The 72,089-nt window shown below is 34.6% G+C and overlaps 3 protein-coding genes across 3 annotated transcripts; 1 reads left to right on the forward strand and 2 right to left on the reverse strand.

Annotated features, from left to right (window-relative positions):
* Positions 1 to 16,137: 16,137 nt before the first annotated feature.
* LOC109167844 lies at positions 16,138 to 21,468 on the reverse strand. Its single transcript, XM_019316915.1, has 6 exons — positions 20,746 to 21,468; positions 18,724 to 18,933; positions 18,270 to 18,687; positions 17,526 to 18,199; positions 16,735 to 17,436; positions 16,138 to 16,488 (listed from the first exon to the last, which is right to left on the reverse strand). The coding sequence occupies exons 1-6, from the start codon at positions 21,466 to 21,468 to the stop codon at positions 16,138 to 16,140; spliced, it is 3,078 nt and encodes a 1,025-aa protein (XP_019172460.1).
* Positions 21,469 to 29,072: 7,604 nt separating this feature from the next.
* Positions 29,073 to 42,535, reverse strand: LOC109167845 (galactolipase DONGLE, chloroplastic). The gene is made up of 5 exons (XM_019316916.1): positions 42,424 to 42,535; positions 41,268 to 42,390; positions 39,778 to 40,073; positions 30,400 to 30,547; positions 29,073 to 29,313 (listed from the first exon to the last, which is right to left on the reverse strand). Exons 1-5 carry the CDS (start codon positions 42,533 to 42,535, stop codon positions 29,073 to 29,075), a joined length of 1,920 nt encoding a protein of 639 aa, XP_019172461.1.
* Positions 42,536 to 50,955: 8,420 nt separating this feature from the next.
* Positions 50,956 to 52,278, forward strand: LOC109167846. Its single transcript, XM_019316917.1, has 4 exons — positions 50,956 to 51,169; positions 51,269 to 51,326; positions 51,417 to 51,594; positions 52,015 to 52,278. Exons 1-4 carry the CDS (start codon positions 50,956 to 50,958, stop codon positions 52,276 to 52,278), a joined length of 714 nt encoding a protein of 237 aa, XP_019172462.1.
* Positions 52,279 to 72,089: the final 19,811 nt, after the last annotated feature.

Consider the following 72,089-nt stretch of genomic DNA (forward strand, 5'->3'; position numbering starts at 1 on the left):
AGAAGTCACTTTGTCCCGGAAGAATTGATAGTCGACTTCAATAACATCCTTTGTGCGTGCGTGGAATACAGGATTGGAACAGAGATAGGTTGCTCCTAGATTGTCACACCAAAGCACAGGCACACTAGGCGGTAGCAGCCCAAGCTCACGCATGAGATGCTGTACCCAGGTGACTTCTGCAGCAACGTCCGCTAGCGCTTTACATTTTGCTTCGGTGGATGACCAAGCTACGGTACGCTGTTTCTGAGACCCCCAAGAGAGTAGGTTCAGGCCTAGGAAGACCGCGTAGCCGCCGGTGGATCGGACTTCCTATCAATAGCGCAACCGGCCCAGTCGTCGGGGAGGATGTCGGTGTGAGTCGAAGCCCAAGGTGCATGGTGCCCTTCACGTAGCCAAGCACGCGTTTAAGAGAAGTCCAGTGAGTTGGTTCACCGCAAATGACAGGTCTGGGCGAGTGATCAGCAAGTACATCAGAGAGCCAACAAGTTGGTGATAAGAGGTAGGATCATCCAGTTCGGCCTCCACGTCTGGTTCAACCACTGAAGTGGTGGCTATCGAAGTGGACAACGGTTTGCATGATTCCATACCTGCTTTGTGCAGCAGCTCAGTCATGTAGTGCTGTTGTGAAATATTATGCCTCCTGAAGCGTCAACCGCCTCAATTCGAAACACTGTGGCTAGCTTCGAAAGAACACCCTCGACTATATCTTGAATATTTCCCAACACGAGAATGTCATCTACATAAATTAATAAGTAAACTCGTACATCACCAGAATAAAAAATAAACAAAGAGATATCTGTTTTGGAGGGTCGGAACCCAATCTGGACCAAAAAATCATGTAGTCAAGTGAACCAGGCCCGGGGGACCTGCTTTAGGCCATAAAGAAACCACTCTAGCTTGCAGACATGATTAGGGAAAGTTAGATTCACATAGCTCGGGGGCTGCCACATGTAGATCTCTACACTGACGCGCCCATTCAAAAAGGAGTCGTGGATATCAAGTTGTCGCATGCTCCAACGGTTTGAGACTGCAAAAGACAGTAGAAGGCGAACGGTGGTTGGTTTGACGACCGGACTATACGTCTCAAGATAGTCTTTGCTTGGAACCTAGTTGAACCCCTTGGCGACCAACCGAGCCTTGTAATGCTCAACGGCTCCGTCAGATTTCCATTTGATCCGGAAAATCCACTTGCACCCGATGATATTCATGTCACTCCGGGGTGGTACGAGGCGCCAAGTCTAATTATGGATTAGAGCGTTAAACACTACGTCCATAGCATTGCGCCAATGTGTAAATTTAACTGCTTGAGAGTGACACGTCGGCTCGTTGTCATCAATCGAGCTACCAGTGTTGTTGGACGCTGGCGTTGAGCGCCAGTTGTAGTACGTAACTGCAGCGCCAGTTGAGTACATAACTGCATACTATGGGTGCGAATAGTTGGGCGTTGACGTCGTCGTCGGCCTGTCGTCGTAGTGGAAGTGGACGGTTGGAATGATGAAGTAGCAGTCGCCGCTGTTGACGAGGACGTGGGAACGACGGGATGGTGAGACGCTTGGTCATGACTAGGCGACGACCAGGGTTCTGGCGAGGCCGGTGGAACGTCATGCGGAGGAGTCAGATGTCGTAGCTGCGTGCACGCACAAGGCAAAGGCGGTGTAGGCGCTGTGGCAGAAACCTTAGCCGGTGTTGAGAACGAGAACACTGTTTCATTGAATCGGACATGTTGCGTAATATATACGCGCCTGGTTAGCTTGTCCAAACACCTGTATCCATAGAAAGAGTTCGGGTATCCAAGAAAAACACTAGAAACGGAACGATAGTCCATTTTGTTAGAATTGTAAGGTCGTAGACAGGGAAAGCATTTACACCCAAACACACGTAGCATTGTATAGTTAGGAGATTTATGAAACAGACGGGAATATGGACTAGTACCCCCAGAAACTGACGACGGTAAGCGGTTTATCAAGTGGACCGTAGACTCAAACTCGTAGGACCAGTATTTCTTTGGGACGTGACTATGAGCTAATAAGGCTAGGACTGTTTCAACCACGTGACGATGCCTGTGCTCCACACGGCCATTATGTTTGTGTGTGTAAGGGCAGGTTTGTCTGTGCATAATCCCCGCGGCGGCGAATACCGGGTGCAATTTGCGATATTCGCCCCCCATGTCAGTTTGTACTAACGCGCGAATATCGAGTGCAATTTGCATTATGTTCGTGCATGTAAGGGCAAAAACTGTTTTTTCCACTAACGCGTGAAATGAATTAAATATGGAATAAATGTCCGTTTTGAGTTTCATTGGATAAATCCACATGTAAAGTGAAAAATTATCAATGAATAATACAAAATATTTATGACCGTCAATTGACAGGACTGGAGACGGACCCCAAATGTCTGTAAAAATTAACTCTAGGACAGACTGACTTGAGTTTTCGACTCGTGCCAACGGGAAGCGCACAGAGTTACCCATCTGGCATGCAGTATACAAATTATTCATAGAATTTAAGGACCCTACTATGGGACAACTAGATATAACCTGACGTAGAACCCATGTGTGTGGGTGACCGAGGCGCTCATGCCACACTTTCGGAGAGGCTTTGGCGGAAATGAGGGATACTCGAGTAGACACATGTAGTGAGTACATCCATCCTTGGCGAGGACCTCTAAGAAGAATTTGGTGGGTGGTACGGTCCTTCACAACAAAATAAAACGGGTGAAATTCGAAATATACGTCATTATCACGTGTGAATTTTTGTACAGATAACAGTGATGCACGTAGTTTAGGGACATGTAAAATTTTATTTAGAAACAGTGACCGAGACTTAGAATTCAAAGACAAAGAACCAGTGTTACGTATGAACAAACCTGAGTCATCTCCGACTCGAAGTGTGTCGCCACCTGAATATTGTTCAACATCATTTAAGGCGTCAACGTTCGGGGTAGCATGGGCATTAGCGCCGGTGTCCGGGAACCAAACATTGGAGAAGGGGGCAGTGCTATGATCTTCTTGAAACTGTTTGATAACAACATGCGCCTGAGGAGGTGTGGCGGAATGAACACCTGAATGCGACGCACATTGACGTTGGCCGGGGATGTCGACAAACCTCTTGTAACAAGTGAGAGCAGTATGGCCTGGGATGTCACAAATCTGACACCAGATTCCGCCCCGACCATGTTTCCCTCGCCCCCTCTGTCCTCTGTGATTGAGACCACGCCCTCGTCCGGCAGCATGCAACGGTGGTTGCTGTGCCATCATCGTAGACGGGGAAAGCTGCGCAACTAAGGCGACATCATCTGGAAACAGGTAGTGGTGTGTTGACAGCAAATCAGCTACCTCTGGTATGGTCAAGGGTGCACTTTTGGTGGTCAGCGACACCACTAGTGACTTGTACTCTGGCTTTAGACCTCTGAACACGTGAATATTCTGTTCATCAAGTCCTATGGGGCGACCTGCCTGTGCGAGTTGTTTGACGATGATCTAGGATCTGCCGAGGTATGCCGCCGACGTCGAGCCCCGTTGGTGAAGACCATGGAGTTTCATTAGAAGGCTCAAGGAACGTGAATAGGAGGTAGACCACAGTGCCGTCTCGACCGCCACCTAAACCGATCGGGAAGTAGTGTGACCAATGGCTAGATACATCACTTCCTCCGCTAGAGATGATATCAACATGCTAAATATCGACTGGTCTTGCTGCACCCAAATCGCGTGAAGAGGATTGGGCGTTGTGTGAGTTGAGGACGAGGCGGCAACAATGAACTCCAACAGACAGGCATTGGTGCCGTCGACATAGCCGTAGAGATTATGGCCGCGTAAAAATGGAATCAGCTGCGTTCTCCAGAACAAGTAGTTCATGGCAATCAACTTGATGGACACATAGTGATGTGCCTGTTGAAGCATGTTGAGTGTTCAGGTATCGGTTTGCGAATCAACGACGGTGGATGAGTCTGTTGGGGCGTTTTTAGTGGCCGGAGTTAAAGGGTGATTGGTTTGTTCGGCCATAGGATCGGGGTTAGGCTGATACCAAGTGAATGTATAAAGACTGAGTTCTGTGATTATTGGAGAAGATTACAGAAACTATATATATTAAATTTACACCATGAAAGCAAGGAACTAACAAAAGACTAAACCAAATAATACTATAACTACTCCTGGAGAATCTAACAGCTTAATATATATATATATATATATATATATATATATATATATTGTGTTAGGACTTTAGACACCTCATGCATTTTTCTGACTTTAGTTTTTAGCTGAGTCCGTGTCAGTTGATCAAGTGTTAGCTAGTTAGAACTAGTTAGGGTTGTTGTTCGAGCTATTTCAATAGTAAATCAGCAGACAGGGTTGTAAAAATCGGTCTAGGCGCTAGGCGCCTCTAGACCGTGGCGATTTTTCCTCCTAGGCGCCCGCCTAAGTTACCGACCGCCTAGGCGTCCGTCTAGCGCCTAACTCGGTCGATTTGCCCGCCTAACGTCTCAGTTAGTCGAGTTAACTCGTCCATTTCAGTTGAGTTAACCCGATCGGCTCGGCCTATTTTTTTATTATATATATATATATATATATATATATATATATATATATATATATATATGTGTGTGTGTGTGTGTGTGTGTGTGTGTGTGTGTGTGTGTGTGTGTGCGCGTGCGTGCATACAAATATATATAATATGACATATATACACTCGTAGACTAGTTTGATACTTTGAATCTTTGGATGATTGAAGTATTTGAGTATTTTTAATTTTTAATATTGTTTTAATGTTTTTTATTTTGAAAACCATTGTTTTGATGTTATGACTTATGAATTATAATTAAATTCATTTATTTGGATGTGTTATTTGATTAAATGTTGAAAACAACCTCATTAAAATTGTGAAACTTCAAGTCTACCACTGTTTTTTTTTTTTTTTTTTTGCGCCCGCCTAGCGCCGCCTAGATTCCGCCTAGACCGCCTAGGCGCTAGGCGCTGTCCGGGCGCCCGACTAGCGCCTAGCGCCTACTGCAACCATGTCAGCAGATCTTAAAGAAGAACGTTAGCCGGACAGGAGATAAGCAAACTAGTAGAGTTCTATGGTAGACAGAAAATGAGCTACAATAGACTTGAGATTAACTGTTTACCAGCCAAGTCTCAAGGAATCAAAGTTTGTCTAAGTCTCTCTTGTAGTCTATCTTCCTTCAAAGACGAGCCAGTTTTGAGGAAACTTCTAGAAGGTGGCACGTGGAATCCATCTAGAGGTTGTTATGGAAAAGACAAAGGTACTACACGTCTCTTTTCAAATTGATGCAAGGTTGAAGGAAAAAGGACGAAGTTGTTACAGAAGAGACAGAGGGCCCATGCAGTACATTTGGAGAGTTGTGGTAAACATAGACACATGTCACAACAAGGGGTAACAAACAGATTCTTTCTAGAATCAAATGACCAGTCTACCCCCACCTCTATCTTATAAATAGATGACTCCCAAAGATTTTGAAGCAGCAAAGATAATTGCATAAGAGATATTTAAAAATTGCCCATTTTTGTGAATCATTTGAAAAAGAGAGAAACTATCATTCAAATCTAATGTTAGAAAGAGCTCAAGGTTTTCATCTAGAAGAAGCTCAAGCTTTTGTGAATTTTATATTCATGTCAACCTGTTTGTGAAAACAAACAAAAACTCAATTCCGTTTGGGGCTTAGAAGCTCAGTGCACAAGGGGACTTTGTGGTAGCTAGATCCATGGTGTTGTGAGCCAAATTAATTGTTGAAAAATAGCAGGAGGGTACATACGGATCGAAGGAACGTTATTGATTGCTGTCAACAATGCTTGGTGGATACACTGTGTGACTTTTTCACTGTATTTATACTGAATATTAGTAGAACTTCCTCGGAGTTGAGGAGAAGAGTGAATGTAGGCGAAGTTGCCGAACAACTTAAAAATTCTTGTCTCTCTTTCTCATTTTACATTTAGTATTTATTTTCATAACTGCACGGAATAAGGGTCAAATAGGCCATCGAACTGCACATGATAATACAATTAGGCCACTGAACCTAAAAAACCAACAATTGAGTCCCTAAACTAACCAATTCCTAACAATTCATCTAATTTGAAGGTTTCTAACAAGTCAACAACCAAATTAATTATTTTAAAAAAAATAAATTTAAAAATTAATTATTAAAATTTAAAATAAAAAAATAAAAGAAAGAAACGGCCGGAGAAGAAGAGTTTCTTCGTCTCCGGCAATGGAGACGAAGAGTTTCTTCGTCTCCAGCCATGGAGAAAAAGAAACTCTTCGTCTCCGGCCGTGGAGACGAAGAAACTGGCCGGAGACGAAGAAGTTTCTTCGTCTCCGGCCGTTTCTCTTTTTTTTTTTTTTTTTTTTTTTTTTTTTTTTTTTTTTTAATTACTTAAATAATTTATTTTTAAATTTTATTTTTTAAAAAATAATTAATTTGGGAGGATGACCTGTTAACCTGTTGGAAACCTACAAATTGGAAGATTTGTTTGAAATTTGTTAGTTTAGGGACCCGATTGTTGATTTTTTAGGTTCAGTGGCCTAATTGCATTATCTTGTGCAGTTCGATGGCCTATTTGACCCTTATTTCTAACTACACTAACCTTACTGACTGAATCGATTGCACAAACTAAGTAGACAATTTTAGTTTACTTGCTCAGCCAATTTTTTTTTTCTTTTGCATTACCAAAATCCTGCAAGCAGTCTTTTAAACTTCCGTTGCGAGTAACTAGCGAAATCCGCTGGTAGCTAGCTCTTAACCGAACTATTTAGAAAATTGACTTAAATTTTCTTAAGAGAATTTTAAGAAAGTCTATTCAATCCCCCCCCCCTCCCCTCCCCCTCCCCCTCCCCCTCCCCCCCTTAGACTTTCCCTTCTTTCGGGACGAACATATTGCAATTTTGAAAAGTTATTGACTAAAATGGCTAGTAAGGAACAATTGATGGGCTAAAAATGCATCTTCCCTTTATATGATTATAAGTTTGAATTGAACTCTAAGAATGTTTTAAAATAAAGAAAATCTTAGAACTATTCTCAAAAGCATTAAAATTAAGCGTTCGTTTGAAACCTAGAAAATGATTTTCAGAAGTCATTTTCCAATGTTTTGTTATCAATGGAACATTAAGTCGACAGAAAATATCCATTATGGTCAAAGAAAAATGACTCATTTTTGGTGAAAAATGTCTTCCGAGATGTTTACTCCGAAGACATTTTTTTTTATTCATATCTCAATTTTAGTTCTCTTCTTATTTCCCTCTTTTGAGTGATGTCAAATGGACAGGTTGACTTGTCATCTGTCTGGTTATTATTTGAATTGGATTGGAATAATCTGATTAAAATATAGGTCTAGTTGGGTTGAACAAAACAATAAAAGTATCTGTCTAGACTGCCCTACCTTTTTTTTTTTTTTTTAATGAAAAAAGGCTGCGCTACCCATAATTCAAAAGATTTAAAAGCATTTAAGTTTTTCTTCAATTCATTTAGTTTATACTTATTACATTTATCAATGATTGACTAAAATATTGATCGGGCGAACCAAACAATAACAAATCTTAGCACGGCCAATAACCCAAAAAAAATAATAATAATAATTTAAGCTTTTTTTTTCTTCACTTTATTTAGTTTAGAGTTACTCAATCAGTCTCATTTTATGTGTCTGGTTCGATTAAAATGCTAGCTAGAGTTATTTAAAATTCAAAGTTTCATTAGGTTAGGTTTCAAAAACTAATTTTAAAAACTATTAAACACCAAAAAAATCAAATTTAAAAATCATAAGAAAATATTAAATAAAATAAATAAAGAATAAACAGTGATTTTGACTAATAAACAGACATGACCCGAAAAATGGACAAAAGAAACATTACATTTATCATTGCCTAAATAAATATGAATCTCGGTCGGGCTAAGCCAAACAATAAAAATCTTGGTCGTCCCAACCCACATCCCAAAAGAAAAAAAAAAAATTTTCTCTTTAATTATTTAGTTCAAAATTATTATATTTATCAGTTTATGTATTTTTTTTTTATGATCATAAGTTACAAAATAAAAATTATTTTTTTAAATTTTTTTTATTATAATTATTATTAATATTTATAACCATTATAAAAATTAATTTGTAATTTTACTTCAAAATAAATACTTTTTATTATCATCATTAAAATAATTAGTATTTTATAAAAAATAAATTTATAATAGATTTATTAATGTTTTTAAAATTGTACCAAACATTAAAAGACTTTTAGTTAACCATTAAAAATGAAAATGTTTCCATGTTTATAAATAGACCTAAGAATATAACTTTGTTAAATAATTTAAATTTACAATTCTTTCCAAAGTCAAATTCCTACCCAACGTTATTTGTGTCCAAGCGTTGGTTTATATATGCCTGCAGGAATTGAATAATTCTTGTTTCATTTTAGGGTTGGAATCTAAAAATGTTTTTTTTTTTAAATTAATTTTGAAAATTAATTTATTTTTTAAAAATATTTTTTATTTTCTAGTATTTAGTTAAAAAGTAAAAAAAATATTTTTTTTTTTGTTTAAATGAAAATCAGATTGATTTATGTTTTTTAACAAATAAACATAAATCTGTTATAATTTTATTTCTTATGAAATACTCCGTATTAATTATTTTAATAATGTTAATAATTATTTTTTAAAACATTTTAAACTATGGCTCTGTTTGGCACGTCTACCTGAAAAGTTAGTAGCTAATAAGCTAACTAATTGAAGTGTTTGGTAAAATTAATTATTGAATTAGCTGATAAGTGTAAAAAGACATAACTAATAAGATATTAGAATTTTGATTACTGAAGAGTGAATGATGTCTTTTTTGTAAATTAATATAGAAAAAAATTAAAAAGTAAGAGTTTACTTTGAAACGCTACATGAGATAGTGTTTTAAAATAAACTATTATTTTAAGCTCCATTTGTTTACCAAACAGAACTTATGGCTTCTTTGTAGTTTAAAATAAGTTAGAAGCTCTAAAATAAATTCTACCAAACAGAGTTTTTGTATCCTATGCTTAAATTATGGTGATTACAAGTTTTAAAATAGACTCTACTAATAAATAGGGCCTCTATGTCCCTATGCTTAAATTATGGTGGTTTTATTTATATCAACACTACTGGCTTCTCATAATGATGCCCTACGTGCTAGGGAGATTGAAACATTCAATCCCTTTAAGCATAAGAGCAGCCTCATTTAATTTGTTCAATTTTTTCCTTGGTTTTTGAATGAAAAAGGAGTACATAATTTATTGAATAGAAATAATCAATTTAAATTATTTTTTTTTTTAAATATTCATGATTCTTTATAGTACAATGTAGTATCTGTTCTATACTACTTTCTTAAATATTTTGAACCTAAAGAATCTAAACTCTTACAACCGAAGTTCAAATCTATGACTACCTATTAAAAATGATAACTGTGATGCCACAACTATATATGATAGTTGGCATCAATTTAAATTATTTATTATTAAAACAAGTATCAAACATGTCATTGAATTTATTCTTTTTATGCAATTGGATAATAGTGGATATGCATAATACTATTGTATTACATAAATAAATGGTAAAAGAATAACTCAAGTTCTCTTCTTTTTTTTTTTTTTTCTTTTTTCTTTTTTCTTTTTTTTTTTGTTTTTGTTTTTGTTTTTTGTTTTTTTGTTTTTGTTTTTTTTTTTTTGTTTTTTTTTTGTTTTTTTTTTTTTGTTTTTGTTTTCCGTATTAGGATAGATTTTCTTTCTTCATTGCATCGCATATTCCTATGTCCACCTTCGAAAAAATTGTAATACCGAAACTTGAAGAATAAAAGAAAAAGTATTAAATAGATCACTAAATTTATCGTTTATGTGTAATTAGGTTATTGAAGTTAAGCTTTCAAAAAAAAAAAAAGGTTACTGAACTTAAAGAGTGTAATTAAACAAATAAAATATGTGCAATAAGGGTTCAAATCCAACTGGAAACATAAATAGGAAATAGACCTAGGATGATGGAAGGTACGGATTGAATCTCTTGTTAGCGCACAAAAACTTGGTCGGATCTGACATGTGGACTAATTGCGCAACTCGTGATTTGCATCTGCAATAATGGCTCTATAGTCAGGATTAGTTGGACGAAGCTGATGTCACCTAAATATTAAAAAAAAAAATAGTATTATGCATATCTTAGTGATATTTTGACTTTTGAGTTGTATAAATTTGAATTTCAAATAGAAACTATGGGGTTTTCAATGGGTGTCTAAAGAATAAATTAATCAAATTTAGAAAGAAAAATAAAATGTCTAATAAAAGTTAAAAGTTTTGACTTTTGAGTTAGACATGCATTCCATTGAATAAGAATCAAAATTTATGAGCGTGACTCAAATTGAATATGATTTACTCTCACAAAAGCGAAATAGTGGATAATAATAATAATAATAATAATAATAATAATAATAATAATAATAATAATAATAATAACGATAACGATAACGATAACGATAACGATAACGATAACGATAATAATAATAATAATAATAATAATAATAATAATAATAATAATAATAATAATAGCGTTGCACAAAACTCTTTCACACAATACAAAATAAAATGTATACTCAGATCAAATGCTCATTTTCTTTCTATAAAAAAAACAGATTTTTTTTGTCACATATAACCTGTTCTTTTTTAATATCATTTTCGAAGCCAATTTATATGAAAACAAAATATTTTGTTTGTCCATTTACGTCACTTAAAATTAAAGTTGATGTATTAGAGTCAATAACATTGCATATTTATGTGTGTAGTGAATTTAGAAGGTGACTTGTATTATTACATGTCATAAAATAAATCCTAACCCGGCCCGTTAACGTTTGTGGGTGAATTTTTTTCAAAACTCATCCCTAATTACATATCTATTGCTTTAACTACAAAAAAGAAAAATATAATTGATAGAAAAGTAGATTAATAAAATTTTCATTCACCACCACAATTGGACGGAAAAGTCTAAATTCAATATATATATATATATATATATATATATATATATATATATATATATATATATATATATATATCGTCCCATTAGTAGTCAACAATTAATAAATTAAAAACAATAATTATTTTAACCATTCTAATTGTGGGCCAAATGTATGAGCTAATAAATATCTTTTGCAAGGCATACCCACACCTATGTATGAGCTAATAAATATCAGTTAGCAAAATTTGAAGTGGCACAAATAAATATCAAAATAAGAAAAGAAAATTAAAAATTAAAAATATAATAATAGTCATTATAGCAACTCTTATAGTGGGGTGTTTTGTTTTCAAAAAAAATAGTGGGGTGTTTTTTTTTTTTTTTTTTGGGATTTTGGGTGGGTTTTTGTGAGGTGGAAAAGAAAGAGTAGATGAGAAGAATGTGTGGCCGTGTGGGTATGCCTTGCAAAAGATTTTTTTCTTTTGTTTTCTTTTTTTCTTTCTTTGGTTTGGGGCTGTCGCCAGGTGGAAAAAAGAGAAACCTTGACTCTGTTTAGTAATGTTTATTTTTAATTTGAACTTAATAACTTATTTTAAATTATAAATAAACTATAATTTTTGTTTGATAAAATATGAGGAGTTTAATGTTTACTAATTTACAAAAATGGCATTATTTATCAAAACTTTAATATCTCATTTAATGTCCATTTAACAACTAATTTTAATTTTTTGAAACTCTATTACAATGTAGTAATAGATAAACACAGAGAACAAATAACGCCTCCACTGAAACTCGAACTTACAACCTTTTCAAATAAAAGTCCAATCCAAGTACCATTAGACCACATAGTCATAGTATTCTAATTTTAATTAATTAAATTATTAACTACTAGCTTTTTAGTTTTCAATTTTCATGCATATGCTAGGTATGACAAACATAGCCCAAGTTTGCAAGGTAAGTTTTAGGTTTTTTTTTTTTTTTGTTTTTTTTTTTTTTGGTTTTTTTGTTATTTTTTTTTTGGTTTTTTGTTTATAACAACAACAACAACAACAACAACAACAATAATAATAATAATAATAATAATAATAATAATAATAATAATAATAATAATAATAATAATAATAATAATAATAATAATAATAATAATAATAATAATAATAATAATAATTATTATTATTATTATTATTATTATTTTACTTCTCTCTTCCACTTTGAAAAAAAAAAAAAAAAAAACGCAAAAGTGCCCTCTCAATGTAGCCGTTGACATCACCTTCGTCCCCGTCCAATGTAACACCAACACTAAAAAACTGGTCGGATACTTCCATGCTTCAACTCCCCAAGCATTGGAATTGTCACGATACATGCATGTAGTATATATATACTGCTCACACATACGCGAATTTCGCTCACTGGTTCAGTAAACAGTATTTAAGATAAGACCAATATTCGAAACTTAACAACAGTAGTGTGGGCATTTGACCTTCTCTACTGAGCTACTGAGTTACTATAATATATATATATATATATATATATATATATATATATATATATATATATATAATATATATATATATATATATTCAAATACTCTGTCGAGTTGGAGTGTGGGGGTTTTTGAGATTTTTTATTTTACCTTCTTGTAGGCATCAATATACAAACTTTTGGAGTTTGTAGACCAATTGAAGAACATCCCGTAATTTATCCTATCTACCAGTTTTTAAGGTATAGTAGGAGTTGTGAGGAAAGTTTGGCATTCAAAATTATACATACAACTTTTTAAATTGAAGAGTCACACTTGTGTGAGATTCGTGAGCTGAGACGGGTCGAATCTAAGATAGTTGCTTGTTACTTATAATGAAATCATATTACTGATGTGAGTTTAATTGTGCATATTTCTATTGTTGATTGGAGCATATTTTTGGAGTTTTAGTTCATGAAAATGTCACATTAATTGCTTTTTCCCTTGCTTTATCATTTAGATATGGTTTACACTTGTTTTGAATGTTTTACGGTGTTTGTTAGTGTTTTGGAACCATTATAGGTCAAGTGCAAAAGCAAGGAAAGTTCTAGGACAAGTTTGGACGCAAAGTGGATCGAAAGGTGCGTACATAGAAGATTTCACGCGTCGAGAATCAGACTCGACGTGTCGAACCAGACTAGCAGCCGAGTCCGAGAAGCAACAGAGGACTCGACGCGTCGAGCCCTAGGGTCCGAAAGCTTCAGCCGAAGACTCAACGCGTCAAGTGATGTCTCGACGCGTCGAGAAGTCCAGCCGAGACCCCAGAAAATCGACGCTTTGGATTCGACGCGTTGAGTCGGCCTGGGCGCGATTTTGGCAGCTTCCAAATTCCAAGCGAAGTTTCCCATTTTGCCCCAGGTTTGGTTCCTGCTATAAAATCCCACTTTGGTTCAACCCTAGAGGGATTATTAAGAGTTTTGGAGAAAAGAAAGAAGAGAATTGAGAGCCACAAATTATATTGGAAAGCAAGTAGCAAGCTAATGAGATTTGGCCGGGATAATCGCTTGGTTTAATCCTTGTACTCTTTTCGATTATTTGTATACTCCTAATTATTGATATGTATTGCATCTTAGCCGGGTGTGGCTAAGTTTTCTTAGAGATTCTTGGGTAAAGTGTTTATAAACCTATGCGCCTAGTTCTTTAATGCTTTAATTTATTATTATTTGGGTTTTAACTTAATTGTGTTGCAATTGTGATTCATATTGTTGTTGCTAGTAGTTTAGGGCCCAAATTACTTGCTTCATAGCTTTGTTTGTGTCACAACGGGAGTTGGACATAATTTAGGGCACACACATTGACACAATTGTACTTAACTGTTGCACCTTGGGAGTTGGCAAATATGTTATGGACCTTAATTCTTGATTGTTGCACATCGGGAGATGGTAGTAATTAGGGATTTATTACGAATGCTTGTTCTTTCATTGTTCTGTGTTTATATCGCGGGAGCGAATATTCACTTAGGTTAGAGTTTACGGGAGTAACTCTATACCACCTTTGCATTCTCACACTTGTTAAACCCAAATTTTAATATTGTTCTTAGGATTGACACTAGGTGATTAAATACATGAATCCCATGAATCTTACTCTTTCTCAATTGTTTCCACAAACTTGCATAATTGTTCTTTTATTTAGTTTTTGTCATTGCTCAAGCATGTCTTTCGTTAGGATAAGCTTCTTGTGAATAAATTAGTATCTAGTGCTTAATACCCCACTTCCCTGTGGATCGATAACTCGTTACTCCGAGTTTATTTGTTTGAAAATATACTGCAATCAAATACGTATTATAGAAAATTTATTACCAAGTTGAAATAAATAAATTGTTACCTATAATAGATTATTGTAATATTTATATGTGAAATTGTGATACTACTATTTAGGGTAAAATGATTCTTACTAATATAAATATTGTAATACTTATAACTAGAATTGTGATACTTACAATTTACAAAGTGTAATTTTAGTGTAAATATTGTAATACTTACATGTAAAATGTTACTTATGAAAGAAATTGTAATACTTATTATAAAAAATTTAATACCAATTTGAATTAAAAATAAATCGTTACTTATAATATATATTGTAATACTTAATGTGAAAGTATGATGGATAAAATTAATTTTACTAATGATAAATATTATAACTGAAATTATGATATTAACATACCTGCAATTGTCTACAATCTAACTTGTTTCACGAATAAGAATAATTGAAACAATTTCACACAAATTTTTATTTTAATTAAATGAATAGGGCTGTTGAAAAATATGAGCTAATTACTGGTGGACAAATTACAAGGCCACATGGCCCACATGTAACTCTTGTTGATTAGATGAGTTGACTAGGTATAGATTTTTTATTTTTTTTTGGATCCAGAGGGATGGGGACACCCAAAAAGCTCAGCTGTGGCCATTTACTCTAGTAAGAGCCTGAGGTCGCCTTCTAGGCATTGTTGCTCCCAGGCTGTCATGGATGAGAGCTTCTCTTAGCTCCCATGGAGTTTCTGTGAGAACACGAAGGCCCAAGGGGTGTGTGAGGGCAGCCTCAGCCAACTTGTCTGCAATCCTGTTGCCTTCTCTTAATACATGAATGAAACTAACTTCGGGCAAAATGAGCCGCCTCCTATAAGCATCTCCACGCGACGTTACTCGTTAACCCCCGTCCTTCCGGCCTGCCCTGCATATAATCCACTAGCCTATTGGAGTCACATTCCAGGATGAGCCTCGGAACGCCATACTCCGCCACCATACGTAAACCTTGGAGGATTCACCAAGCTTCAGCCTCCACAGCTTGACACCGACCAATATTAAACGTAAAGCCTCTTTGCCAAATCCCTTGATCATCTCTGAGAATGCCACCACACCCAGCTATGCCATTGCTATTGAGACAGCCATCAACGTTCAGCTTCATCCACCCACTAGGCGGTTTCTTCCAGCCCACTTGAGCTCTATCTGGAGACCTACCTCCATTTTCCGGGTTTACTCGCCTTGTGAACGCAGCTTTAACCTCAATATCGAACCTTGTCAACCATTCCAGCTTCTGGTTCGTCGGCAGCGAGTGGTGGTTAAACACCTCGTCATTCCTCCATCGCCATAACCACCAGATCCTCGTGCAAAACTTCTCCGACCAGTCGTCATCGAAACCTTGCATTAAGTCCCCTTTCATGTTTGTCGCGAGCCACTCGGTCCAGGGCATGGCTTCCATTCTCTCTTACAGCCTTTGGTGGAGCGTCTCTTTCCAGATGACACTAGCAGCCCGACAGAACCTGAAAAGGTGATCAAGATCCTCAACTCTGCCTGCACACTGAAAACAAAAAGTGTTAGTTGTTAGTTTGCGTCTTGCTCGTTCAGCATTTGTGAGAATCCGTCGATGCCGAATTAACCACATGAACATGCAGATCCTGGTTGGGACGTGGATCCGCCACAGGCCCCTCCAGTCCCCCTCGGTTGTACTGTCTGAATCCCTTATAATATAATCGTACATCGAGCTAATCGAGAACTTCCCATTTTGTTCTAGGCTCCACCCAATCGTGTCAGGCATATGGCTAAGCGTTAAGATGAAACTTGCGAGTCTTTCTTTTAGCTCTATGGGAAACGCATTTTCCAGACATTCCCATCGCCAACCACAAGCTTCATCCCAGTAATCTCTAACACTTGCATAAAGCTTCATCCCAGAGCAAGAGGGGTTTGTAGCTTCGCATAGAGAGGCTCCGGGGAGAGCCTTTTATCCATCCAAAATTGCGTTTCTCTGCCACTTCGAACAATGCGAGTTAGACCCTCCTCCATAGTCCCCCAAGCTACAGCAATTCCCCGCCAAACATTAGAAACGTTCTTCCTCCCTGGCGAGTTCCCTAAGCCCTTTCCTAGTATCCTGTATTTCGTGTTGATGGTTTGTGCCCAGAGGCTGTTTGGCTCCGTCTTAAGCCTCCATCCAAGCTTTGCCATGCACACCACATTCATCTCAGTCAATCGTTTCCCACCCAAGCCGCAAACATCTTTTGGCGAAGTGACGAAATCCTAGTTAGCAAGACTCATTTTGGTTGATGTGTCGCTGTTGCCCCAAATAAATCTCCTTGTTTTCTTTTCAATTTCCATGCAGATGCCTTTAGGTAGAGCCACAGTCTGCATGGTGTAGACTGGGATTGCGTTCAGAACAAATTTGGCCAAAACGGCACGACTTGCCAGCGAAAGGGTCTTAGCTTTCCATCATTCGAGGCGGCTTGATATCCTGTCCATCATATGAGAAAAATTATTGCAAGTAACCCTTCCATGTAAAGCTGGTACTCCCAGGTATTTCCCCAAGTCGTTTGTTCGCTCAATGTTTAACCTGTTGACTATCTCATCCGCTAAGCCTTGATCTGTGCTTTTCGAGAAGAAAACTTGAGACATACCCAGGCTGACCCTTTGACCGGAGGCTTTACAAAAACACTCTAGACAATCTTTCACTACCTCCACCTGATCGTGAGTCGCTTCCATGAAGAGGATCATATCATCTACAAAACAAAGATGGGTTAGAATAGGTCCATTTGGCACAAGTTGAATACCTTTCCAGGTGCGGTCCTTAGCCTTGGAGTCGATAAGTTGACTTAGCCGCTCCATGCACAAAACGAAAATGGCTGGCGACATAGCATCCCCTTGTCTGATGCCCCACTCCCCGCAAAAATACTCCAACCGCTCCCCATTCCAAATAAGCGAAAACCTCGAGGTTCGAATGCAGGACATCATGAGATTCTTTAAGTTAGCCGTAAACCCGACATGCTCCAGAGTATCCTGAATGAAGTTCCAAGACAGAAGGTCATAGGCTTTCTCAAGGTCCAGCTTGATTTCCATGAACCCCTTCGTACCACGTTTGTCACGCATTGAGTGCATAACTTCTTGGAAAATGAGCACGTTATCTGAAATCTGGCGGCCAGGTACAAAAGAACTCTGAAACGGTCCTACGATCTTGGTAGGATGATCTTGAGCCTGTTGGTTATAGTCTTCGTAATGATCCTGTAGCTTACGTTGCATAGGCTTATGGGTCTGAATTGTTTGATGGTTTCCGGAGCCTTAACCTTTGGGATTAGAACGATAAGAGTATCATTTAGGCCAGCAGGTAGGTTGCCCGTTGCGAAAGCCTCTTTAACCAAACAAAAAATGCTATCATCGGTTGTGTCCCACATTTGCTGGTAGAAGCCCGCCTGAAACCCGTCTGGACCTGGTGCTTTAAAAGGCTGCATGTCCTTCAGGGCTTTATGAACCTCCTCCTTGGAGACCTGTCGGTTAAAACACGCCCAGTTCCTGGTCCTTATTCGCGGGAAACTCGCAAACATCTGTTCCATGGGGTCCCTATCACCTGCATAAGAGAAGAGCTGGATAAAGAAATTACGAATGTGATCCCGAATCCCCGTGTCTTTCGAAATCCACTCGCTGTTATCGTCCGCCAGCCTGTGCACAACATTCCGGGACTTGCGAATCGTCGCAGCTGCGTGATAGAAGGCCGTGTTACGGTGGAGGACATCTTCCATTTCTTCTCTGAGCTTCGTATCCAACTTCACCATTCCACTGTGGTAGTTAATAGCCATGGCCCTCTGAAGACCTTGTATCTGGGCCATGATGGACCATTTTCGCTTAAAGACACATCCAAAAGAATCCCTGTTCCAAACTGCCAGTTCGGCAGCCAGGTGGAGCGCATTTTCCACCGCACTGAGAGTAGGTTTCCAAGCTCGTTCAACTATCCCATGCAGGTCTGGATACGTGAGCCAAACCGCTTGGAAGAAGAAAGGTGCGTGTTATGTTGCTTGCCGCCGTCCCTGTACCTGTAGAAACAAAGGGCGCATGATCAGATGCTAAACGCGCTAGGTGGGTAACACACGCATCTGGGAACTGAATACGCCAATCCATGTTGCACAGAGCACGATCGAGCCGGGCCCCTTTTAATGCTTCGCTGGTCCCGTCTTTGACCCAAGTAAGATTGGGCCCCGAGAAGCCCACGTCAATGAGGCCCTCATCTTGTATCCAATTAGCAAAGTCAGAACTCCGATGGGAAGAAAAAGAACTGTAGTTGTTTGTCTCCTCCCTGTTCAGAACCGTGTTGAAATCCCCGGCGATGAGGCATGGCCCATGAATGCCGTGTGCCGACTGCCGGAGGTCCTTCCATAACCGCCGTCTTAAGTGGTGGGCGGGCCTACCGTAGATCGGTGCTAAGAATCCAGGTGGTTGGTTTTGCACATCTACCTACAAAAGCATAAATTGGGGGTGAGTTTTGAGTACCGTTATCTGCATCGGGTCTTTCCAGAAAACCCAGATGCCACCACTAAAGCCAACAGCTTCTACCCGGACACAGTCCGAGAAACCCAACTTCATGCAAATGGCGTTAGCTTGGGCACCTGATACTTTGGGCTCGAAAAGGCCCAAAATGAAAGGACGGTGCGTCCTAAGAAAATGCTTAAGGGCGCGCAGGAACGGCTTGCCACCCGCACCCTGACGTTCCAGAAAAAGCAATCCGTAAACAAACAAGAAAAGGAACAGAAACGAGAACACCCGAAAAGAGTTTTTTCCCAAAATGATCCCTCGACTATCGCTTATTCTCAATTTTGCATTTCGACTTTTAATTGCACCCAATGTGGTCCCTTGACATTTAAAAACTCCCCCAAATTGGTCCTACGTTAGAAATTTCATCTATTGAGTGTTAAAATGATGGGCATTTTCGTCCATTCACCTATTATATGCCTAATATACTCTGAAAAATAGTCGAGGGACCATTTTGGAAATAGTCGAGGGATCATTTTGAGAAAAACTCATTTATTTATTTCCATTTTTTAACACTATCAAATTAGAATTTCTATACATTTTTTCTTACAAATATAAATACTTAAAATCCACAATCAAATCTCAAAATTTTAAACGTTCACTACAATTTTTTTCCTTTTGTCTAAACGTACAAATTTGTCCCCTATCCCTATCAAGTTTTACAATAAATTTCGTAACATTCATAAATACTCATATATATATATATATATATATATATATATATATATATATATATATATAATCATATAATCATATAATCATATAATCATATTAAAACTTCAAAATCATATAATCATATAATCATATAATCATATTAAAACTTCAAAAGACAATCAATCACTATGTATTACATTAAATATTATTTTTATAGTTAAAATAAAATTATTATTTGTTTACGTACTATGGTAAACAAGTTTAAATTTCAAATTTAAGTTTATTAACATTCATATATAAAATACAAACAAACTTCAAAATGACAAGAACTTGTATTATTGGTAAATGATGAGACTTTAGGTTTAGAATTGTTTGTTTTGTGCTAATTATTTTTGCATTTGGTTTATTTTACTTGTCCTTTAAGACATAAAATTGATAGCCATAGTTCTAGACTCTCTTTAGCATGATGTACTTCTAGGTAGATAGTCATTTGGAAATGGTAGCTATGGTTTGCACTAACATTGGAATGAAACTAATGGCCTTACAGGCTAAGTTAAGCCAACTTTCCAAAAATATTTTCTAAGATTTTGTCATTGACCGAGAAGTGACGCGTACTTCTCAGTTCGAAGAAGTGCCAGAGCATAGCGATTGATTGTAAAAATAATAATTTTATTTTCAAAAGGCATAGTGACCGAGAAGTGAAGAGTACATTTTGAGTGTCTAAACTGATAAAAATAGTAATGTTATTTTCAATGGTAAAAATAATATTTAATATGATACATAGTGATTGATTGTCTATTGAAGTTTTAGTGTGTGTGTGTGTGTGTGTGTGTGTGAACATAAAAAGTATATGAGTATTATATTTTTGAAATTTACAGAACTTATTGTAAAACTTGATAGGATTAGAGGAAAAGTTTGTATGTTTAGACAGAAGGAACAAATTTGTATAGAAAGTTTAAAATTTTGAGGTTTGATTGTGGATTTTAACTATTTATATTTGTAAAAAAAAATGTATAGAAACTCTAATTTGATAGTCTTACAGAAATGGAAATAAACAAAAATGAAATAAATAAACAAGTTTTTCTCAAAATGATCCCTCGACTATTCCCAAAATGGTCCCTTGACTATTTTTCAGAGTATATTAGGCATATAATAGGTAAATGGACGAAAATGCCCTTCATTTTAACACTCAATAGACGGAATTTCTAACGGAGAACCAATTTGGGGGAGTTTTTAAAAGTCAAGGGACCACATTAGGTGCAATTAAAAGTCGAAATGCAAAATTGAGAATGAGCAATAGTCAAGGGACCATTTTGGGAAAAAACTCACCCGAAAACAAACAAACCATAAAAGAAAACACAAGCGAGGGTGCTCATTGAGTTCCCCCGTTACCTTCATTCTCATTCTGCGCTGGATCAACCTCCAGATCCATAACTGCCCCCCGTTACCTCCATTCTCATGCTGCGCTGGATCAACCTCCAGATCCATAACTGCATCCCCCTCATCGTCGAAGCTTCCCGGCGGGTCACTATGGTGTTCCTTTGTAGGTTGCCACACTGGTGACGGTACATCGCCATCAGTGTCACCCACAGACACCCGAGAAGAACTTATCACCAGTCCCCCTTTCTCGCCTCGGACCACAACGTGCTCGTCCTCCTCCGTTGCCCGCCTTGACCTCCCGCTGTTTTCCCGGCCTGCTCTGGCCACCAAGACCACTGCACCCGATTTAGTCCCTTGCGACACCGGCGGCGTATTGGCGATTTGCTTTTCTGACACCACTACGTTCGGCCTCCTACTTCTGTCGCCGCCTGTGGTCAAAGATCGGATGCCTTGGCCGCTTGCCCTGTCATCAGCATTGGTACCCGCTGCGTGTCCCGGCCCCTCAACATCCCCCATGTTCCCTGCTTCCCCAGGTTGCGCGTCCTCTACTACCACCATATCATCCTCGTTATCCAGTGGCGCAAATCTGGTAGCAAGAGCCACAGGATCTGATCTGCGCTTCATACCCTCCCCTTGACCAATAGACTGGCGTGGCTGTCGGGCAGTCCCCATCGCCTGAGGCCTTCCCCCCCTCTTTGGTGCAATCATTTACGTGCGAAACGGCACCTTTGGGTCTCTGACTTCACCAGTCACCGGTTTCTCTGGCTGAATCCCTACCTCAGTTCCCCCCATCTGCGGCCGGTTCCATTACCTCCTTCTGGAGGGGCGGGCATGCCTCTTTGGAATGTCCATACAGACCACACACAAAGCATATCATGTGCATGCCTTCGTAGGCCACATGAAGAACCTTCTCTTCATAGGTAAATTTAGAGATCAAAGGTTTGCACATGTCTACCTCTACACAGAGCCTGGCAAACTTGCCACGCGACACCAGACTGGTGGCTCGATCTACACCGATCGTGCGCCCAATTCGGTTCCCTAGCTTTCGCAAGAAAATGACATCATAATATTCCACAGGAATGTAAGGAATACGTACCCAGACTAAAACTTTCTCCGTTTTGTCATTCAGGGGGTCGAAATCTAGCTTCCAAGGCTTGACCATTAAGTAATGATCTAGCACCATCCAAGGGCCTTCATACATTGCGAATTCTAGGTCTTCGATCGATCCGAATCTCACCAGAAAGTAGTCATTGTCTAGAGCGATCAACTCCAGGCTTCCTTTTGGCTTCTATATGGCTGTTAGCCGCCTTAGCATGTAAGCATAACCGACTTTCCTCCCCATTACTTTGACAATCAGAGTCTTTCGCCAGGGTGCTCGGATCTTTTCCACTTCTTCCTTGGTCAGCCTGATCGTAGGGCATAGAGGGTCATCATCTTCATCCGCCTCAATCTCGTCATGAGCATTCATCGGATCGGGGCAGTCCACTGCCAGATCTTCGGCCGCAGCGCTTGTCCCAGCCACACTCTCAGCATAAGTTTTCCACGGTGGCGCATTCTCTTGGGCCACCACAGGGGTGATCCCCAACGGGAACGAACCCACCGCAGCTTCTGACATCGGAAGAGAGGAGATGCCCACCTCCCCCATCGCATCCGCCGGCGTCTCAAGCACCACCTCCTCCCCTTCCGTCATCTGCACCTCTGCGGATGCCAGCGTTGCCAGTCCTACGCTGCCCGTTTGGTTTTCTTCGTACTACGCTCTAGGACATCGTTAAGTCGAGAGCTTTTCCGCCATCCAACGATCTAATTAATAATTGAATAATAACTAATAAGAAGTTGACTAGGTATAGATAGATGACCACATTTAAAATAAAGCAAATTAAAATGTGTTCAAAATTCCGGTCTAAGATGCAAAAGAGATGAGGGCTTTCATTTCATTCAGAAATCGCAACATCCTGCAGGATGTTAACTTATTAGTTCAGTAGATACTACGTAATATTTATAAGATATTTGATAGGATGATCGAAATTGCAATTCTGTTCGTACCAAACTTTATGAAATTGTAATTCCATTCCTACAAACTTCGTAGAATTGCAATTCCATGGTTTGGTTGCAGAGAATTGCAATTTTACGGAATTACAATTCCTTCTAACCATGGAATTGTCACCCTAGGAATTGCAATTCCACACTTTGTGGAATTGTAATTCCATGATAAATTATCATTTTATCTTTCTTATGATGATTACTAGTTTTCTACGCGCATTGCGCGATTGGGATAATGCCCAATGCTTTTTTTTTTTTTTTTTTTAAATAAGTACTTCAAAGTATATCAAGGAAAGATTATATTGAAATTGTTCATGCATAGATAATTGAATGTTGTATTTGCGTATTTAAATAGGTAATTCTAAGTTTACAAATGCAAGATAATATAGTCAAGATTGATTATAATTGTCAATAAAGTAATTGTATAGGTATGGTTGAAACCAAATACGAGACATAACCAGGACTATGTGGTCAAATGGTATCCGGGTTGGACTTCCATTTGGAAGGTTGGGAGTTCAATCCTTGATTGCTAAACAAGGAAATAGGCGAGGTAGTAGTTTCCCACTTCAATTTGTTGTGTGATTTGAATACTCTTTTTGTCAATAAATCCGCCAAGTAGTTAATATGATTGGCTTAATTATAATTTTTTTTATTTTTTATTTTTTAAAACAATTATTATTATTATTATTATTATTATTATTATTATTATTATTATTATTATTATTATTATTATTATTATTATTATTATTATTATTATTATTATTATTATTATTATTATTATTATTATTAAATATATGTATACCCTTAGGTCATTTTTTACATGTTAATCTAAACAACTAATTTTTTCAAATATTTTTTTACAAATCGTTGATATAATTCGCTGGTCAAATCCGCTAACGCAAACTGCTAACTGCTAATTGTCAAACAAGGACATTGCGAGGTAGTTCTCACTTCAATTTGTTGTGTGATTTGAATACTCTCTTTGTCAATAAATCCCAAGTAGTTAATATGATTGGCTTTATTAATTATATATATATTTTTTTTTAATTTTTTCATGGTATTAATAAAATACTTGGTAAATAAATATATAGCATTATTTTGTATTATAACTTTGATATTTAATTAAAAAATAGTGCACAAAAAAAAAAGATAATACACAATGTAGTGAATATAATCAATTGATAAATTTGAATGTAAAGAATTTTTACATTGGAGAAAAATAAAGACAATATAACTAATAAAATTATTTCTCTTAATTAATTTATTGATAATGAATAATTTTTTGTTTTTTAATAAAGACATTGTAAGGACAATGTAGCGAATATAATCAATTGATGAATTTGAATGTAAAGAATTTTTATATTGTAAAAAAATAAAGACAATATAACTAATAAAATTATTTCTCTAATTTAATTTATTGCTAATGAGTAATTTTTTTTTTTGAATAAAAACATTGTAGACACATAATTCTAAATTAAAGAAATGCATTTTTTTTGTAGCTACTAAATTATTATTTAATTTAATAAAAATAAAATAGAGTACTAATTATGCCAACTTTGATTGGGATGGGGTTCGAACCTAAGACCTTTCTTATTGAAATCAATGATTAAGTTAACGGTGAACTAACAGAAATTAACGGAAAAGATAATATTTAACGGAAAAGTTAACGGATAATCATATTGATAAATTAGGAAATCTTAAGAAAAAATTAAAATTTGATCAATCTGAGCCATTCATTTAATTAAAAAATTTGACCATCATTTTTCTACCTATTATAGATATTATTATTATTATATAAAGACATTTTAGTTTTTATTCACTTCTTTCCTTTTAATTCCAATCGTTGTATTCCTTCTCACCAAACAATATAATTTAAATTCCTACTTCATTCTTTTTCCACGAAATTACAATTCCTTTCTCCCCTAATTTCATCATTCCAACTAAACACCTTGTTAGGGCAAGAGAGCAAGATTTAAACTCAACAATAACAGTATAAAATTATATTTAAAGTAAGCGAATTCTTTGTGTGTACTAGTATTTGGCCTTGTTTAATTTATTTACCCGCTGAATTGTTGTAATTTACATCATTCTAAATATTTTATCGAGTCGAATGTTTGAGATCCTTGGGATCAAGAATTCAGTCTTGGGATAAGAAATCGTAACAGCAGCTAGAAGAATAGAGGATGTTAATGATTAAGAGTTGAAGACAAGAAAAAGCCTTTTTTTGATCACCGACTAAATAAGAATATAAAATTGCAATATGTCTTGTCCTTTTGTTGCGTTCAATTCTATTGAATACTTTAAGCATTATTGTGGCTGTGACCTCACCTCATAAACAAAACCACTATCACTGAATTTTGAACGATATGCTCCAACTACTATCTCTATAAATTGTAATTTTAACTATTTATCTAGCTAATCCACAAAATTTTAAGTAGAGATTCTAGAGTATAGTGTGATCGAAGTGTTTCAATAGTTCCAATTTCACTACCATCCTTCTAATTGTTCAGCCAAAAGGAATTTTGTTTACATATAAATAAATTTTCAGTTTTTCACCATCTGACCTGTTAATATAATTTTTTTTTTATTTATTTTCTGTTACCATGAATTGACTGACCCCATCTTGCGTTAAGAAATGAATCTACTTGTACTGTCACATTAGATCATGAAGGATTTTAATGAAAACTTTTTATCTCTGTAGCATAATCCTTACATATAAGGAATGCTAATTTGACAATTTTGTTAACTAACATTTTGTTAATTGTTTCAACTTAAAGTAATATTAATTGTTTGTAAAAAAAGTGTTTATTAGTAAAATAATAATTATTACATAGTAACATATAAAATAATTTATTGCGACATGAGTATAATGTTTTATTTATTTAATTATTCATTTATTCTTAAAGTATTTTTCTATTTTAAATATAAATTTCATCATAATTTAATTTTAAGAATTATTTTAATAATTAATTGATTATTACTATTACACTTCAAATAGCTACTACTTGAAATGCTTTAAGGTAGAGTTTACCAAAAAAAAAAAAAACAAAATCGAGATTTGTTAGGATTGTCATCATTCTTTCTCTCAAAACTTTTGGGGATGAATAAAACTTTTGGAAAAATAAAGTGAAAATACCATAGAAAGGGTGTATTTGGAAACTTAAAAAATATTTTTTGAAAAATAATTTTCAAAAAATGACTCTATTTTTGAATTTTTGAAATTGTTTTGATATTTATCTAAAACTCATAAAATTATATTTTTATGTTTGGTTTAAAGTTTAGAAATTACATTTTTTTTATTTGATTCAAATTTTTGAAAATGAACGTAAATGGCAAAAATTTGTGTGAGACCGTCTCATGAATCTCAATTCGTGAGACAGGTCGGATCTTTGATTAATGAGGTAAAGGATCTGACCTATTAATCAAATATTCGACCTGTCTCACAAATTGAGACCCGTGAGACGGTCTCACACAAGTGTACTCAACATAAAAATATTTAGTAGTAGTAGTGTTAAAAGGCATGCATATTTTCTTTTGACTTTATTTTCTTTGAGAGTTCTACTATGCATACTTCTAAATTCTACTCCCTTTATTTTCTTTGAGAGTTTTACTCCCTGATGTGGCAAACAAGGATTTGTTATTTTCATCATGTGGGTCCACAGAAAGTGTCTACATCAAGAACATGTGAGAGGGAGTAAAAGTTGGAAGTATAAAATGGAAGTCCACCAAATATTTTTCTTTCTTTGAATGCCCAAACACAGGAAAATTTGGAAAATAACTTTTGAAAGTCATGTTTCGGATTTCCTCACAGACCTAAATCAATTCATTATTTATCAAACAATACTCATTTTGCCAAGCACCTTGTGTTTAGATGGCACCTCTGTGGCTCCTCTTGAGGAAAAGTCACAAGATTGAATCCCGGTGATAGGGAATTGACTCTTTGTTCTTCAATAGTTAAAAAAAAAAAAGTATAGAACAGATACTGCCTTGTAATAGAGTCGCAAAATTCCCTAGTTACATTTTTGGGTGGAAAATTGCTCTCCTTAGGGCTTACGCTATCTGTATCCATGTAATTTTTTTTTTTTCACTTACAATTGAGTCATATTATCATATTACTAAATTTGTAATTAATCACTATTCACTCTACATGCATGCAAATCTATATCCACTATACTTGCAAAAGTGATCACACTTTCACATCACCTTAAAAATTATTTTCTTTTATTAATAATTTTTCTAAGATATTCTCTTTTATCAATATATAAATTATTTTCAAATATTAAAAATATAATAAAAGTAAAAGCTTATAATTCCGGCAAATTATTTTTAGAAAATTAAAATAAAATAAATGGTATTATTACGCAAATATTTTTTTAAAAAAATGTACTCCGTATTATATAAAAATTTGAAATCAATAATTCATATGATGAATTTAATTTCTATGTATCAATGAATGAAAAGTGTGCAATTAAGTATTAATGTGTTATTTAAAAGTATTTAGAAAAAAGTTCAAATTTATCAAAAATAGAAATTAAACAAAAAAAAAAAAGTACATATCGTACACTTGCAATTATTACAATAGAATTGCAAAAAATAAAAGATTTCAAATGTTAGAATTGCAAGTGAGCGAATGTGGAATTAAAAAAAAATAAGAAAAAGAAAAAGAAAAAAGAAGAAGCTATGATTGCAAGTATTACACATGCGTGTGCTTTAGCCTGATTTTATTTTTGAATGATAAGGGAAATTTGCAAATGGTGTAGAAATGAATAAGTCAATAAATCAATCAATTTATATATAAATATGGAAATTCAAGTCGTGTCAATAAATCAATTTATATATAAATACAAGGAAAATCAAGTCGTGTGAATAAATCAATTTATATATAAATACAATAAAATTTAAGTTACACAGATGAGAACTGAAGGAAACTATATTAGATGAACAATGATTACAATTGTACAGACAAGGGGAATATATACAAGAGAAATCAGAGGGAGACTAGAATAGGGAGTCATACTGTACTGTGACTCAAATACAAGAATCCTAATACTAGTCCTAATACTCCCCCTCAAACACATGGTATACTTGTAACTTGTAGCTTGTCTCTAAGAAAAGAAAATCTAGGACTAGGCAATGCTTTGGTAAATATGTCTGCAAGTTGATATTTTGTTGAGATGAAATTGACTTGAATTTCTCCAGCAGCAACTCTATCTCGCACAAAGTGATAATCTATATCTACGTATTTGGTGCGAGCATGAAAGATAGGATTGACACACATATACGTAGCTCCAAGATTATCACACCATAATTATGGAACCGAAATACCTGGGACATGGATTTCTCGTAGAAGGGACATGATCCAAATCACCTCAGCACAATCATCTGCTAGAGCTTTATATTCAGCCTCAGTAGAAGATCTAGCAACAGTTCTTTGTTTCTTGCAGACCCATGATACAAGATTAGATCCAATAAAAATAGCAAAGCCACTTGTCAGACAGAAAGCCCAGTCAGAATCAGAGAAGGCATGAATTTCTCTTAAAGATGACTGTCTGACTCGTAGACCAAAAGTAACAGTTCCTTTAACATACCTTAAGACTCTTTTTAGTTGTTCCTAGTGAGCAACTATAGGCGCGTGCATATGTTGACATAACTGATTGACTGCAAAGAAAAGATCAAGGCGACTGATAGTTAAATACTGTAATGCACCAGCTAAACTCCTGTACTGTGTAGGATCATCATGTAATACTGTAGCAGTGGGCACGACTTTTGACGTGGGAATAGGGATAGACAAAGGTTTGCATTTTGCCATTCCAGCACGCTTTAGAATGTCATGCATGTATCTCTGTTGTGAAAGTATAAAAGAAATCCTGACCGGACACCTGATTAAATCTTTTTGCTACAAGTCTTGCTTTATGTCTCCCAATGGAGCCATTTGCTTTTCATTTTGTACGAAAAACCCACGTACACCCAATAATGTTCATATCTGGCTGAGATTGCACAAGGTGTCATGTCTGATTCTGTTGAAGGGCATTAAATTATTGATCCATAGCTTCACGCCATTCTGAATATTTAACTGCCTGAGTGTAACAAGTAGGATCCGAAGGACAGACCTGAACCGTTAAAGCTGAAGGTGGAGCCTGATACCGGCTCCGAGTGTGCATCTCATGAGTCAGAACTGTGGATTTAACGGTTTTCCCTAGAGGACGGCCACGAGGACATTTTGCTGGTTGGTCCGTCTATTCATGCGGCTCATGCTCGGACAAGCCCAGTGGATCATCGGTTGCGTGTGGCGGTGGAGACGGCGCGGGATCGTCGCTGCTGGGGCTGGGTGCGACGTCGACCGTGCCGAGGGACGGAGCAGCTGCTGCAGTGGGGCGAAGAACAGACTCAGCCCATTGGTAATGTTGCACAGGTTGAGAAGACTGCACAATATTTTTAGTAGCAAAGGGATAAACCGTCTCATCAAACATTACATGCCTGCACACATAAATCTTGTTAGTCTGTAAGTCCATGCACCTATACCCCTGAAACGACTTAGGATAACTTAAGAAGATACATGGAGAGGATCGGTATGAGAGTTTGTGACGATTGTATGGTTTGAGATATGGATAACATAGGCACCTGTTATCCATTTTGAATGTACAATATATCAATTTCTTTGTCTCACTTAGAAGAACTTGAATCCACTTTGACCTGGCCTAAATCGAAAGTGGACCGCACATATATTTGTACCACAAAATAACTATTTAAAATGTCATTTTTACTAAAAAAATTCCAACATGCGGTACTTGTGTAATAGTAGTGCAATAGACTAGATTAAGAGGGTGTTGACAATAATCAAACTTGTTACATACCATTAAATACGAGAGTTGTGTTCCACACAATTGACCAACCTTTTTGTGCTCTCTCCTCACTATATTGGCATGCCAAAAAGTTTTTATATTACATAGATTCAATAACATTTATTACTTCATCATCTAAAATACTATGAGAAAGTACAAATTTGAAATACTAACATTTAATTTTACTTGTACATTAAATTAATACTCAAACAAGAATAGGCCCTTCACTTCTGTCTCAGAGACCGATGAATGAGTCGAATCATTGGATATACAATGTCCAATTTTCAAAAAAAAAAAAAAGAAAAAGAAAAAGAAAAAAAGAGTAGTCTTTTAAATGGATGACACTTTTTACTATGTCAATGCCTTGTTACAATGTCACATACTCGTTTTGGGACACAAAATTAATTTGGTAGTATTTTTTTTCAAAAGTAAATCAAGTATAGATTTATAAAGGAACTAAGATAAAATCAGGAGGGACAGAGTCCCAGTACAAATTGTTAGCCTGAGAATAAACTATTGTAGCTAATGAATGAGCTAGAGAGTTAGAAGAACGAGGAATAAAATGAATAGAGAAAACATTGAACAAACACATTAGGTTCTACATTCACTATTCATAATGCCAATATAGGACCTAAGATTAGCTGAGGGAGTTGCCAGATTGTGGCAAAGTTTGGAGTAGTCTGAACATATGTGAATTGTAGTTAAACCTCGATCGTTCAACCAAGTGAGAGATTCTTTGCACACCATGGTTTCAGCCATTAATAGAGAAGAGCAATTCCGAAGAGGTCCGTTTGCAGCAGCAACAAACCCACCTACCGGTGAGAGGATGATAACACCAAAGGAGGCCTTGCCCGTTCGTGGATCAAAGCCTGCATCCATGAAACAACTTGCTCCAGTCTGGGTGAGGGGACATCATGCTGATGCGTCAACTTGGCTATAGTTTTCTTCTTAAAAGTTGGTAAACGTAATGTTTGGTTCACGTTTTGCGTGAATTTATCCTGTAATATTTTCTTCAATATCTGCTTCCTAAAGTTAACACACCTAAAATTTTTATTTTTTTTAAAGAATAGTTGATTTATATGAGACGTTCTTATATTCAATGGATCTCAAATATATATATATATATATATATATATATATATATATATATATATATATATATATATATATATATATATATATATGTCGTAGTGCGTACTGCTGTTTATGTAGGCTGGATTTATGAGAGGAAAGAAAGAGAAAATCTGTGTCATGTATAGAACACTACCTTAAAAGCGATTTCCAGAGACTGTGCGGTCTTTATACCCGGTACGGTTCCGATTGGTTGCACACTTATATGAATGCTTTATATGAGTTTTGAATTTCCTCAAGTGAAGGAAAATATTGTGCAGGTGGAATAACTTTGAATGTTAAAGTCATACTAGCTTGTTGAATTCACCTTGTTGAAATATATTCCATAATAAATGCCAGTTTGAACATATTCTTTGCATGTGAGATTAATTTCTTTTAAGAATATTATGTGAAGTTTGTGATTATGTTGTTCCACATGAAGCAGCATGCAAGCAACATTATCTATTTGGCTTACGAGAAATAAGCACTTATACATATGATCTAAATCTTAGTTGAGAAAAGGACTTGTACGTAATTGCCGCACTGTGGGGGGAGAGATCCTTATACTTTCACCAAAAATTTCTCTATGGTATTCAGAATAATGATAAAAGAGAATGTTTCATGTTAAGCATGAAAATCTCAAGGGATATTATTTACGATTAAATGAAGTACTCGTCAAAGTGTATGTAAGTTTGATCAAGAAGATCTACTTGAAGGCTAATTATGGGGATTAGTCGTTGAATTATTGATGGAATGACTTATAACCCAAGAGGTGATGAATTCGTGGTGGATCCCCACTTGTGTGGTCAGACGAAACCATGGAAAGAGTCACAAAGAAGTACATTAATTGGTCTTTCCTATTATATGTGTACTTGTGAGGTTGAGCTACAGCTCTTAATGAATTCATAATCCTATGAGAAGGGTGGTTTTGTTGAGACGGGCCTAATGAATTCACCGCTTAATTAATTCTTGAGCATAAAAGTGCTCTTAATGATTTATACCTAATTAGGGTGGTCTATTTTGACGTAGACTTAACGAAATCGCTCACTTGAGTGAAAAGGGTTAACCGCCATTCATGAAAGATAATGGGGTATCTCAAGAAGCTGAGTGGTTAGGAAATATGTTGATAAACGTGTAGTTGTGGGAATGTCCAACACCTTCACTACCTATACATTGTGATTCACAAAGTGTCGTTTGCATTGCAAAGAACAGTGTCTATGATAGAAAGAGAAGACACATGAGGGTCAGACATGAGTCTGAATGGCAGTTGATGGCTAAAGGTTGATTACAATGAAGTTTGTGAGGTCTGAGAAATCCTCTCACGAAAGGTCTAAACTAAAAAACCATCCTTGAAATATCAAGAGAGATGGGGTTAAGACCAGTGAGGTAAGGAATTTATGACGGGTACCACTTCTGTGGTCAAACGAAATCATGAAAAGACTTAGAACTGATTTATGTCTTTAACTACTCTATAAGCCTTTAAAGGTGGTCTATACTGAGATAGACTTGATGGAGTTAAAAGTCTATATTGAGATGGACTTGACAAGACATAAATATCTATAATGTGATAAGATTTGTCACAGTTAAAAGTCTTTGTTGAGATAGACTTTGACAGGGTGGAGGTCTATATTAAGATAGACATAACAGACTTGAATACTAAGGGTATTCAAAAGAATTCAAAAGAGTTTGACTTTCGTAGAACCTGGATCTTAGAGTTGGTGTGCATTAGATTTCAAAATTTATCTAACCGGTGAGTTCAAGATTTATATCACTCTCAGGAAGTAAATTACTCAATGTCGCTACGTGTCAGTTCAAGTTCTCAAACACTGACGTTAAGATCAACTCGTTTCTATTATTGCTCAGATATTATCCTTTCTAGTTTCCTACTTTGAATATATGGGGGATTATCCTTTCTTGAGAATGGCTTAGACAAGTTTCCTTGACAATCCTCAGAATTTGTGGGGGACTGTTGGAAAATTCGAAGGTCCAAATAATTAAGAACATATTTTGTCTCCAAATTAAAAAGTCCACATATTTAGTTATGTTATTGTTTGTGATTGTGCTTTTCTTACATGACTAAATTGTGGCTCACATGTGTTGAAGATGAGTGAAGTAGAATAAATGGTGGAATTGCATGGCTGTAGGAATGTGCTTAATCACTATTTAAAGGCCATCTACTTTCATAAACATTCACTCAATAATCATCTTCGTATCCTCCTTTCTTTAATCGCTTTGTGTCGTCGTCTAAGCAAATTCAGGTTCACCTGCGCTATAGTTGGTGCGAACTAAGCGTAGTTAGTCTATGTAGCGTGTCGAAAGCGTGCCAGGGTTCTGACAGCACCGTCACCAGGCAAATAACGCTTTTAAGGCAGTGTTATTATGACACGACATAGACTCCCTTTTACTCATACACCCATTTTGTCCTTGTTTCTTAAAAGATTGCCAACCCCCGTGTTGACGTTGCATATATTCTCCAACAATAGGTACGCTCTAATGAGAACAAGCGCCCAGGAGAGAAGTAAGAACCATTTACAGCTGTCCATGTGTCTAGATTATCGGTGCGCCCATGAGAGAATTTAGAACACATGACATCCGTCCAGATCTAACGGATGAGAAACACTGACTTTTTTAAAAAAATGCAGTGACATTTTCATAAATAATTGAACATCGAAGTGCAAGTAAAATTTATTACAAGTGCAATTAGCAGTTTCATATAGTGTGCCTAAGTGCGAGTAAAATGTATTACAGGTGCAAGGAAAATATACACTGAGCATCAATACTAAGTACACCTAACGTTATAACTAGTTGCACCTAACGTTATAATTAGATGCACCTACGTGCATGAATGTTAACAAGGTGAATTACTTACACTTGTAAGTGAAAATAAGTGCACTTGTAAGTGATTTTACTTGCACTTTTTACTTCTAAAGGTGCACCAGCTACTTGCACTTATAACACATTTACTTGCACCAAAGTTCGAGTTGTTTACAAAAATGCCACCGCGTCATTTTTTAAAAAAATTACATCTGATTTGTTGATTTGGACACATGAGCAGATGTCAATAGTCCTTATTTTTCTCCCGGGCGCTTGTTCTCATTAGAGCGTGCCCCTATAGGCATCTCTCTCTCTCTCTCTCTCTCTCTCTCTCTCTCTCTCTCTCTATATATATATATATATATATATATATATATATATATATATATATACTAGTATTTTTTATGCGCGATGCGCAAAAAATAGGTGCCCAATATTAATAAGTTATATTAAAATTTTAAATTTATTTAAATTTTAGATATTTAAATTATTCTAAATAATAATAATAATAATAATGTAAATCATTTTTATAAATTTGATATTTATATTTATGTAATAATTAACATATAACTCAAATATTTAATGTGTACATATTATTATTAATGAAGAAGATAAGAAAATATATGGTGGATGCATGTGCATGGTAATAATAGTGGAAAAGATAACAGAAGTTATAACGGTAGGGGTATGTTTGTCCAAAATATTTTAATGTACAACCTTTATAGCATAATGTACAAAAAAAACTTAACGAAAAAAATGGACATAAATAAGGGTATAACTTTCATTCACACTTATTATGTTTTTAGATATATATATATATATATATATATATATATATATATATATATATATATATATATATATATATATATATATATATATATATAATTTTAATGAAAATGTAATCCTTTCATGTGAGCCAACAAGTAGTATTACATTTTAACTACTTTTTGAAAGCCAAATAATGTACAAACCAAAATTTTCATTCTAGAAAATTTATAAAGGCAAAAAATAGGTTAAAATCAAACTAAAATTTCGTTAATTAAGTTAAAAAAAAATAGAAGACATGTACGAATATGTTAGGAATAAATGTAACAGACTTTGATGAGGCAAAATGTAATATATATATATATATATATATAGATATTTAGACTCCAAATTTTTAGTTTTATGGTTTAGCTGTTAAGTCGTTATTTGTTGCAAAACTGCCTAAGTGCTCAAATTCAAAGGAGAGATCTATCAACACAAAAAGACTTTCATGTTGATGTTGTGATGAAGCCGCAAGCAATAGAAGTTGGTAGCATCACAAGTTTATATTGCAAAAAGACTTTACCGAATAGTACGAGTTTGGAGGTTGATGTAGATGTTGATATCACCAATAACAAAGGTTTATAGACCACAGGAGCTTACACCAGCAAGTGTTTCTAAACAAGATGAGTCGATAAGGTGATGTATTGCTTACATCAGAGTAACACGTATTCGCAATAACAAGGCTCCCTCAATCAACAACACGAGTTTCAAACAGCAGAGGATTGAAGAACAACAAAACTTTTTATAGGTAGTAAAAGTTCAAGCTAAGAAGCACGACACCCACACAAGAAGCATGACTTTTCAAGATGGTAGTATAGTTTTAATATAAGTAGCAGGGCTTATGATATAAGGACGACAAGCAACAAGTCTTCTCAATCAACAGTCTCTGCTAGATCATTACTGCTTTTGGAGTGTTAGCAGTTTAACACATTATCCAAGGTGGATACATGCCTTTTTAGGAAAGAGTTTTGAAAGTCGCATAAAGTCATATTTTGTGGACAAGTTGCAAGTAGTTATTCGATGCCAACATACTTGTCAAATCTAATCTTAATATTTTATTGTCAAGTGGGAGATTCAAGTTTATTTTCCTCCAACGGACAAATTAGAAACATAACTACAAATAGGAGATAATATTAAGTTATCAAGCATTCAAAAAAGCTATATTCAAGTTCATCAAGAGACTTCAAACTTATAGAAGATCTAGTTTTTCTTAGTCTCTTAGTTGGAGGAGTTTTCAACCATTGAGTTGAATTTTTGTAGATCTCCATCGTGTGGTAAATAGGAGAAAAGTAACAGGGGTTGTCCTATGAAAACTTGAGCAAACTCGCGTAGGTTTTGTGATCAAAGTACTTACTTGTCTTATTCACTGATGTGAGCTTATTTGTGAGTATTTCTCTTGTTAATTTGAATCTTCTTTTGAGCTTTAGTTCATTAAAGTAGTACTTTCAATGCATATTTCCTTGTTTTTTCATGTAGATATGGTTTAATGCCTGATTTGAATGCTTTACGGTATTTGTTAGTTTTTTGAAACCATTGTAGACCAATAGCAAGGAAAGGAAGTCCTAAGATAAGTTTGGAGTCAAAATGGACTGAAGGGTGCTAATACAGAGGATTCGACGGGTCAAAACATTCCAATAGCTGCATGGTCGCAGCCGTCGAAGACTCGACGCGTCGAATCATACTTTTGACACATCGAGAAATTACAGTAGCTAAGACTGTTCGAGGACCGAATATTCGACGCGTCGAAAAGTTCCATTACCTATTGCGAAGAAAGGCGAGCCAGGCTCGACGCGTCGAAAAGTCGTGTTTTGAGTTCGGAAAGCTGTGCGGAAATTTCCTAATCTACTCCTATTGAGCTCCAACTATAAAAAGCCCTTCTTCCCTCAACCCTAGAGATCAAGCTATGTTTTTGGAGACAAGAAGAGAGAAGAAAAACACATCAAGAGTTACAAGTCACCTTGGCTAAGACCTCTTAGAGATTTTTGGGTGAAAGTGTTTATGAACCTATGTGCCTATTTCTCAGATTCTTTAATATATTGATATTTGGGTTTTATAACTTTTGTTGCAATTGTGTTTTATTTTGTTGATGCTAATAATTAATGGCCAAAATTACTTGTTTCGTTGCTATCTTTATGTTTTGACGGGAGTTAGGGCATATTTTAGGGCACCCACAATTGCACTTGATTATTGCACATTGGGAAATGACATATTAGTTAATTAAGGATTTATATTGAATGCTTGTTCTTGAATTGTATGAGTGTTTATATCATGGGAATGAATATTCACTCGCGTTTTTAGGTTGGAATTATGAGAGTAATTCCTTCCCTTGTTTGCATTCTCACACTTGTTTAAATCCAGATTTAATATTGCAATTTAGATTGGCACTAGATTGGCACTAGGTGATTAGTAAGCCCTTTCTCTATTGCTTTCATCAAACTGCTACTTTGTTTTCTTTTAATTACTTATACTTTTACAATTGATCAATCACTCTTTTCAATAGGATTAGCTTCTCATGAATAGATTAGTAGATAGTGCTTGATACGCTCCGTTTCCCTGTGGATCAATAACATATACTCCGGGTATTTATTTATTTGAGAACTATACTGCAATCATTCACTGTAATTTTGTGGTGATACAAATTGCGAGTAAATATCATCCTAGACAATAGAAGAAGCGTGGAGTAGATGGATTTCATTACCTTTGAACTAGTATAAATTCTTGGTGTCTTTCACTTTCACTTTACCTTACTTTACTTTTCCATATATATCTTATCTTAACTTGATTTAAAATCATCTTGAAAAATATTTTATTCAACTATGCAATTTTTTTTCTACTACTCTTTCGAGCCATTGTGACTAATTTGGGATTGGATTTGTTCTATTTGTGATCTTAATGCCTCAAAATGTAATAAATTATGTTAAAGGACTAATTTTAAGACACTTTTGTGTTTTGTAGGAAAATAGCACAAAATCAAGGTTAAAATGGACAAAATAGAACAAAAATGGGAAGGAAAAGGTATGATATTATGAGCTTAATTAAGCATGTAACAAGGCCTATAATGCCCATTCTCAGAAAGTCTATCCCTGTTATTATGAGCGCTATGATGCTCGTAACGAGGTTCGTAGTAAAGAGTATCAAAAAACTGGTTCTGCTACTACGAAGGGAGTTATGCACATAATAGGTTTCGTAGCGGAGAGCAATAGAACCGCACATAATGGATCGTGTAACAGGCATCATTAGAATTTCATCAAGATTTTACTTTCAATTGCACTATTATATTGGGTCAAAGTATTGAAGATTTCCATTTCAAAAGTTAAGTTCTTATTCAATCATTTACATTTCTGCAATATTATCTTGTGCTTTAATTTCTTTCTTTGTTATCTTGTACTAGTTATGGATTGTGTTTTTGTTATTGCGTTCCTTGCTATTTCATTAGCCATTATATGTGAGTAGAACTCTTAGGAGGGTGATAGGGATATAAACTAGGGTTTTGGGAAATGTGATCTTGAATTGGTTGAGTAGGGGGGATGAGACTTGATGTGATGATGTTGATGAAGATGATTGAGTCCCAATTAGGAAGTGGCAACCTAATCTAGGCTCAAGGGGTTGATCAACCATGCTTCACCTTTGATGATTGAGTCCCAATTAGGAAGTGACAACCTAATCTAGGCTCAAGGGGTTGATCAACCATGCTTCACCTTTGAGAAAAGAGGAGCATGAGATGTGTAGGATATATACCAAGCGTTTGATAAAATGTCCCTTAGCCATTTATGAGACTTGAGAATGTTTCTTAGCCATTCATGTGACCTTGAGAAAAGTTTCCTCTTAGTTCATATGATATCTATCATCTAATCAATTGAAACTTTCCCTTATTCTCGGTTCGATCACGATTCCCAATCCTTGTTAAAGTTTTTATTACCCTTCGCCTTTCTCTTTATTGTTATATCATTTCTTTCTTAATTTCTTTTATTATTGCACATTTGCACTATCCAACCATTTTGCTTGGGCTAGATTTCCATTATTAGAAGAGATATTATTTTGTGGTTGTGAGGCAAATTGTTCAACTCCTATCACTAGTCCTTGAGAACGATATCTGGTATGTGGATAGTGTCTCACACAACTTTCACCATATCCTAAAAGCTACTTCAAGCTACTTCATCAGCCAACATCAAAAGGACAACGCAAAACACATCAAAAGCAATTAAATAAAATATACTTTTACATAATTGAGGGGCCATTTTAAGTGAAGTAATACTTGATGACCAATTTGGGTTATTGGGGTACCTTGACTGATCAGATGAGCTAAAAATCACTTGTGCGCATGCGGGGGTGGGAACTTGATAGTTGATAGAGCGACTTACGATTTAACTCATGAATATATGTCCTTTGCACTTAATAGTTTTAGATTACAACACTTCTTACAAGGACACCAAAACGTCGCGTCATTATTTGGAAGATGACGTTTTGCAAACTCTATAAATTCTCTAACTCCGGCTTCATATTCTGTACTCAACCGAGAAGCTTTCATCCTAACTTTTATCCATCACAAGTCAATCTAGGATAATATTAATTTCAATTAAACTTTTGTTAACATTGATTCAACTCTATCTAAAATAATTGCTGTGGTGAAAATAGACTAGTAATTACAAATATATACAAATAAATCCTAAAATGCAAATAAATTTACTAAAATTCGAAATTAATCAATAATAATTACAAAAATATACAAATAAACCCTAAAATGCAAATATATTTACTAAAATTCGAAATTAATCAATAATAATTACAAATATATATAAATAAACCTTAAAATGCAAATAAATTTACTAAAATTCAAAATAAATCAATAAAAATTACAAATATATACAAATAAACCCTAAAATGCAAATAAATTTACTAAAATTCGAAATTAATCAATAAAAATTACAAATATATACAAATAAACTCTAAAATGCAAATAAATTTACTAAAATTCGAAATTAATCAATAAAAATTACAAATATATACAAATAAACGCTAAAATGCAAATAAATTTACTAAAATTTGAAATAAATGAATAAAAATTATAAATATATACAAATAAACCCTAAAATGCAAATAAATTTACTAAAATTCGAAATTAATCAATAAAACTTACAAATATATACAAATAAACCTTAAATTGAAAATAAATTTGCTAAAATTCGAAATTAATCAATAAAACTTACAAATATATACAAACAAACCTTAAATTGAAAATAAATTTAATAAAATTCGAAATTAATCAATAAAACTTACAAATATATACAAACAAACCCTAAATTGTAAATAAATTTAATAAAATTCGAAATTAATTAATAATAATTAAAAAAAATAAATAATGTACCTCCGTCAATGGCGTAGTGACGGCGGCGGAGGCGCGACGCGATGCAGCGGTAGGGAGGAGACGGTGCACCGGCGGGGAGGAGAGGGTGAAGCGGCGGCGGCTTGAAGTTGCAGCGGCGGGGAGGAGACGGTGCAGCGGCGGCCTGAAGTTGCAGCGGCGAAGGAGGTTGCTCGAGGACGACGACGGTGGCGAGTTGCAGCGGGAATGGTTGCGTCGGCGTCGGCGGTCCGATGAAGAGATGGATGGAGGAGATGGATGGATGGTGCGGAGACGACACGATGAAGATGGATGAGCAACTGACCGTAAATTGAAAATTTGAGGCTATTTTATAAACTTTTTTAACGTCGGCTAAATGCATTTAGCCGACGTTATAAATAAAACAAATTAAAAAAAAAGTTTTAAATATAATACGACGTCAGCTAGATAGTTAGCCGACGTCGTATTATATTTATTTCTTTTTTTATTTTATTTTTTAGTATATAACGTCGGCTAATAGGAATTAGCCGACGTTATATATAAATAATTTTTTTAAAAAAAATAATAAACAACCTACGACGTCGGCTATATAAATAGCCGACGCCGTGGGTTGTTTATTTCTTTTATATTTTAATTTTTTATTTATAATGTCGGCTATTAATAAATAGCCGACGTTATAAATTTAATTTAAAAATAATAATAATAAAAATGTTTTTAACCTCGGTTATTTACATAGTCGACGTTAAAGGCCCGACGTTGTATGTGAATTCTGTAGTAGTGTCATTCAAAAAGTCTTGAAAGAAACTCTATGTGTTTAAAATTAGTTTAGCCTAATATGAAATACTTAATATAATAATATATACATACATGATGAGTTTTGAAAATAATACTCCGTAACTTATAACACAATGAATATCTAAGACTTGATTTAAATATATAGTAGATATTTCAAGATTCGGTGCAAGAAGTTTAATGTGAGTTAATAGGTTATATCTCCCAAACAAAATCTGAGTTGAAGCAAAGATTTAATGGCCGGTGGTATAATATTAAATGGAAACCATTGATGAATCAAATTATTAGATACGAAGAAAAAAAAAAGCTCATAAAATAGCTACAAAATCAGGGTCTTTACGTGTCGCACAATCATTATATTCACATTCACATATCTGCCATCCAAGAACAACCTTTTGATAAACTTTACACACCAAAAGGCTGCAAACTAGCCGGAAAACTCTTCACCGGCCACCAGAGCATTATTAAGTTACATGTTCTGTTTTTTGGTCTACCCAGAATTTTCACCCTAGGACAAATGTCTAATCTCCTCGCTGAATTTTAGACGAGACAGCTGACCTGGAGATTTAAGGTGCTCTATATCCAAAGCCAAGGATCGAACCTGACCTTTAGTTAAGGGTTGATGAGTCACTTTCACTACTCAACCACACCCCAAGTTATTATTTACATGTTAAGCAGCAGTGTAAGAGTCTAGGTTAATGACAGTCAAAAGTAGGTAAAGCCAAAGGGCAGCTTTGGTCCATTCCCATTGGAATCCGGCGATGTTTTTCTCACCGGAACGGAACATCTCCTTGGCCAGCCGGAGGAAATGGAAATCTCCGGCGCTGCCGCCGTCGTCCCTCCGGGTGGGACATCTAAGCAAGTTGATATGAGACTCTAGGTCATGCACACATGACGGATCATGAACCTTGAAAAAATCCAACAAAAGCTCGACCCCAACATGGACATAGCAAGATAATCTCTCCATCCCAAAAACCCTAAAATTCTCGTTGAAGAAAACTCCGGGGAGCTTGGTTATGGGGTCGTTCACATTCACCACCCTCAAAACCCTAACCCCCAACTCCTCACACCGGTCCTTGAACCCGGAGTTCCCCACCCTGGGCCCCGCAAACGAAAACACCGTCACGGGGATCTCGCCGGAGTTCATCCCGAGCTCGGTTATGTCGTACGCTAAAAGAGTGGCTAAAGAGCTCCCCATACTATGGCCGGCGAGGGTGATGCTAAGCTCCTCTCCTTTGTACTCATTTAATATCCTCGAAATCTCCGAAAGCAGTTGCTGTCGGCAACTACCTAACCCCCACCGCGATTCCGCTTCGTTGGATGACGTGTACAGGCTGAGAAATCCGGCTTGGACTTTCACGTCGTCGATTTGCTCAAACGGGTTGAGTTTTGCCGGCGTGAGAGAGCTCATTAAATTGGCTATCCACTCCGAATGCGTCACCGTTCCCCGGAACGTGACCAGCACGTCCCGCCGGCCTAGTCTCTTCACCTCCTCCTCGTCCGTACACACCGCCACGTAGCCAATCCACCGCGCCACATCTCCGCCGCCGGAGGATAAGCTAATGCCGATGTCGGGGAGAACGTAGATGTACTTAGTAACCTCGTACCCAGACCCGCCTAGACCCACTTCCCTCAACATGCTCCCCTTGCCGTACTTGCAATGCAAGTAACGGTTCGAGTTCGGGTCGAGATCGAAGGCTTTGTAACACGCCGTCACAAACTCGCCGTACCGGATGATCTCTAGCCGGAGATGTGGGTCGAGAGGCTCCATTAAACCTTCCCAGTTGTTTGCTCCATGGACCTCTCTCCAAACCTCCGACAACCTAGGACGACCAGAACCGCAAGCTGCGGTAACGGTAACTGTTCTGTCAGCATAACTGTTAACATTATTATTATTATTATTGTTATAATAATTTCGGGAGATAATATCTTTTGTGGGTGCAGCAGAAGAAGAAGCATGTAACGAAGGAGAGGCGGTGGCGGTGGCCATGCTTAACACATGGCCTCGCCGGAGAGATGGATGGTCCCCGGAAAATGTAGCAAGATTTCGATTTACATATTGCATGTAACCACAAAAAGTTGATGAACCCATATTTTTTGCTACTCAATCTTGAAGAATTGAGCAAAAAATATGAGTGGAAGAGATATAGGGTGTAGGAGATGAAAGGATGATTTGAGCTAAGGGAAATCAGAGTGAAGAGGGGAAGTATATATAGATACATACACGCACCCCACCCCACCCCCGCCCCACAACCCACCCCAAGCCCATCATGATGGACTGTGATATGGTACCTAAACGCCAAACCCTTATAATTTTTTTTTTCTTCTCACAAGAGGTTGAATCCCCAACCCCAAGGGTCCCCGGCTCACACCCCGGCTCGACAGAGAATTTAGGAAGAAATAAATCACGGTGACAATGGCTCAGCAAATCGGGTCAAATGCTGGTGTGCACAAGAGATTTGACCACTTTGAGCATAATCCACACATTGCGGCGACAGAGGTTCGAATTAACCTTGGTCTCTTCTTCTAAATATTGTCTACTGAACTATTGAACTAAGCTCGTGCAGAGGTAAATCGCGCACTAATTCTAAGCTCATAAAATCCTACCCCTAAAGCCAATGCGGAGGTAAATCTCGAGTAACACAATCAATCCGCCAGTCAGATATTAATTTTCATGTGCTCACAAGGAATTCAATTCAAACTTTCTAACATTCTTGGACCTTTTTCTCATATATGTTTTTCAGTGGGACCAAACCCTTATAATTTGGAAGAGTGGGTGGGAGAGTGAGAGAGAAGGGGGAGAGAGAAATAAAGAAAAAGAAATTAAAAAATGGGGAGAGGGAAAATGCATGTTTGGCGAGGATTTTGACTGGGAAAAGAATAGAACACATGAATAAAGAAAGTGGTCGGTAGGGCACAAGTCGTTAGTAAATTATTTGTTTATTTTGCGGCTGCGAATTTTTAATTATAAATATTATGGTATAATACATTATTGTTGAGTAAGAGGAGTGAAATAACGCGATATAAAGACCAAACACTTGTCCTCCTTAATTAGTCTTCTCCGAGTGGTTGACTTTCAAATATTTGATCATAATTATTCCTATGTGTAGTGAGAGAAAGAGATAGCATTTTCTCTGTAGATATATACTCCGTACAAATCACAAGTCCTTTTTTTTTTTTTTTGCTCTTTCAAAGATTTAATTCAGCGTGTACATACATTAGAGAGGATCGGATTTGTCCTAATAAAATTATAAAGGAATCTAAATTGTATTCAATTATTTGCATCACTTTTAAATCAATATATTTTTTTTTCCTTCAATCAAAACTGTTAATTGCCTATGAGGGGAAATTTTATTTGAAATCAATCATGAGTTACAAAAACAGGGATATGAGGAGTCTCTTCTATGTATAATGTGTGTATGTGTCAATATAGTGGGTTAATTGAGCCGGTGCGGGTACCGTCAATTTTTTTTTAAAAATTTTAAAAGACGGTAAATCGTGATAACTCAGCTAACTACAAGTTCACAACATGTATACTTCTGCACACAAGGGTCTGCCTCCATGTTGCTTGGTCAGCTCTTCTATTCGAGAGCAAAAAGGAATAAAATGAGGCAAATCGTCAAAAAGATCAAAATAAGTTAGAGAACAAAAATGAATATTGAGAGAGCCTAAAGTATTTTTAATTTGCAAGAAAGTCTACAATCGCTACCTGAAGGATGCGCTCTGGTGAAGCCCGCCTTATTATCCTAGCTAGCTGGCAAACCAGAAACATAACATATATATTTCCAATTTTTTATTTGCACAAAAATTTGAAAATGGGTCAAAAATGCATTTTCATTTTTTTTTTAGGTCAAAGTTTTTCAAACTTGGGTCGAAAGAGCACATCCGACCCAAGAAACATGTGTCTAATTTTTTTTTAAAAAAAATTAATTATAAAATGGTCCAAAAATTTTACTAAAACTTCTGATTAATTATAAAATGACATGAAAACATTTTAGAATAAGTTTTCATGAGTTTCGGGGAGAGCAAATATTTCTGAAACGGAAAAAATGTTATCTTCACAAAGTTTTCGTGGAATATAGGAAAATACTAGTTATAGGACATTTACCCAACTATCAATATCGAATAGTAAGAAGTTTCTGACCAAAACTTAATGGATCACAAAAAAAAAAAAAAAAAAAAAAAAAAAACTCAATATGAATAAAAGAAATTTATTCTATATGTACTTCAAAATTTTACTCCTTTAAATTTACTCACTGATATGGCGGGTACTGTTAAACTATTTTCTTCATGTGGGCTGTGCTCCTGTAGATATTTTTACATAAAAAATTTAAGTGAAAGTAAAAGTTGAGAGCAAAGAATTAGAGTACATATAGTATTTTTCATAAAAGAAAAAAGAGTATATTTTCTTGTCCATAGACCATAGTGGGACCAGATGGAATTATGAGCTGGCTGGCTCGAAAACTTCTTGTAAAATAGATCATATGCTTCATATTAGCAAGTGTCTAGGTTAAACTAGGTAACTAGGCGTTAGATATTTGTGTACAATAAATAAGCCCAATTTTTTTTTTTTTTTTTTATAATGATACAGTATCAGAGATTTAATTGATTCATTAGTTTGGTTTGAATGTTATTGCATATCTAAACTGAAATATTAATGTGGTTGTTAAATATTCAACGAAATTCTATACATGTTATACATACATAAGAAAATATTACACACAAATAACTTGACCAAATTTTTTTATTGATTTTACACTACTACTATATGTACCGTACATGGCCGGTTACACATAATTAATTTGAGGATCTAGAATAGTACATGAATGTAAAAGGAAAAATGTACTCCTTGGCATGACAAACTACATAACTAAACTTTAGAAAATGATTATATATATATATATATATATATATATATATATAGGGAAGGGTTCAGGTGCGGGTATAGCTTCCCGTGCGGTTGTGCGGTTAAATCTGAGCAGTTGATCAAATTTAGATCAACGGCTCAAATCAATGAAAATTAAAAAAAAAAAAAAAAAAAAAAAAAACGCGTGCCTGGAACAAAGAAGTATAAGCTAAGGTGCACCTTAAGTGTTAGATCTTAATCACAAACTCACGCACTTTAAGTACAAAACCAACACACATTAAGCACAACCTCACGCACATTAAGCACAAAACCCACGCACTTTAAATATTAACTCACAGACTTTAAGTTTCAACAACTACTGACATTAAGTACAAAACTCACGCACATTAAGTACAAAACCCGCGCACATTAAGCACAAACATCACGCACATTAAACACAAAACTCACGCACTTTAAGTATTCACTCACAGACTTTAAGTTTTAACAACTATTCACGTTAAGCACATCCCCACGCACATTAAACACAAACCTCACGCACATTAAGCACAAAACACACGCACATTAAGCACAAAACTCACGCACATTAATCACAGATCCGCTCACCTTAATTTTGACCTAGATGCAAAAATTAGAAAATTGCCACCGCGTTTTTTTTTAAAACTTTGATAATCCTGGACGTTGATTAAAGCGAGATGAATGGCTCAGATTAAACCGCACAACCGCACCTGAAGCCCTCACCCGCACGAGAACCTATATATATATATATATATATATATATATATATATATATATATATAAGTAGGGGTGAGGATGAACCAGATTAGGAGTGAATCCGCATCTAATCCACTAAAAGTGGTTTTGAAAAGTTTCATTTGCATCCGCATCCACTAGGGGTAAGGATCGATCTAATATAATTTGATCCTCTAATAATAAATTTGGTGGATTAGATGTAGATTCAATTACGAATTTTAAGTTTGACTTGAAATAATAATTATTGAGAATTTGAGATTGTGATTATGACGACATGAAAAAGAAGAAATCGGACTTGATGAAAAAAATAAGGCAGAAAGTCAAAATTTGAAAACAGCAATTGAGCAAGCTAAGAGAAACCTAAAACCCTAAGATGTTCGGCAAACGACTAATTAAAGTCCATCCAAAGAAGACATTCGATTTCATTGAGAATTTTGGTTTTATTGATGTATTGTATGTACATAACATCTCGATCGAAAACCTAAGTTGACTATGAATTGTTTTATATACAACAATTAAATTGTTTTCTACAAGATTGACTGGAATTGTGTGCGTTTCATTTGCTGTATGCATGATTCACATACACAGACAAAAACACATATTATTATTCAACATTTGATTTCGTATATATATATAGCTGTATGTTACACCGCTTGACAAATGACAATTTCTAGCTTCAAGATTGACCTCTTAAAATTTTGGAATAGTATGTTGGTGGGGGGGGGGGGGGGGGGGGGGGGGTTCTCAAATCTTAATGGAGCTGTTTTCGGCATTGAAAATAGTTGTTGGACAAATGATATGATGGTTTTAACGTTGCAATATAATTGATGCATTCTTTTTGTCCCCATGCACTCTGCCCGTGTTTAACAACATCGAATGAATCTTCATATATAATTTCACCGTTTCAGGAAAAAAAAAAAAAACAAATCAAATAATTATTTAGAGTTAATATCCATTTTGACCTCTCGACTGCTGAGTTTTGCTTAATATAGTTCCGATCTTAAAAATTACACAATTTAATCCTCTGACGTTTAAAATTATACTCAATTTCGTCCTCCATTATATAAAATCCGTCCAAAGGCTCTAAAAATGAAGGGCAAAATGGTCAATTTACTATGTTTCATCTCCTTTTCTCAATATTTACGTTCTCTTCTTATGAGAAATTTGAAGGAAATACATATCTGTTACATAATTTTTTAAAACCTTAAATTCGAGAAGGCCATCTTGGCATTGTCCTCACGTAAGCACTACACTTGCTTCACTGACATCCATACTGATCATTGATCAAGACATGAAGGCAAGTAATGTTTTTCATATATATTCTTCCTTCCTTTCTTTCTTATTCTTATTCTTCTTCTTTAATTTTTAATTTTATTTAGGAAAAATTGTAAAAAATGCCCCTCTATAATATGCCAATTATCAATGTCACTCTTGAATTATGAGTGATGTAAATGTTGCCCCTCAATTATCAAAATGGTGCACATATAGCCCCTCCCGTAACGGACATGTGTGCCCCCCCCCCCCCCCCCCCCCCCTCATTCCACACATTTGTAGAGGACTCAGAGTAAGACTTCTTCATCTATTTCCTTCATTTCCAAGCTTTCCTTCATCTCTCTTCTTCCTAGTTTCTCACCCTGATTGTGTATGTATGTAGACCAAGTTTGAAGCTTAGTGAGGGATTCTTGCTTTAATTTGAAGCATCAAGCTTGAGGTATAACCCATGGACATCCAAAATATAGTATTTTTCCTTATTTGTCTGAGAATGTGACATAATTGTTGTTGAGAATGTTTGAGCTTCAGAAATGATATAAATCTTGTGTTTGATGATTGGAAGGTGTTGAATAATGTTGTAATGTTGATGTTATTGACTTGGTGGTGTGATTTGGGAGTTGTAGCAGGTCTGGAAGTGGGAAATTTGCCCAGGGGTGAAACAGAGCAGAGAGACGACGCTACTGCCACGCCTCCCCTCGACGGCGTGCGGGCCTGGCCGCGGGTCTTGGGAGACCTGCCCGCGTGTCTACTGGCAGGGCTTGGGTGGCAGGCCCTTTGCCGCCTGCCACCTTCGCCCAGGCTGCGCGGTTGGCGCAGTGGGTCTCACAAGACCCATCGCCCAGCCCGCGTGGCCAAGGGCTCTTGTCCTTCTGCGCGGGTCCGGTCACTTGTGTTTTGCGGGTTTTCCGTGACCCGTGGAACTCGGGGGGGGGATTGTTCTAATTTGCTATGTGTTACATGCTACTTGAGTTGGTGGTTTCAAGAACCCCTTGGGTATGAGTCCTTGCATATGATCCGCATTGTTTTGACTAAACTTTATATCCCACATGCTTATCACGTATCCCCTATCTTCTCAACTACATTTTAGGCGTATGTAGTATGCCACTTGTGTGCTATATTGTAAAATAATACCATGTGAGGAAATCCTTATATCTTGGAGGTGGTGTTCGTATTCTGGTTACTTGAAAGAAATGAGGTTATGTTGTGATGAGACCCGGTGGAACATTCCTGGAATTTTGTTGTGATGAGACCTGGTGGAACACTCTCGGAATTATGTTGTCATGAGACCCGGTGGAACGCTCCTAGAAAATATTAAAGTGGCCTGGTAGAAAAATCATGGGTTTCACTTCGGCGCTTGAGTTATTACCCGCTCGGCTTGGAATCCCAATTAGGGAGTGTATACACTTAAGATATCGGTCATGTTTCCATGTTACTTATGAGATATGTGGGCGAGTCGTTGTTAGGCCATTAGAGAGTTACTGAGCCTGGATTAGGTTCATTCACAGATGGTGAAATTCCTTCCTCCCCACTGAGATGATATGATGAGATTGATGACATGATGAAATTGTGATATGATGAGATCGATGGTTTGGCATTATGATTCATGGGAAGTATGAAGGCCCCTCCATTATTACTATCTATATATACATATATAAATATAATATCATTTTCCTTGAGAGAGTGCATAATGATAACTTCATGTCACTTTACTTCCAATAACATGCATGATATGATGTCTCATCTTCTTTTTATGATTTGGTTGTTCACATGATTACATGTCACTTTATCTAATCTTGAATTTGTTAAGTCAACTAGATTCATGACTCGTTAATAGGTAATAAGCATATATAATTTTGAGTATGAATTGCATGAGTACTTGAATATGGATTTCACTTAAATGTGAGCTATTTACTTATAAGTTAAGTACTATTGTTGTATAAGTATATATATATATATATACATACTTGCGAACCTATTTGACTTACATCTATGATCTTGATTTGGTTTAATGTGTTAATTATAAGTGAAAAACTAGATATTTTCCCAAAATCTATATCTATATGTACTTTACGGGATAGTGATTTACACTTAACATTCGTGCTAACTGGTTATTTTCGTACTCTTTTTACTTAACCCTTTTCAGGTTTGACCGATGATTGCTGAGCGCGTTAGATGGAGCTAGATTGTATAGGGTTTTGGTTCTAGTTCCTAGTTTTTTCCATCCTCTTTACTTCATCTTGATGCTAGACTCGTGTAGCCTAGACTACCCTTTTTTGTTTTGTTTTAGTGCGTTGACACTTATGCTTGTGAGCCTTATTTTTTAGGTTGAGCTTAGACTCTGAATATTTGAGTTTATGGGCCCTTAATGATGTTTTATGATGATGTATGTTAGTTAGCTTTTCCGTGTACTTACTCTCGTAAGAGTGGCTACGGAGTAGCATCCCAAATTATGATTATGTTGGGTAATTAATATATATTTTACCCTTTCTTTTATTCCGCATTTCTACCTTTTAAGGTATGTTTATACTAGGCTCAACTGTATGAAAATTGGGGGTGTTACACATATTCTGTAACTCTGTAAATTATGTTGGTTGTCAATTTGTCATGAATAATGAATTATATGTTAATATGTTAATTTTTTGTTGGAAATTTGGTTCAGTTATGGAAAAATTCTTTAAAAGAAAATCAACTTTTGAGGATTCATCTAGTTAAGGTAGTCCTGAAGTGTTAAGTGCAAAGCCTCATATTGAACTTAACATAGATGAACTTGAAGTTGATCCGGGTAAAAGGAAAGGTATTTATGAGTATCATATCAATAATAGAGATATTGTGCGATGAAGATATCTACAAATGGGTCATTGTCAACAAAAATTCATGTTTTTCCTACTAGAGTGATTACAGGTGTTAATAGGAGATTTAATCCTAAATGGTTTAAAGATCATAGTAATTGGTTGGAGTATAGTCTATCAGAAGATGCAACATATTGTTTATGTTGTTATCTATTCAAAGATAAAAGTAGCGGGCAACAAGCAAGAGGAGAGTCATTTGTTACAGAAGGTTTCAACAATTGGAAAAAAGGGCCGAAAAGGTTGCGTGCACGTGTTGGCAATCATAATAGTGCTCACGCAAGGAATGTACAAGCTTGTTGAGACTTAATGACTCAAGAGCAACACATACAAGTTTGTGTATCAACACAATCCGAGCAAACTAAACAAGACTATCGTGTTCGATTGCCTTCATCAGTTAAATGCATCCGGTTTCTTTTAAGGCAAGGACTTGCTTTTCGTGGACATGATGAAAGACTGAAAGCTACGACTCACTTAATAGAGGAAACTTCCTTGAGGCCTTAAAGTTCCTTGCGGATAATAATGAAGATGTTGCCAAAGTAGTGATGCGAAATGCACTTGAAAATCACCAAATGACTGCTCCATCCATTCAAAGAGGTATAGCTAATGCAATTGCAAGTGAGATAACTCAAATAATAATTAATCAATGATCTTGGTGATGATTTATTTGGAATAATGGTTGATGAGTCGAGAGAGATATCAGTTAAAGAGCAGATAATTGTGTTCATTCGGTTTGTGGATTCAAGTGGGCATATTGTTGAGCGTCTTCTTGGCATTACTCATGTTCTTGACACTACTTCTACGTCTCTTAAAGTAGCCATTGAAGATCTTCTAACAAGGCATGGTTTAAACATTTCAAGAATAAGAGGTCAAGGCTATGATGGAGCAAGTAATATGTGTAGTGAGTTCAACGGTCTTAGAACTTTGATTATGAATGAGAATCCAAGTGCTTTTTATGTTCATTGTTTCGCTCATTAATTACAACTAGCACTTGTAGGTGTTGCAAAGGAAAATGAAGATGTTGGAGATTTTTTTATCATTGTCTCGTAATTGTGCAATATTGTTTATGCTTCATGTAAGCGCATGGATAGCTTACGAGAAAAACAATTAAAGATGTTGATTTATTCAATTTCTAGTGATACAATTGAAACAAGAACTGGTTTGAATCAAGAAGCAGTTTTACAACGTCCTGGTGATACACATCGGGGATCTCATTACGGTGCACTTCTGAGCATTGTCACATTATTTTCCCAAGTGATTGATGTTATTGACGAAATAAGGCAGGATCTAAAACAAAGGGTAGAAGCATTTAGAGTATTGAAGAATATCTTACGCTTTGATTTTGTGTTCTTGTTGCACTTAATGAGGGATATTTTAGGAATTACGAATGATTTATCACAGGAATTGTAAAAGAAAGATCAAAACATTGTGAATGCCATGAGATTAGTTGATGTCTCAAAAAAAGATTGCAAATGATGAGATAATGGGTGGGAAGCTCTTTTACAAGAAGTTTCACTCTTTTGCAACAAGCATTCAATTCCCATACTTAATTTGTATGAAGTTTATGTAGTGCCAGGAAGACCTCGCCGTAAAGTTGAAGAAATGACTCATCTTCATAGGTACCATGTTGAAATGTTTTATGTGGTCCTATATCTACAACTCCAAGTGCTAAACAACTATTTTAATAAGAAGAATACATAGTTGCTCTTATTCGTGGCATGTTTTAATCCAAAGAATTCATTTGCTAGGTTTGATAAGGATAGATTAGTTCGATTGGCACTGTTATATCCAAATGATTTTTCTAATATTGAACTTGAATTACTAGATAACCAACTGCAGACTTATTTTGTTGATGTGACTTCTGATCCTGCTTTCTCTAAATTGGATGGTATTGATGAATTAGCTAAAAAAAATGGTGGAAACGAGAAGACATTTAGACTATACATTGGTGTATTTGCATTTAAAGTTGTCTTTGATCCTACCGGTTGCAACTACTAGTGTGAAAAGAGCATTTTCTGTTATGAAGTTAATCAAGACATCTTTACGCAACCGGATGAGTGATAAATTATTAAATGATTCCAAGAAATGCCAGAAACACATTTCTGACCTAGAAGTGCGCCTCTCGGTTGTATGACCGAGAAGTAAACTTACCTTTCGATCAAAGGATATAGTTTAAGTTTGGTGGAAAAACTTACATTCAAGTCCAACATTTTTCCTACACGAGTATTTTGCACTCTTGGTCCCACGATAGTGGCACTATCAGGATTGATCCGCGACTTTCAGACCTTGCAATCTCAGTCCACGACTATTGTTTTTGTTGCAAAAATGTTATTTCCAGCTAATTTTCGGTCAAAATCTCACCGGAGAAAAAAATTCATAATTTCACGCAGGGATAAAATAGACATTTACATTGACCTTACAATCTCAGACAACGATTGACCTCTTATTCTGACCAAAGTGAGAAAAAATCAAACCAAAAAAAAAAAAAACCAATTGCAGACACGAACCTAAGCTCAATTGGTGATAGCCGTAGAAGCACTTTTCTCCATGTCAACAACATTTCTGCTAAGCTCAATTGGTGATAGGCGTAGAAGCACTGTAAAAGATAATCCAACAGCATTATTCTAACAGTGAAATGGGAAAACCCTATAAATATATTGTGAAAAAGGACCTACTATTAATATAATCACTATAGAAAGACTCATCACTTTGCTTCAAGATTTTTTGCAGATTAGCAAACCGTTTTGTTCGCTGCTGATCATCAGCTACAGTAGAATCAATTGAATGGGGTTTATCTGAACTAAACTTAGCAGAATCAGCTTGAGCAGATTGTGTGACCTTATTAGACTTGCCAACAGAATGAGTTACTGATGTTCTGCCCTGTGAACAAGTAAAATGATCTGGCATAGTCATGGGAGCATTTTTGTTATTATTCTCCTTTAGTTGATTTGGCTTTTGGGGAACACCCTTCTGTGGCAAACACAAACGCTTCGCCTGAAGTAGTGCCTCTACATATTTGTCTATGTCATTGTGAATTCTTCTTCTACCCAGTTCTAATTCAAACCGTCTTCGAGCATTGAGTATATGTTCATTTATACCATTACTTATCAATGAAAGGTGACAAGCAGAACTTGAAGGGCGCTCAGGTGTAAACCTCTTATTCCCACGGAGGTCCGAGATTGCAAGGTCAATGGCCCTGTTTGGTAAAAAAATTTGCCTATAGGCCAATTTTGGCTTATTTGACCACTATTAATTGTTTGATTTAGTTAAACTATCAATACAAGTGTTTGACTAATTAGCTTTTTGCAATTCTAAAATGTTAAAATTCAAAAAGCTACTCCAAGCAATTTTTTTTAATTAGTTTTTTTCATAAAAGAAATTACACCAAACAGTTATCAACTAACCGCTAATTTACCAAACATTTTTCTACAATCAACTAATGTTATCAACTAGTTATACCTTCTAATTAACACAATCAGCTAACAGCTAACATCTATCAGCTAACAACCATTTACCAAACAGAGCCAATGTAAATATCTATTTTATCTCTACTTGAAATGGGAAATTTTTTCTCCGGTGAGATTTTGACAGAAAATTGGTCGGAAGGATCATTTTTGCAACAAAAAGAATAGTCGTGGACTAAGATTGCAAGGTTTGAAAGCCGTGGATCAATCTTGATAGTGTCACTATAGCCGTGGGACCAAAAGTGCAAAAAACACTTTCCTACACTTTGCACTCTTTGAGTGTGTAAACTAGAAAAAAAATAATAATAATGACGTTTTCAATGATAAAAATAATATTTATTGTGATACCTAGTGATTGATTGTCTATTGAACTTTTAGTATGATTTTTTAAAGATACATATCAACATAAAAAGATAAAAATAAAAAGTATATAATTATTTATGAAAGTTAAGAAACGTATTGTAAAACTTGATAGGATAAAGAAAAGTTTGTATGTTTAGACAGAGGAAAAAAATTAATAGAGAAAGATGAAAAATTTTGGTTGGAGTGTGAAATTTTAACTATTTATATTTGTGAGAAAAAATATACAAAATTCTAATTTGATAGAGTCTAAAAAACAAAAATAAAACAAATAAAAGAGTTTTTTTTTTTTTTTTTCAAAATGGTCCCTATCTGTTGTAAGAAAAAATCTACAAAAATTCTAATTTGATGGATTTTGAAAACAAAAATGAAATTGTAGGAAAAATGAACCAAGTGGATTTAATCACAAATATATATATATATATATATATATATATATATATATATATATATATATATATATATATATATATATATATATATATATATATATATATATATATATATATATAAGTTCTGGTGCGGGTGAACGCCTCAGGTGCGGTTGTGCGGTTTAATCTGAGCCATTCATCTCGCTTAAATAAACGTCTAAAATCACCAAAATTAAAAAAAAAAAAAAAAAAAAAAAAAAAAAAAAAAAAAAAAAACGGTGGCAATTTTGTAATTTTTGCATCTAGGTCAAAATTAAGGTGAGTGCTATTGTGAGTAATGTGCGCGAGTTTTGTATATAAAGTGCGTGAGATTTGTGCTTAAGGTGCGTAGGTTTGTGCTTAATGTGAGTAGTTGTTAAAACTTAAAGTGTGGACTTTTGTGCTTAAGATGCGTGAGATTTGTTCTTAATATGCGTGGAGTTTGTGCTTAAGGTGCGTGGGGTTAGTGATTAATGTCAGTAGTTGTTAAAATTGAAAGTGTGGGCTTTTGTGCTTAAGGTGCTTGAGATTTGTTCTTAATATGCGTGGAGTTTGTGCTTAATGTGCATGGGGTATGTGCTTAAGGTGCGTGGGGTTAGTGATTAAGGTCTGTGAGTAAATACTTAAAGTGCGTCAGTTTAATGCTTAATGTGCATGAGGTTTGTGCTTAATGTGCGTGAGTTTTGTATTTAATGTGCGTGAGTTTGTGCTTAATGTGAGACATTTTAAAATCTTAAGTGTGTGAGTTTTGTGCTCAATGTGCTTTGTTATGTGCTTAATGTGCGTGGTTTTTTGTACTTAAGGTGAGTGATTTGTGTTCTTAAGGTGCTTTGTTTGTGGACTTAAGGTGCGTGGTGATTTCTGTATTTAAGGTGCGCCATGTTAATGCTTAAGGTGCGTCCAACCGCACAACCGCATGGGAAGCATCAACAGCACCAGATTATAATTACAACCAACAACTATATATATATATATATATATATATATATATATATATATATATATATATATATATATATATATATATATATATATATATATATATATATATATATATATATATATATATATATGTATATATACACACACACAAATATATAGACCATAATCTCAAAAACCGAAAGACGGGAAGATGAAAGAAAGGTGGTTAGTACGAGTCGAACGAAACACTCTTTCCTCAAAACCGGTCCAACGTTTGAGCACCCAAATGAATGACTTGAACTAAGCTCACATGGTGTGCTCGCGTACATGAGTCAAGCGTGAATCAAGCCTTGAGATTTGATTTGCACCCCTTCCTACGCAAGAGAAAAAACCTTTATGCTATACAATTCAATAAGCTTTAGAAAGACTCTTGTATAAATAGTGGTGCAAATCCACTTCCCAAACCAATGTGGGACAAAAGTTTCATCCTTTTCCCTTTATTTTTCCAACTTAATGAGTTTACTTTGAGAATCAATATCCCATTCACCCATTATCTGTTTTGAGCGTACAATATATCAATCTCTTCGTCTCACTACGAAGAATCCGAATCCAGTTTGACCTGACCCAAATCAGAAGTGGACCCCACTAATAATTTTACCACAAATAGCCACTTAAAATGCAATTTTAATGCTATTTTTCCAATAGAAATAAATAAAATAGTTTTTTTTTCTAAAATGGTCCATCGACTATTGTTGAGTGTATTAGGCAAAAAATAGGTGAACAGCCCAAAATGCCCTCCATTTTAATGCTGAGTAAACGGAATACCTAATGAAAGATTGAATTGGGTGAGTTTTTAAAAGTCGAGGGACCATATTTAGTGCAATTGAAAGTCGAAATGCAAATTAAAATTAAGAATGAGCAAATGAGCAATAGTCGATGGACCATTTTGCGGAAAAAGCTCTATTAAATTTAAAAAAACAAAACAAAACATGAGAGCATTATACTTGTACATTTTGATTTCTTACTTGTAAATTGATGAGATATTTCAAAATTTATTGTATTTTCTTTTTAGATTTTATGTACAAACTTTTTAAACTGAATATTCTTTGATGTATTATTATTATTCTTGATTTCACTTGTTACAAAATATGTTCCAACCTTTTGATGATGATGATGATGGACATGTTGTTTATATATTAGTATTGTATCAATGAAATTAGTGTACACAAGCTAAGGAACTTATGACATTTTTTTTAATGTTTTTCTATTCATTTTTGTTGGGCGTCGTCCGGGTTGGCCGAGTTCAGCCCCTGCTTGATTCGAGACGTGGCGCTGTGGCTTACCATGGAGAGATGTAGTTAAATGGTTAATGTCCACCTACCTATCACCAATTGGTTTTAAGTAGGATATGACAACCAGGTATCATAGAACTAATCCCAGGATGGGTGACCCCTGAGAAGTGAGCATAGTACAACGCTGAGATCCATCAATTGGTATCAGAGCCAAGGTCACGGGTTCGGATCGATGGCGAGGCGAAAGCCGAGTCCTTTCCCAAGTGGAAATGTGCACCTACCTACAGCGCTGAGATCCATCAATTTTGCAACTATTTTCTCTTTGTGGAAAGAATTAAAATATAATTTGATTATATTTTTAGTCATTAAAAAAAGGTTAAAAATATTATTTTTTTTGAATCACCACCCTAAAAAAATATGGATGTCAAACTAGAATTATCCTAATAATATTTTTTCTTCTTTTTGCTTAAATCAAACATTGTTCGTTATTGCAAAAATTTTAACTTTCTATTTCAAAACCATATTGTTTTAATTAGAATACATATTTTATTACAAGTTGATATATTATGTCTCCGACAAAAATTCTCTTTATTTTGATTTTCTTTTTACATAAAGGGGAGGGGGTGGCCAAGTAAATAATGGCTTACGAGGCGATCATGCATTCTTCATAAGGGGGAGACTGAGCCTATTTTCTATCAAAATGTCTCTACTTTATTGATTTAAATGCAAAAATTTTATTATTTAACCAATCTTATATGGAGAAAAATTAGCATATTAAAATATCAAAAAAGATCACATATAACTACAATTGAGGTATAACTCATACAAAAAAAAAAAAAAAAAAAAAAAAAAAAAAAAATCACACAGTATAGCTTTATTGCATAATTCTTTTAGGGTCCGTTTGGAAAGCAGGAAAATGACTTCTGGAAAATGAGTCATTTTCCGGAAAACATTTTCCTTTCTTGTGTTTGGGAGCACAGCAGAAAACTTTCTTTGTGTGTTTGGTTCATTTTCTGGAAAATGAGGTAGAATGGTATAATTAAACATTTTATATAATTAATTATTTTATTTAAAATAAAAAATATTTATAATAATAATTATTTTTATTATTATTAAATAATAGTAATTATTAAAAACTTAAAAAAAAAAAGAAAAAAAAAAAAAGAATGACGGAAGAAACTAGAGAGAACTCTCTCTGATTTCTTCCGGCAAGGGGAACCAGAGAGAAGGTCTCTCTGGTTCCCCTTGCCGGAAGAAATCAGAGAGAGTTCTCTCTGGTTTCTTCCGGTGAGGGGATCTGGTTCCCAATCCTCACTGCTTTTTGTTTTTTTTTTTTTTGTTTTTTTTTTTTTAAGATTTCCGGCGGAAACCAGTGGTCTGGTTTCCGCCGGAAACCAGAACACTGGTTTCCGCCGGAAACATTATTAGTCATTTTCCGCCAAATTGGCTTGGTTTTCCCCAGTCAACAGAAAATGTTTTTCGTTGACTGGGTTTTCCAAGCCTTGCCAAACATGGGAAACTCGGAAAATGATTTCCAGAAGTCATTTTCCGGGTTTTCAAACACAGCCTTAACCAATTATAGATTTATAGACGTGTAACATTTAGCTAACAAAAAGTTGTTAAATTTTACCAACTAATCAATAGTCTTGTAAATAGCATTAAGACTTAATTTTTTTGAATGCTACTGACTCTATTACATTGTAGTATCTGTTCAAACATACGTTCTCAACCTAATGAACATACTTTCTCAACCTAATGAAGCACACAGAACCAACAACGACTTCACTAAGGCTTGATCTCATGACCTCCCATATAGGAGAGGTCACTACATGTCATCTGAGCATAAGGTGCTTAGCTAAAAAGACTTAGTTTATTTTAATATGAAAATTGTTAGGACCTTCTTTTTATTTTCAATCATAACTATCTACAGCAATGCACTTATTTACTACATCTTATGTTGGTCCCGGTACGGTCAAAGAGAGTTGGGGGGGGGGGGGGGGGGGAGGGGAATAGACTCTAATCGATTTTTCAAAGCAACTCCTTTCAGAGCTGTGCACAGCGGAAATAATGTTTCGTCTTAAATTTACTTTGCATACTTTCGTTATGAAGATTTAGTGTTTGGTCGATATGATATACAATGCACGAAAGTAATAAAACAGAAAGTAAAGAGATATGGAGAGAAAGACTTTTATAGTGGTTCGGCTGTTAACGAAGCCTACTCCACTCTTCTTTCACAACTCGTGAAAGGGTTTGCACTATCACTCCTAGTACAAACTACTTCAAGCTGGCTTCCTTGATCACTAAGCCGGATAGCCACTTGATAGGTTTTTCTACTCCTCGAGTTTACTCCGCCTCTATCAACTTCTTCCTAAGTTGAGATGTTGGAAAGATAATCTGATGTTTTTCCAACTGGTTGAAGCCTTGTCTTGATATCTGGATGAATCTTCACTTGAAAATATTCAAGACTTCTTCAACTTGTGAAGTATGGAAATGGATGAGGCTTTTTGAAAACTTCACAAGATCACTGGTTATGAAAAACTTTAAGGAATGAAACTGTTTGAAGAGCTTTTTCTTTTGGATCGCAAGAGTAAATTAACCAGCTCCTTCTTCAATGGTGAAGAGAGGTATTTATAGGTGGAAAAATTCATCCGTTGGAGGAAGATGAAGATTTCAAACCTAATATCCAGTGTGCATTAACCAGTGGGCATTGAGCATTTAATGCATTTGTACTGTGTAGCCGTTGGAGCCAAAAGCATTATGGCTTTTGTCCTTTTTCTCTGACAAGATGGTACAAGTCTTTTAATGCTCCTTGTCTTTTGTGAAGATCATTCCTAGGACACTTTTTGTCCGAATGATTTGCCCATCTAAGTCATAGACAACATTCTCATTGGTTCACTTAAATGAATGTTGTCTTTTACAAGTCTGTCTTTGACTTGTTCACTCAGAGATGTCGGTCGAAAGATTGACTTTATCTTTCGCCCTTTCTCTTCGACGAGAGATCCTTTTTTTCAAAAGAAGTTTATCCGAGACTTGCTCAATCCATCTTTCGCCAATAAGCATCTTTTGATCATCTTGTCGTCTTCAAGTCTTCATGTAGACTTATTATGCTAGTCTCACGTATCATTCGTACACCTCATGGTGTGAATCAAACGTTGAGTTACAGTAACTTTCGTTTGTCATAAGAGACCTATCTACGAAAGAAAAATAGGGGTCTACAATCCTAGACAGTTTGGTATCATCAAAATCTAATTACACTTGTTCCTAACATCTATCTCATTCTATGCATTTTGTTCAGTTAACGGGTCTTGATTGAAGTTATTCACAATTTGATTTTTTTTTTGTAATATTTAATTTAGTAATATTTTCATCCAATTTTATGTGTCTAGTTTGGTTAACGACACTTGACTGAAATTATTTTAAATTCAATTTTTCATAATATTGATATGATATTAATATATAAAATTTATATATTTAGAAACTAAAATAAAAAATATTATAAAGCACAAAAAATTAAATAAAAAATAATTTAAAATACTAAAGAAAATACGCAAAGAAGAAGTTTGTTTGACCAGTTAATAGTAAACAAGACAGGTAAAGTGGGATAGAGAGAGTATTAGTGTATAAAATTCATATATTTAAAAACTAAATTAAAAGTACTATTAAATACAAAAATTTAAATTTAAAAATTATTAGAAAATGTTAATGATCGAAAATACGTACCCAAAGATAGAATGATTGGATTGACCAATGAATATTAAATAAGACTAGTAAAATGGTACAAAGTAAGTATTATTATTTTCATCACAAGCTAAAAACACTCATTTTGATTATATTCAAAATAGTCAATTTTATTTTATATTGATTAACATTCATATTTAAAAAATATATTAATTAATTATTTATTTTAATTTTTTACATTAGGTATTAGTTTAGTACACAATGCATGTATTATAATTAGTCATCTCTTATAAATAGGGATTTTGTTATAGTATCTTGTACCTATATATGATCTATTAATTTACTATTTTACTCTCATAGCCGGCCATAACTAGTTTTATTATATTCCCCTTTTCCTAGTGTTATTTATTGTTAGACTATTACACTAAAAGCTAGTTAATTTAGTGTCCACTTAGTAATTAAATATTAATAAAAGAAACTAATTGAGTTATGCTATTCAAGATATTAATATTATTGAGTTAATTAATTAAATTTGGAAGGAGAATGGGTGTTATTCAATTATATAGTGGTGATATTTGAGCATTTGGAATTTATGGATGGAAAAGTGATCATTGCTTGTAATATTGTTATGTGAAATTAACAGAAAAAGTTATGATTGCATAAAAAAGTGGCAACTTACTGAAACTTATTTATATGCTCATGAAGTGAGATTTTTACTATACCTACTTTCATTGCTACAAATTTCAAATGTGTTAAATGTTTATGAAGATTTTATTTCGGCTATTCGAAAACAATGGCATTATATTGAAGAAAACTGTACTGTAATATATGTTGGAGAAGAAATTCTTAGTGGGAATCTTTTCACTTGTCCCACATTGAAAACTCATGACCTTTTTTTCCTCCTTTTAATCCTTACTATAAAAATTTCTTTCATTAGAAAATGATTTTCGACTAAAATTTGGTTCGAATTATTACTTGTAGAAATTTTTTGTCCACAACATTACATCTGAGAGCACATTCTCTTCGTAGTCTTATTTTTGTATGAGTAATAGAAACTCAGGTTTAGAGGTTGCATGAAATCGGTTAATTTAGAAATTCAATTGTAGTACTGTTTATAGATTTAGTGACCTTATTGCATGTAAACGTAAGTATGCTATGGGTCTTTGGTTGAATTTCAAAATAATGGACACCAAATTAATATGATTTTGAAACAAGTTCACGAGTACAAAAATCTTACTACAGACATTCTGATAAGTAAGTTATTTCAACTTATGCCCTAATTGAAAAACTATCTAAGTCGTGATCAGATTTCCAAAATATATATATATATATATATATATATATATATATATATATATATGAAACACGAGACTACACCCTAGAGCAACTATACTTGTAAATCATATGAACATCAAGGAGGCAAAGAAGCTTAGACACATGTTTCATTCCTAATCTAATTCTACTATGAAGGCTAATGTAGTTGAAACAAGTGTCCATGGTAACTGCCCAAAGACCAATCGTTACACCCTGCACCACGGCGCGCATAGCGCACAGCGCCCCGCGCCTCCTAAAACGATGTCGTTTTGGTAAGTTATGTAGGGAGTTGACGTAATTATGTGTATTTGTTTATAAATTATGTGTATTTGTTTATACAATTATGTGTATTTTTTTATACAATTATGTACATTTTTTACAATCATGTACATCTTTTTTATACAATTATGTACATTTTTTATACAATCATGTACATCTTTTTTATATAATTATGTACATCCGAAACAGAAAATTTATGTGTATTATGTTAAGAGTTGATGTTTATTATGTTAAAAGTTTATGTTTATTATGTATTATGTTAGATTATACGTATTATCTTTTAAAAAAAGTATGTGTATTTTGTTATACAATTATGTGTATTCTAATATAAAATTATGTACATTTTTGAACTTACAATTTTTTTTTAAAGAAAATTAACCGCCAACACAGGGTAGCGAAATTTTAAAAAATAAAAATAAAAAATCTGAAACGAAGTGGTTTTACATTAGGACACACAATGCAATACGCGCTCTGATGCAGGATATAAATTGCTCCAAAGACAATGCTCTGATGCAGGATATAAATTGCCCCAAAGACAATGGGAGATCATATCAAGAACCAAAAGAAGCCCAATAAGAATAACAACAATACCTGGCTCAAGAAAGGTGGTAAAAGTCATAAAAAGTGAAAATGTGGTGAATACTTTTTCCAGTTAATTTTTGAGGTTGACCGTCTGGTCATGACCCAATGTCGGGAGCACATGCATGTTTCATTTTTGGTACAGGGTATTTTAGACTTTTAGTTGAATAGAACACATGCTTAAATTGATATGGTAATTAAGTGAACGACTTCAAGTTTAGAGCAACCTCATTGGTAAGATTTTTTGTAGGCTCAAATTTATTAAAAAAAAAATTAAATTAATATAAAAACGAAAAGAATTAGAGTAATAGCCTCTGGGCTAGCAACCACGTACGTACTCTAATCTAATTCCCTCCGAGGACATGTGAAGAGCACACACCTCTTGGGCAGCTTGCATGCTGCTTATTGTAATTTGTTCTTTTCTTTTTTTGAAAAATTGGGTGTAAATTAATCCTAAAATATAAGATCTTCAGAACACATGCTTTTCACATACGGTATTTGATTAGAGTTCAATGAACATACCTGGGTCCATAGTTCTCTGCTTATACTAGAAACTTGGTTTCTCCCTCCAGACCTTCAACATTCCTTTCTCTAAGAACTCTGATGGAGAGAGACTTTTGTTTTGTTTTTCTGAAGGTTGGGGAGAGGACCAGAGAATCAGAATGGTTAAAACATAATCTCACGGTTCCATCAACGTGAGAGGTTATCTGATGCAGTTAAAACTGCTATTTACCATTAACTGACCAATCATAGAATTATATCATTATTAAATTATAAATAAATATTTATGAGCCATACAATATAATAATGAGCAATGGAATAATAATAATAATAATAATTATTCCAACATTCTCCCACTTGGCTCATAAGTCATAAATTTAATAATGAACGTGAAACATAATATGCATAGTATACACTAATTCCTTTGTTATATTGGTCAGAACGTAAGTCATCATTCAGTTAGAAACTAATAAGAATCATGGCGGTAATACGTCACTAATTTAACGTAGTCCCTTCCATGTATCACAATATTAATTTCAAACTCAATATGATTCATAATGAACTTTTTCATTATGGTCAACAATAATGTCTTTGTCAAAGACAAATCCTGTTTATATTAACATAAACATTCATGTATATATACTTCAAAACTAAACAGGATACTGGATACAGAAACGAAGCTATATTGAGCTCTAAGTATCAAATATCAAAACACAAACTTTAACATAATGCTAACAGTTTCCAATAACGCCCATTCTTTCAACATGCTCACTAAATGCCTTTGGTGGCAAGGCTTTAGTTAATGGGTCCGCAATCATTAATCTAGTGCTAACGTGTTCAATTGATACTCTTCGTTCCCGAACATCTTCTTTAACGGCAAGATATTTTAAATCAATATGTTTAGCACCACTCGTATACTTGTTGTTTTTAGAAAAGAAGACTGCTGCGACATTATCACAATAAATTTTCAGCGGCTTGGCAATACTGTCGACAATTCCAAGTCCCGAAATAAAATTCCGCAACCATAATCTATGATTTGTGGCCACAAAACATGCCACAAACTCCACATTCTAAATCTTTCTAATTAAAATTTGTTGATATATGCTTTCTGAGACAATCCTAACATTCCTTGTGATCTATTACGAAATATTTCAATTCCAATCACAAAGGATGCTTCACCCATATCTTTCATTTCAAAATTCTTAGAAAGAAACTGCTTGGTCTCGCGCATTAAACCAAGATTATCAGTAGCAAGCAAAATGTCATCGACATACAGAATCAAAAATATAAACTTGCTCCCACTGACCTTTAGATATATACACCGATCAACAGTGTTTTCCTTAAATCCAAAGGTCGTTACAGTATCATTAAACTTAAGATACCATTGTCGAGAAGCTTGTCTAAGTCCGTATATCATTTTGTTAAGTTTACACACAATGTGTTCCTTTCCTTCAATTGAAAAACCCTCAAGATGCTTCATGTAAATTTCTTCCTCTAAATTTCCATACTGAAAGGCAGTTTTCACATCCATATGTTATAGCTCTAAGTCATAATGAGCTACTAGTGCCATAATTATTCTAAATGAATATTTCTTTGAAACAGGTGAAAATGTTTCATTGAAATCAATACCATCCTTTTGAGTAAAACCTTTGGCAACACGTCTGGCCTTGTATCGTTAAATATTGCCATTTGAGTCGTGTTTGTCTTGAAAACCCATTTACATCCAACCGGCCTACAACCTTCAGGCAATTCAACAAGATCTCATACTTCATTATGTTCCATTGATTTTAACTCATCTTTCTTGGCTTCAACCGATTTAGAATAACTAGAACTATTTATAGCCTGTGAAAATGAAACTAGATCTTTCATCAATTCCAATATCAAAATCTGATTCTTGAGGATAAACCATATAATCATCAGATATAGCTGATCTCCTTTGTCTTTGAGATCTTCTTAATGCTACTTCTGTAGGAATATCATTTGTGGGTTCATTGTTAACTTCAACATGGAGTGATTGATCATTAATCTCTTTATCATTAATTTGTTGTTCAGGCATGTGACTAAATTGTTCAACCATTGCAGGATGAGCAATTTGAGTAACTCCAGGCAGAGTAATTTGACGCATAGGAACAACAAATTTAGAAGAAGATATCGGAGAATCTTGCACCGTAACTTCTTTAAGTTCCACTTTTCGTGGTTCAATGCTCACATTTATGTTATCATTCTCAATGAACTTAGCATTTCCAGTTTCAACGATTCTAGTAGTATGACTAGGACAAAATTAAAGAATCTATACCCTTTAGATTTATCTGGATAACCAATGAAAAATCCATTAGTTGTTCTTGAATCCAGTTTCTTTTCATGTGGATTATAAATGCGTATCTCCGCCAGACATCCCCAAATATGAAGTTACCTTAAACTAGGTTTCCTTCCTGTCCACAGTTCAAAAGGTGTTTTTGAAACTGCCTTACTAGGAACCCTATTTAATAAATAAGCGGCGGTTTTTAAAGCAAATGTCTACAATGATAAGGGTAAAGAAGAATAACTCATCATACTCCTAACCATTTTCATTAATGTACAATTACGCCTTTCTGCAACACCATTTTGTTGTGGTGTACCGAGCATTGTGTATTGAGCACAAATACCACATTTTTTTTCCAAGAATTGAGCAAATGGACCTGGGCATGGTCCACTTTCAATTCAGTATACTTTCCATAATATTCACCATCCCTATCAGATCTTATAATTTTCACCTTTTTGTCTAATTGTCTTTCAACCTCATCCACAAGTACCTCTAAGGCATTTATTCATTGAGATTTTTCATGCAACAAATAGACATAACCATAACGTGAAAAATTCTCAATAAATGTGATGAAATATTTTTCTTTTCCGAAAGTTGGGACATCAAAAGGTCCACACATATCAGGGTGTATAATTTCAAAGAGCTGTGTGCTTCTTGTGGCTGCATTTTTATTTGTGTGTTTTGAATATTTTCCTTTAATACAATCCACACAAATACCGAAATTAGTAAAATCTAATTCATGAAGGATTTCATTCCTTACAAGTCTTTGAATCCTTTCCTTAGATATGTGACTCAAACGTTTATGCCACAAGTAAGTCAATCTTTCATCCACTAAACTTCGTTTAGTTCCAATACAATGATGCAGGGTTAAAAGAGTTTCAACAAATAGATTGTCAAGCTTTAGTTTGTACAAACCATCAAAAAAGAATACCAGAACCAATTAAATGATTTTTCTTGAATAAACTGAAACAATCATTTCCAAATTAAAAGGAAAAACCATAAGAGTCCAGTTTTAACAAAGAAATTAAATTCCTCGAAACTGAAGGAACATAAAGAGTTTCAAACAAATCCAAATGATTTCTAGTATCTAAAATTAAAACGATAAGTTCCAATGGCTTCTACCGAAGCCTTGGCTCAATTCCCCATGAACACATTTTTTTTTTATTTGGCTTTGTGGTTTGGGTCATAAAGAATCTCTGCATTGTATTCGAAACATGAGTAGTGAAACCAGAATCAATCCACCAAGTATTATAAGGAACTTCAGTTAAATTTGATTCGAAACATACTGATATATAATGTATACCTTTCCTTTCGAACCATGCCTTACGCTTAAGGCAATCTTTATGAAAATGTCCAGATTTCTTGCAGAAATGACACTTGTCATTCTTGTGTTCCTTTTTGGTGGATTTGAGAAGAGGACTCATTATTCTTCATTGGTCCTTTCTTACCCTTATGATTCTTCTTTCCAAACTTCTTACTAGCCCTTGACAGACTCATGAGATTAATTGAGTGAATTCCTTGTCCTTTAAGACGTGTTTCCTCTTGAATTGGCATTTTATGCAATTCGAACACATTCCACTTATCTTCAATAGAATTGTAATTCACTTGGAATGTCTCATACTCGAGAGATATAGAGTTTAAAATAAATTGTACAATGAAAGTATCACTCACGTCCATTTCCATGGACCTAAATTTTGTTGCTAAGCTCAACATAATCATAAACAATCAAATACATTGAAGGTCTCCTTTGGGTGATCCAACAACATATAATTTTAAACATAATACGATGCTAAAAAATTCATATACTTGGTCATTAAGTATATTACGACTAGACTTGTTTGCTATCTTTGGATATGCTAAACAACCCAATCAAATATAAATAATTAACCACTATTATGTTTATAATTGTGAAATAATTGATCAACCTTTGGGTGACTCTTAAATATTTCAAAATTACAAAACTTCAATTTACCCAACAAGACAAAACATGTCATCTCATTATAAGCATCACATAATCATGGGTAATTGAATTTTATTTAAATTTGATATCTATTAAAACTTTATAATTTGGACACTTTGGTAATTGAATTTTATTTAAATTTGATATCTATTAAAATTTTATAATTTGGCCACTTTGGTGACTAACAAATCAATCATAATTAGATACCAAGTTAAGTGGATATAATATAATAAATAATATCATAAAATATCCACACACAGCTCCATTTACATAGGTAGGGATCAAACCCTTCACCTCAAGTTTAAGAGATAGGGTTCTGAACCCATAATTAACCCATGATTCTAGTTATAAAGAATTAGAATTAATCTACATACATAATTAACACATAATTAATTAACATACAATTAATTATTATAAAAATTAATCTGCATGCATTAATATAGCGGAAACAACAGATACATGAAAACATCCAACAAATTACATAAGTTTGCTGCATGGTTTGACTCAAAAGGCAAGTAATGAACCATGGGATGTGACCAGTGCATACATACATATGCAAAACAAAATCAACAGTTTGTAAGAGATACATAATCTAATTCTAACATAATAAGAATTCTAATAGAATAACAATTCTAATATGATAACATTCTTCACAAATAATGAGTAGATAATATGCTGTTAGCAATTTGCATCTCTAAAAACAACACAAACATCGGTAGAATTGTAGTCATGCATTCACGTGATCAAAGCTTTAAATATATTCAATCCATACGAAATATATATACTGTAACATACGAAATATAAACATTATATATATATATATATATATATATATATATATATATATATAACAGAACTGGTGGATATACATTCATACAAAAGCATTTGCAAAGCATGTATATTAATTAATGCTGTGTTAATCCTTACTTAATCACATGGTTGCAGCATGTATTGTAATCCATCATATATTTAAACACATCAAAAGCATATAAACTGTACATCCAATACGAAAATTGTACATGCAAACATAAATGTATGAAAAAACATATGTTCTACAACCAGGCTCTGATACCACATGTAAATTAATCCTAAAACATAAGATCTTCAGAACACATGCTTTTCACATACGGTATTTGATTAGAGTTCAATGAACATACCTGGGTCCATAGTTCTCTGCTTATACTAGAAACTTGATTTCTCCCTCCAGACCTTCAACATTCCTTTCTCTAAGAACTCTGATGGAGAGAGACTTTTGTTTTGTTTTTCTGAAGGTTGGGGAGAGGACCAGAGAATCAGAATGGTTAAAACATAATCTCACGGTTCCATCAACGTGAGAGGTTATCTGATGCAGTTAAAACTGCTATTTACCATTAACTGACCAATCATAGAATTATATCATTATTAAATTATAAATAAATATTTATGAGCCATACAATATAATAATGAGCAATGGAATAATAATAATAATAATAGTTATTCCAACATTGGGTTCTTAGAAAAAAAAATATATATTTCTCTCTCTCTCTTTTGTCATATTACTTTCTCTTTCTTCCAACAGCAAAAAATAAAAAATAAAAAATAAAAAATAATAATAATAATTAAAAAATTAAAAAATTAAAAATCCTTTAAAATATACAATTGAACATGCTTTTAGCTCAAAGGATTAGAGACTTTGTCAAATGTCGGGTGTGGATATGATGTTTATAGTACTTTGTTTGGGTGATACACTGATACCTCATGAAAAATATCAATTTTGGCCAATTAAATCTTCAATTATTGATTTCATAACTAATTTGGTTCTCCGTCAAACTGATAGGGGTCTAATTTGATAACTACGAAGGACCAAATTAGTTACGAAATCAATAGTTGAGGATTTAATTGGCCAAATTAAAATTGATAAATGATGACCAATTTGGTATATTAAAAAAATAAGTGTTTGAATTTATAAAATAATTTTAAAATATATTCTAACAACATCTAAGTTCTAAACATTCACAAAGATAGTATCTGTTCATGAATATTTCAAAAAAAAAAAAAAAAAACAAAAATAATTCTCAAATTAATCCAAAGGAAACTAATTAAATATTATGGAGGGGTATAAATTACAATTTTTTCTAATTTGTTATCATGAAACATGTCAATCACATTCATTAGTACATTAATAAGTAATAATATAGTATTGTAATTACCATTTTATAACTACTAAATAATTGACAAAGACTTTGTGGTTAAGTGGCATGAATTGACTCTCTCAAATAGAAGGTTATAGGTTTGAACCTTAGTGGGGTGATATTGATTCGTTGAGAAAGTATATATGAACAGATACTACGACCCAAATGTGTATTGTATTGTCACGTATTTAAGACAGATTTTTACAACACCTTTTGTTTCAAGGAAAAATATAATGAAATAGAATTATTTTTATCAAATGTTAATTTTTTCTTTTCTTTCTCAACTCAATTGATATGATCAAAATACCAACATTTCTTCCTAACATTGTAATAAAAAGTATCGTAAAATTTTCATATTTAAAAAATAGTTAATACATGATTTGGTCTCTCAATTATTAGGATTTCACCACTTTGATCATCGACTTTCAAATTTGCTCAATTTTATCTCCAATTATGCAACTTTTACTTAAAACAATCCCTTGTCCAAACCAAAATAGTCCTGATTAGGACTATTTTGGTTAACAATTGCACTGTTGGGATGAAATTGAGCAAGTTTAGAAATCGGGGATCAAAGTGGCAAAATTATAATAGTCAAGAGATCAAATCGGGTATTAACTCTTTAAAATATAATGTTTACAAGAATAAATAAATAAAATAATCAATTAAAAGAGTTGTTACAACCAATGGATCGATTTTATTATACATACACAGATACACTATATCTAACTTGAGCAACCAAACATAGATACAAACACTTTGCATGTTTTTTTTTTTTTTTTTAAACACTTTGCATGTTTAATAGTGCATTTTTGTCAAAAGTAGCCAACTATATATAAGCAATATTTTTGTCACATAACACTTTGAAAAAAGGTTGCGGAATCTTTGCTTAACAGATGAAACTTCTTGGTCTTGGAATATTTTGTATTTTAGTTGAAGTCTCTCTTCTTGAATTTGTACAAATTTATGTAAGTCCATAATTGAATATAATGCAAGTAATTAAACATGTAAGTCCATAATTGAATATAATGCAAGTAATTAAACACGGTGAATTAGTAATGCAGTTCAGAGAGATTTCTTCTACGTAGAATTTAACCGGTGTCCCCGGTTGCGGCAGGTGTCTAATTAAGTTTGTCACAACGCTCTAGTGTACTATGTGCGTCCTTTTGTCTCTTTTGTAACAACTTCGTCCTTTTTTTGGAAATAGCGTGGTTTCATTATACATAAAATCGATCCATTGGTTGTGAAAATCATCATCTTTTCATATATGAAAAAATGTTCAAAGACTATATATATATATATATATATATATATATATATATATATATATATATATATATATTTATTTATTTATTTATTTATTTATTTATTTATTTATTTATTTATGGGAATATATGTGTATGTGAGAAAATAAAATTAGGGTTTGTTACATTGCCAACTACCATGTAGTGTTTTGGCATTTCGGTTATCATTCCAAATGTGTGGTCATAGGTTCGAATTCTAGGGTTTAAATTTTTTGGGTTAAAATTGTTTGAGAAAGTATAGAACATATATTACCTTGTAAAAATGAAAAATGAAATCTATGAGTTTGCAATTTAGATCTTCCAACATTTGTGCTCACTCAAAACCTAATTCCAATCAAACTTGAGCAGTCCATTCACCAATATCACATTGCCTCCATAAAGAATTCTGATACCATTATATTTGCCCATCCACTAAACAAAAAGTATACAAAGTAGCACACATGCATCCACATTCAGGCTTTGTGCTATCTTGACTTTCAGCTCTTTAGGTAAATATGTCAATTGTTATTTAATCAATGATATAACCTTTTGATAAATAATTACTTTTACTTTTTTGGTCCAACGGTTAGCTGGAGGCTTATAGGGTCGAGCCCAATATTCTGCCATTGAAACGTAATGCAATAGCTTTTGGTATAGTGATAAGTGTTTGATCTTAAGATTTAGCAAGTTATAGGTTTAGTTTTTGGCGTAGTAGTATGCACTTGATCCTAAAACCTCTTCTAATTAAACTAGGTTTTTGCCAGTTTGGTTGGCGTGAGTGGCCGTGCATTCTTGTCCCTTAAGAGAGGTCGGAAGTTCAAATCCCTTTTCATATGGAAAAACCAATTTGGCCAGCACTTTGCCCCTTAGGTGCTTCCTACAGTTAGGGTCTACTCAAGACAACTCGTGATTTGAAGGGGAAAAAAAAAACTAGAAGAAACACATGTCATCTCATCCATACCCATGGATACAAATAATAATAAACGAACTCTTTTTTTTTTTACTTATTTTCTTTAATTATTTCTTATATATTCTTAATTTAATCTTGTAGTGTTTGATAGTACTTGTAATATAGTTTCTAAATATATAAATTTTATATATTAATATTAAACTAAATATTATTTTTAAAAAAATTAAATTGTAAATAATTTAAGTTAAATCTCGTCAATCGAACTAAACACATAAAATGAGATAGTGAAAGTATTTTATTTTAGTAACAATTGCAAATGGATACATCCATTTCTAAATGCTTCATTGTATTAAACAATTAATTAAATGAGACTAAAATTGAGAATCAT

This window comes from Ipomoea nil, unplaced genomic scaffold (genome assembly GCF_001879475.1).
Source record: "Ipomoea nil cultivar Tokyo-kokei standard unplaced genomic scaffold, Asagao_1.1 scaffold3170, whole genome shotgun sequence".
In the NCBI taxonomy this organism is placed as follows: domain Eukaryota; kingdom Viridiplantae; phylum Streptophyta; class Magnoliopsida; order Solanales; family Convolvulaceae; genus Ipomoea; species Ipomoea nil.

Coding starts and splice junctions, on each gene's coding strand:
- LOC109167844 (XM_019316915.1), bottom strand. CDS start 21,468: ATGGGGACTGCCCGACAGCCACGCCAGTCTATTGGTCAAGGGGAGGGT. Junction 18,688..18,723: donor AAGACCCGATGCAGATAACG/GTACTCAAAACT, acceptor ATGCTTTTGTAG/GTAGATGTGCAAAACCAACC. Junction 18,200..18,269: donor TGCGCCCTTTGTTTCTACAG/GTACAGGGACGG, acceptor TCACGTATCCAG/ACCTGCATGGGATAGTTGAA.
- LOC109167845 (XM_019316916.1), bottom strand. CDS start 42,535: ATGGCCACCGCCACCGCCTCTCCTTCGTTACATGCTTCTTCTTCTGCT. Junction 42,391..42,423: donor TAATAATAATAATGTTAACA/GTTATGCTGACA, acceptor CCGTTACCGCAG/CTTGCGGTTCTGGTCGTCCT. Junction 30,548..39,777: donor TCACTACGCCATTGACGGAG/GTACATTATTTA, acceptor TCATGGATGCAG/GCTTTGATCCACGAACGGGC.
- LOC109167846 (XM_019316917.1), top strand. CDS start 50,956: ATGGTTGATGAGTCGAGAGAGATATCAGTTAAAGAGCAGATAATTGTG. Junction 51,170..51,268: donor TCAAGGCTATGATGGAGCAA/GTAATATGTGTA, acceptor AATTACAACTAG/CACTTGTAGGTGTTGCAAAG. Junction 51,595..52,014: donor AAAGGGTAGAAGCATTTAGA/GTATTGAAGAAT, acceptor TTTAATCCAAAG/AATTCATTTGCTAGGTTTGA.